Source organism: Mustela nigripes, chromosome 11, assembly GCF_022355385.1.
Source record: "Mustela nigripes isolate SB6536 chromosome 11, MUSNIG.SB6536, whole genome shotgun sequence".
Lineage (NCBI taxonomy): Eukaryota > Metazoa > Chordata > Mammalia > Carnivora > Mustelidae > Mustela > Mustela nigripes.
Window position 1 is genome coordinate 22,560,384 of NC_081567.1, and position 71,380 is coordinate 22,631,763.

General features: G+C 47.7%; 1 protein-coding gene and 1 long non-coding RNA gene across 9 annotated transcripts in view; one reads left to right on the plus strand and one right to left on the minus strand.

Moving 5' to 3' along the window:
• SLC5A11 (solute carrier family 5 member 11) overlaps nt 1–8,041 on the minus strand; it is a 42,278-nt gene extending 34,237 nt beyond the window's left edge. For 2 of the 4 annotated variants that reach the window (XM_059415161.1, XM_059415166.1), the window contains exon 1: nt 7,607–8,041. The gene's annotated coding sequence lies outside the window, so the exon portion shown is untranslated. The remainder of the gene's footprint in view (nt 1–7,606) is intronic. The other 2 variants (XM_059415162.1, XM_059415163.1) reach the window with 2 other exon arrangements.
• Nucleotides 8,042–29,716: 21,675 nt separating this feature from the next.
• Nucleotides 29,717–59,666, plus strand: LOC132026843 (uncharacterized). 5 transcript variants are annotated; one of them, XR_009407017.1, is made up of 9 exons: nt 29,717–29,969; nt 47,338–47,406; nt 48,083–48,204; nt 50,333–50,553; nt 52,537–52,613; nt 54,590–54,664; nt 57,005–57,110; nt 57,959–58,035; nt 58,160–59,666. It is a non-coding gene; the product is annotated as an uncharacterized LOC132026843 (long non-coding RNA). The 5 variants fall into 5 exon arrangements; XR_009407016.1 differs by lacking the exon at nt 54,590–54,664; XR_009407019.1 differs by lacking the exons at nt 54,590–54,664; nt 57,005–57,110.
• Nucleotides 59,667–71,380: the final 11,714 nt, after the last annotated feature.

Below are 71,380 nucleotides of genomic sequence, written 5' to 3' on the forward strand. Positions count from 1 at the left end.
GTTCTCTAAATGGGCAGTGAGAGTGTGTACTGAGGGACTGTGGTGAGCTCATGCCTACGAAGGGCTAGGTGCACCGCTTACACACTCGTGCCCCATAAATTCTGGCCATTATTATTATGACGATTAATAGGATTTTCTACAAGATGCAGTGGGTGACAATAAGGACCACCTCATTGTCAATGGAGAGATCCAAACAGGAGCATATAAGTTGGGTTTTGAAGAATGAGTCAGTGGTTCTGGATGTGTAAGCAGGGCCTGGGGACATTCCAGGCAAAGACAACAGCATCTACACACTGAGGTGTGAACGAGCATGCCACAGTTAAGAAACTACCAGATTCTGGGGTGCCTTGTGGCTCCGTCGGTTAGGCGTCCGACCCCTGATTTTCCCTCAGGTCATGGGCTGGGTTTGAGCCCTGCATTGGGCTCCCTGCTCAGCAGAGGTTCTGCTTCTCCCTCTGCCCCTCCTCCCACTCATTCTCTCAATCTCTCTCTCTCAAATAAATAAATAAAATCTTCCCCCAAAATTAAATAAATAAGTAGGGACCCCTGGGTGGCTCAGTCATTAAGCCTCTGCCTTCAGCTCAGGTTGAGATCCCAGGGTCCTGGGTTGCGGGGCTTCAGCCCAGGCTTGTTCGTCCCACACTCCCTCTACCTGTGTTCCCTCTCTCTCTCTCTGCCAATTAAATAAATAAATAAAATCTTTTAAAAATTTAAGTAAGTAAGTAAGTAAATAAATAAAATTTAAAAAGTCAATGCTCTAACTCCAAGAGAAATAAAAGGAAAGCAATTAATGATAAAATGATGAATGCGTCAACACGCAACATCCGTGGGCAGACCCTAAGAGGCCGTCAGACATTTGCACCTGAATAAGTTTTGATTTTAAGAGAAATAAGAAAGTCAGAAGCCACTTTACTCCCCAAGCTCAGAATAAAAAGTAAATCTGCGAAGGAACAGCAGCACAGAAACTCAGTTGAACAACATGGGGGGGAGGGGCGCTGACCCCCAGTGCAACCAAAAATCCACAGGTAGCTTTTGAGCCCCCCAAATTTCAGTACAAACAGCCTACTGCTGACCAGGAGCCTTACCAATAATGGTTGATCAATGCATATTTTGTATATGTACTACATACTGTACTCTTACAATAAAGATAGAGAAAAAATAAAATATGAAAAAAATAAGAGAAAATAGATTTCTAATACTGCACTGTATTTATCAAGAAAAAAAAATCCAAGTGTTAAGTGAACCCATGCAGTTCAAACCCGTATCGTTCAAGTGTGTTGTTCGAATGTATATACACCAAAATGCTTAAATTTGTAAGCATACTTTGTGATTCCATTATTTTTTAAGGAGGCTCCAGGTCCAATGGGGGGCTTGAACTCACGACCCTGAGATCAAGAGCCAGATGCTCTACTGACTGAGCCAGCCAGGTGCCCCTACAATTTTAAATGTTTAAAAAAGTCCTGGGTGCCTGGGTGGCTCAGTGGGTTAAACACCTGCCTTCGGCTCAGGTCATGATCCCAGGGGGCTGGGATCGAGCTCCGCATTAGGCTCCCTGGTCAGCAGGGAGTCTGCTTTTCCCTCTGTCCCTCCCCCCATAGTGCGCTCTCAAATAAATAAATCTAAAAAAAAAAAAAGTTCAAGAAATTACCACGATATGCCATCTTTTAAAGACCAAGCACTCTAAAAAATATTTGAGACAATGTTGTGAAAATAAAAGCAGGCACATTCTTTGCTTTAAAAATTTTGTTTAAAAAAGCCAACATATTGTTTTTCATGTATACTGGAGGTAGGTTCTAGTCTCAGTTATAAGCATGCTGTTCACCCACACGAAGGTCTGGTAGACTATTCTGAAAGTTCATGTTGCATGGGGCAGCTCCATATATTTCAGGGAGTCTAGCATCTCTGGCCTCCGTGGTACCCCCAAATCATGGTCACAACCCAAAGTGCTCCCATACGTGTTCACTGCATCTCCCGACAGGCAGCAATGTGTCTGCTGTACGCCTACGCTCTAGGATAAGGGACCAGGGAGTCATGTGCTCAGATAGGGGTAGGGGAGGCTTGTGCAGAAGCAAGAGGCGAGGGAGGAAGGTCACTGTGTAATGACTCAGACTTGAGATGAAGTAGAGAGAGGGGCGAGAGAGGGTCCGAGAAGTAATTTGAGGTTAAAATCAAGAGGGTCTGGTGATTAGTCGACAGGGTAATAAGGACAGGGGAGTGCTTTCACGCTTCTGATCAGAGCTGCCCACAGACAGAACAGCCTGATTACCTGTGCAGGATGGTCCTTGTTTCTAGAGTAAATTCCCTCAGCTTCAAAACTATTGACGCGTTGGGCCAGATAAGCTATCCGGATCAGCCGGGGCGGAAGGCTATTCTGCGCATTGCCGGCAGTTTGAACCACCTCGCTGCTATGCCATAATGAGGCAGCTGGAAGTTCACTTAGAGATGCCTCAGGGGGAGGGGGGCAGGATCCTACGTTCCCTTCTGATGCCAAGGCTTGCTCTAGACTTCTCCCAGGGGCTGCCCCTTGCTTTGTTGTGTTGGAAGCCTTCTCAGGGCTGCTCAGACCTTGGAAGCGGTGGCCCTCTCCCGGGAAGGAAGGACCCAAGCAACCAGGGATCCACTGCACCGATAGAGAGGAAGAGGGTGGGAGAGAGGTAAGACAGCCCCAACTGGGCTCACCCAGCTCAGACACCTCCTGTGCCCTAATGTGGGAGGAAGGAAGCAGCAGAAGCCAGGATCCCCCTCACCCCTCAGTCTAGATTTCATGACCATTGTCATTTGTGAAATGCGATAATAACATGCTCTGGACAAACCCAACTAAACTGGACCCCTGCAAAGCCTTTGTGCAAGGAAGTGGGAAGGAGGCTGCGATGTCTAGGGTGGGAACAGAAGCCCATAAAGGAAAGGGGAGCCTGGGTGGCTCAGTCGGTTGAGTGTCTGACTCTTGGTTTTGGCTCAGGTCATGATTCTGGGGTCAAGAGATCAAGCCCTGCGAAAGGCTCAGTACTCCATGCACAGTCTGCTTGAAATTCTCTCTCTCTCTCTCTCTCGCCTTCAGCCTCTTTCCCACTCACACTCTCTGAAATAAAATCTTTAAAAATAGTAATAATTAAGGAGGGAGAGGCACATTCTGGAGGCTTGGGGAGAAGGGGGCTAGATGGTCTGTTAGGTTATCTCAGGGGTAAAATCCCTCTCAGGTAGTGTGACTGTACATCACAGGTGAGGCGAGGAGCTTGTGGCTCTGGGAGGTTTAGCATCATGTCCAAAGTCAGGACTTGAACCCACAACTGTATAGTTTCACAGCCTGTGTTTTTAAACACTTCAACCTCCAGCTTCCAAATCTAGGGGCTTTGGGGAAGGTGACGGGTAGGAGCTTGGCAAGCAGTTCAAGGTAGAGACTGATTGCTGAACTGGGTGGTGGAGTAGATTGTTCTAGAACCACCAGGTTTGAAAGGGAGGCAGGAGGGGCGGGCACTGGGATGATCGTGGGACCAGGCCCTCCCCCAGCTGCCCCTTGCAGGCCTCTGCCCGCCAGGCACCGAGGGCGGTGGGAGCGGATAAACAACTTATTCATCTCAGCCCTGGGCAGGCTGGCACTGACTCCAGGCTCTTCCTGAGTCCCAGGGAGGTGGGGGCCTTGCCAGGGGCCGGGAGGGCCTGGCCCTTCTGCACGGCAGGAACAGGAGCAGGGACCAGAGAAGCTGGGAACCCCAGTGCTGCCGCCTCGGCCACAGGCTCACAGGCTAATTAATGCACCTTCTTGGCAAACCCGTAAGCACTGTGCAAGTGTGGGGCATGGGACCCGCTTCACAGCTGCTCTCTTACTGCATCTGGTCAGCCCCGCCAGGCAGACACGGTACAGGTGCGAAAGGGAAGCATGAAGACGTGGAAGTTTGGGTCCTACCCCTTGCGTCTAGGGCACAGGAAATGGCAGAGGTGGGATTTGAACCCAGGCCCTCAAATGCAGGAGCTAGCATTACCCAATACTGGCTGCTCTATCTTTATCCCCTTCCTTCCTTTCATCTGTTCTCCTCTTTCCCTTCTTCCTTTCATCCTTCTGTTTTTTTCCACGCATTTATGAGGCACCAGTCGGGTGCCAGGCTCTGTGCTAGACAGAGAGGACGGAGCTGTGAGCCAGGCAGCCACGGTGCCCATCCTGGTGGGTTCCTCTGCCAGCCCCTTGCAGCGCTGTGCACCAGAGACCTTCGCACTGCTCCAGGATGGCCAGGATGGCCAAGCTGGGTGGGCTCCAGCTTCACCTCCTGTGAGGGACCCTCTGGGGGGGGGGGCTGGGTTAAGGGGAGTGCGGCTTTGGACAAAGCCGGCGTTGTAACATTGGCTTTGTTCGCGAGAACACCCTGGCCTCACAGTCACCGATAGGCCAGAGAACAAAGGAAGCCCAGCACCCAGGGACGGCTGCTCACCCTTTGCGTTGTAGCCCTTACATAATTTGCCATAGCAGATGTGGAAATTTTCCACACCCCAGTGGGAGGACAAGACTGCGAGAGGTGGTCGCAGGTAGGGTTGCGGGCCATTTGGTTCTGTAGGTTGTGCGTGCGTCCACAGACAGGGGGTGGGTTCCAACATGATTCTTTAACTTTTGTGGGTCTTGAAACATTTCATCACAAAAGAAAAGAAACAACACATTTTACAGCACAAAAAAAATCTACATATATTAAATACATTCCAAGACACTAGATAATCTGGGAAGTATTTTGTCAGGACGTAGGCATTATTTGCCCAAGAATGTCAAACACATCAGTGGGGACAGAGAATGAGCAAGAGACAGTAGGGGAGAGGCACTGCAGGGACCAGAGATGACAGCTCACTATAAGATTTTTTTTTTTAAAGATCTTATTTATTTATTTACTTACTTACTTGTCACAGAGAGCAAGAGCGAGCGCACAAGCAGGCAGAGTGGCAGGCAGAGGCAGAGAGAGAAGGAGGCTCCCTGCCAAGCAAGGAGCCCGATGCGGGGCTTGATCCCAGGACCCTGGGATCATGACCTGAGCCGAAGGCAGCGGCTTAACTGACTGAGCTACCCAGGTGTCCCCCTACAAGTTTTAATCATAGACAAAAACTCCCTGGAAAAGAGATGTGCTCTGAGAAAATGTAAAGATGTAAGAATTGCATTGCCCGGTTCAAATCCGAGCTCTACCTCTTACTAGCTCCGTGATACTGGGCCAAGAAGCTCTCCAAGGCTCAGTTTCCCCATCTATAAAATGCGGACAGAGTAGCACCTGGGTGGCTCGGTCAGTTAAGCGTCTGACTCTTGGCCTCAGCTCAGGTCTTCATCTCAGAGGGGTGAGTTCAAGCCCCAAGTTAAAGAAAGCCCCTACTTGGGGCGTAGGTGCCTCGTTTGGTTAAGTATCTGCCTTCAGCTCAGGTCATGATCTCAGGGTCCCGAGATCGAGTCCCCTTTGGGCTCCTTGCTCGGTGGGAGACTGCTTCTCCCTCTGCCTCTGCCCTTCCCCTGCTTGTGTCCTCTCTCTCCCTCTCTCTCTGACAAATTAACAAAACTCTTAAAAAAAATTAAAAAGCCCCTACTTAAAAAAAAAATGGAGACAGTAATCAGACCTGTCACAGGTTTGATAAGAGCATTAGGCAAGTTCATTATATAACATGATTAGGCCTAGAATACTTGGGTCTGTCTCTGTCCCTGTTACACACACACACAAACACACACACACACACAGGCCTGGACTTTGTGGTCCAGCAGATCCTGACCACCTATGTGTGTGTGTGAATCTCATTTTAAATGCACAGCACCCCAAGAGGTCAGCTCTTGGATTAACCCCATTGAACAGGTGAGGAAAACCAAGCCGAGGCCCCGGGGCCCAAGGTCACAGTGCTGGTAAATGACTGAACCCAGGTCCAGCCCAGGCTTAACCCCTGAGCTCAAAACCACCGCTTGGCACGTGGACCTTTGGCAGGGAAAATTCCAGGGGTGACACCCTTCAGTGATGATCTTGTCTCGTGATTTCCTAGAGAACAGAGCATCCAAATGACAACACGGCCTTTCCAATGAAACGCGTCCGACTCAGAGACCATGCTCACACAGGGCCACATCGCCTACCCTGACGCTCACATGGGTCACTTGAGAGCCTAAAGTCATGCATTCACTCATTGACTCATCCGTCAGTGGCCCGTGAGCACCTGTCATGTGCCTGAGGACAGCAGCGGCCACAGCACGCCAACACAGCATGAAAGCACTTACAGTGTCTCTTTCTCAACTCCCAGAATCTAATAGTCCCTAATTCATTCCTTCTACTCACCCCGCATGGCTGAACCCATGCATTTTCCCTCACCTTTCCTTCCAGAGCTTTCATCTAGTGCAAGCAAGGACTTTCCACCTCCCCTCCTTCCAATCTGCCCCTCACAGCGCGGCCAGAGGGATCTCGGACCATAAACCAGACACAGTCATCAACAGATGGGCGCAGCCACTGACCAGCTCTTCTGTGGCCCCCCCTCCCTGCACACTGGCCCTCTTCCTTAGCTGTGACTTCGGGCCTCAGGGTCTTTGCTATTCTGTTCCCCCTGCCAGGAACGCTCTTCCTTGTGGCCTCGGCTTGACCGGCTCCTCCACGTCCCTCAGATTTCATCCTGCTGTCCCATTCCCAGAAGAGCTTTCCCTAGCCTCAGTCTAAATTGGGTGCTTAAGCGATCTGCTGTCACAGCAAACAGGACATTTCCTCACTGTCAATCAAACGCCATATCTCATTTGTACAGGTCATTGCTGCCCCTGCCTGCGACACCAGAGGCTCTCTGAAGGCAGGGACTGTGTAAGTCTTACTCACTTGGTGTCCCCGAAGCTGGCTTTCAGAGCTTTTACTATATACCCCCGCATGTTGTGGCCCCTATTCGTCAAAGTGCTATCCCCAGGACCTGGGGAGGGCACCTCGCTCCTGTGTGTCCCCAGAATCGTCCAGCCAAACACTGTCAGAAAAACCAGACCTTGTGCATCAGCTCGTGGCTGGGAGGGTTGGGTCTCAGCTTTGCCACTCATGATTTGTGCAAACTCAGGTATGGTTCTTAATGGCTCTCCATTGGTCTGTGAGTTCAGGTGGCTGTGTCCTCAGCGAAGGACAGCGAACTGTCCGGCGAAGCCAGGCCCAGGAAGAGAAGCCCTCTGCAAATGCCCAGCACATTTCAGTGAAACTCAAATTTGCACCGTATTGCTCCAGCCTCCTGTTGTTTAAAGAGATATTTCCACCTGCACTTCTCTTTGGGGCCTTGGGAGACACCATGCCTGTAGGCTGGGCTGGGCTGGGCTGGGCTGGGATATGCTGGGCTAGGCTGGGCTGGGCTGGGCTGCAGTTTATAATCTCCTTTAACAGATAAGAATCTGAGACTCCCTGAGCTGAGTGTCTAAACTTGGGATGCGGAATAACAGGGACCTGTGCCTGGTGCCACCGGTCGTCCCCACCCCACTCACCCGCAAAAGCACCCCACTCGCCTGGTATGGGATGAGCCTTCTCCAAGGAGAGGAGCTGTGCCTCTCCCAGCGAGAGTCCTCTAGGCCACGGCAGGCTCCTGTTCCCACACCAACCTTCCCAGTTTGGGGAATGCCTGTCAGGTTGGGCCTGGTGCAGGCAGGGAATCTTACCTTCCTCCAGAGGCCAGGCTTACCTGCCTGGGGGCCCGTCCGTGGCTCCTGAGGCAAGGGTGGCTGCAAGAATGGGGGACACCTGGGCTCCTCTCCCCTCGCAGCCAGAGCTTGAGAGGACAGTGGCCACCCTCTCCTGCACCGCCTACAGCTGAGAGCCTCCTTGTGGGTCAAACTCCAAATTCCAGCCTCACTGCAGTGGGGAATCAGAGGAAGAGAATGATCTTCCCAAGCAAAGGAGAGGCTGGGCCCAGCCCTGAACCCTTGAACTTGAACTCGGAGCAGGCCTGTGTGGGGAGGATGGCATGCTGGGAGCTCCGCCCCTGCAGTCTTCATCCGGGCCCTCACCTGGAGGGGGGTCCATTGCAGGGAGGGGTAGGGGAGCCACAGGAGCCCTGCACTGTCCCGCTTCACTCCCCCACTGGCCCGCCTCCATGCTGGGGACAGGCGGGCTTGGGACGGGCAGGGGAAAGGGGGAGGAGAGAGGCTGGCCGGGGAGGCAGGGGACAGTGGAAAAATCCCAGGAGGGCCCTTGCAGCCACAGCCCCACCACCGCAGCCACAGGGACAGTGCCCACACTTTGTTCAGCCCCTTTTCGCGGGTGCACTCCAGACGAAGGCAGGGAAAAGAAAAGACAGGCATCTGGAGCCCTGGAGAGCTGTCAGGAGTGATCAAGCCACGGCCAGGGCCCCAAGACACCAGGAGAGGCAATGTAAGACAGCAGAAGGCTTTCACAGGGGCATTCAAAAAATAAAAAAATTAAAAATGGGTACTAACATTTACAAACCAGGAGATTTGCAACAAGGCTCTGATTTCCCACATTCATAAGACATTCTTAAGATCTGGCCACACCAGGTCCACATAGTCACAAGACAGCCACTGGCTAGAGCAGAGTCGTGGCCCCCCTCTGTTGCCACAGACCCCACCTCCAGCCGACCTGTCTCTGTCAGGAGCCCCAGCCGGGCCCTGGGAGCGCCCCCCCCACCCCCACACCGTGCTCAGTGTGATTCAGAAAGACGAGTGAGGCTGACTGCGCACCAGGCTTCCTCCCTCCAAGGGCTTGCTTTCCGATCTTTGCTCACTTGATCTTTGCAATGAACCTTTGACGGGTGTCTATCTCCCTTTGACTGATGAGGAAAGAGAGGTCAAGGCAGTAACGGGGGCGAGTTGGAAGATAGGTAGGAAGGAGATAGGGTCCCCATCCTAGGAGGAAACCACCCTTAAATGGAAAAAGGCCCCCATCCTCTTCTAGGCTTTCTAGAAAGGGAATGGCCTGGGGCATCCTAACCCAAGACCTAGGGGTATTACCTCGACAGACAGCCGGTGGGATATTTAAACAAAGAGCTTGATCTGAGGACAGGAGGCTGTCATGCCTTAGGGCAGGTCTGGCCAGGGTGGTGGCTGCCCTCTTAGTCCTGAGGCTAGGAAACACCGCCCCAGAGGGAGCCCTCCACCCTTTCCTGGGGGAACTACCAGATAAGTAGATAAGCACATGGACATAAATTGGTGATTGGGTGACAGGTGCGTGGCAGGTGAATCACATTAAACAGCCCGCCCACAACCTCCTAAAAACCCCTAGACTGAGGAGCTCCAATGGCAACCCTCTGGGGCCTGCTCCCACTTCAGGAGCTTCGTGCTATGGCCCAATAACCTTTGCTTTATTGCCCACCACTCTTTGGTCTACCGCTTCACTCTTCAAAGAGGGGTGACCAAGAATCCCAGGCACCGAAGGAAAAGAAATCCTGAAACAGCGGGCCAGTAATGGGGCACCTGGGTGGCTTCGTCAGTTAAGCGTCTGACTCTTAATTTCAGCTCAGGTCATGAGCTCAGGGTCGTGAGATCGATCCCTGCCTGGGTCAGGCTCTGTGCTCAGTGTGGAATCGGCTTGAGATTCTTTCTCTCTGCCTTTGCCCCTTTCCACCCCGTTCACAAGCAAAGGCACCCTTGTCTCTCTCAAATAAAACATTTTTTTTTAAAAAAGAGGCCAGTAACTCGCCCGGGGTCACCCAGCCAACAGCAGCATTTGCACCTGAACCCAGAGTCTTACAGGAGTAGGGGAGAAGAGGTATGTCTTGGAGGAACAGGCTTACAGAGGGGACAGCTAGGATTGGAAGAGGGGGACAGACAGAAGACCAGGGAACAGATGGCCTGTACCTGTGATCTGGGCTCACAGGCCACAATACCAGGAAGGCGGTGGGTACTGCGGAAGGCGCATTCCTCCCCTAGCCTGGGGCCCAGCCCTGACCACTTGGGCATGCGTTGGGGGCCACAGGCATGTTTCAGGTTTCCAGTTCTTATGGAGGAGGCATGTGAGTGAGCTGGGCTGTGACCCACTGGAGAGCTTGTGTCCCAGCCAACATGGAGAGTCATGACCCAGCTCTAATGTGGAGAACTCAGGCCCGATGGGCCGAGGCCATCTGGTTGTTCTAAAACAGTAAGTCCATAATTTTGTATAGTGACATGCTGTTCATCTGTGTGGGCCACACTGGCTCATCCTCTCTGACCGTTTCGCGGGTTTTCTACCCTCTCTCGGAGCTGTGAAGACCAGGAAAGGACAATGGTACGACCAGTTGGGAGGACTTTTTGAAAGTGTCTTACCTCCCAGGTGAACACACGTTACTCTATGGCTCAGCAATTCCCCTCTCAGGTGTTTATCTGGAGAAATGAAAAGAGATGTTCCCACTTGTCCACAAATCTACACAGTGATCTTGCTCATGAGAGGCCCAGGGTTCATCCATGGGTAAAGGAATGAGGGAGACTGGGCTGGGGTTCCGGAGGGACAAGCTACTGACAGGCACTGCCCTGGACGGACCTCAGAAGCTGAGACAGACCTGAAGAATACACATACCTTATGATTCTGGAGTGGGGCGCAGGGGTGTGGCTCCCCCACCTACATTGAACACATCGGGTTCGGCCGCTAGCCACTGACAGAATCCAAAGGCAGAGGAGCTTCCTCCAAAGTGCTGACAATACTTCCAGGTTTATAGAAGGAAATGTGAGACAAAGGTGGGCAGTGAAGGTCAGGTCATCAGGGTCTTAGGGTCAAACACCTGCGGGGTCTTGCTGACTCAGGGAAGTCCTTACTGCTGGAGGGGGTTTTTTCAGGTTGGACCCAAGATGGGTTTGCCTGAGTTAAGAGATAAGCTGGAAGATTTTATTCTTTTGACAGAGAGAGCAGAAGCAGGGGGAGGGGCAGGCAGGGGGAAAAGCAGACTTCCTACGGAGCAGAGAACCCAATGTGGGGCTTGATTCCAGGACCCTGAGATCATGACCCAAGCCAAAGGCAGCTGCTTAAAATGACTGAGCCACCCAGGCGCCCAAGAACTTAATGAATTAGAAAGTCTGAGGTCAGAATGGAGGTTGTTGAAGTCCTCTTTTGATTCCATTTCTATGAGGTTCAAGAACTGGAAAAATGGGGTGCGTGGGCGGGTGGCTCAGTGGGTTAAGCATCTGCCTTCAGCTCAGGTCATGATCCTGGGGTCCTGAGACTGAGTCCCACATTGCGGGGTGGGGGAGCCCTGCTCTGCAGGGAGCCTGCTTCTCCCTTTGCCTCTGCTTCTCCCCCTGCTTATACATGCTCTCTGACAAATATATAAAATCTTAAAAAAAAAGAAAAAAAAAGTACAGAAAGGATGAATAAATGCTGATAGAAGCTGGAGGGTGGGAGTGAGTCAGGAAATGACTGGGAAGGGGGCACCTCCTGGAACAATGGCAATTTCTGTATTTTTGCTTAGGTGGGAATTTTATGGGCATCTACTACAACTGTTCAGACACACAAAGATAAGAAACAAATTAAAACAGTAGCACAGTTTCATACAGTTAAATGACAAAGGGTTATAGAAATACCATAATAAATATGACAGTTTAACTTGGGGAGAGGATCTGTACATTTGACTGCATGTGAATTATACCTAAAAAAAAAAAAAAAAAAAAAAAAAAAGGGGGGTCGGGGGGGCTCAGTGGGTTAAAGCCTCTGCCTTCGGCTCAGGTCATGATCCCAGGGTCCTGGGATTGAGTCCCACATCAGGCTCTCTGCTCAGCAGGGAGCCTGCTTCTTCCTCTCTCTCTGCCTGCCTCTCTGCCTACTTGTGATCTGTCTGTCAAATAAATAAATAAAATCTATAAAAAATAAAAAATAAACTTAAAAAATTAAAAAAAAAAAAAAGAGAGAGGGGCACCTGGGTGGCTCAGTCAGTTAAATGTCTGCCCTCAGCTCAGATCACGATCTCAGGGTCCTGGAATTGAGTCTGCCATCGGGCTCCTGCTCAGTGGAGAGTCTGCTTCTCCCTCTGTTCCCCATCCCCCCAGATCCTGCTTGCACATGTGCTCTCTCCCTCTCAAATGAATAAAATCTTAAAAAAAAAAAAAAGCATAAAAACAGGAGAGAATGTACCAACAAGGAGTTGTGCAAAGGCAGTCCATGCTTCCCCGGTGGTAGACGCTGTGGTCCTCGCCCAAGTATTACCTCCCAGGAGCTAGTCCCAGCCTACTGTCTCCACTGGAGAATGCAGTCCCAATATCGCCAAAGTGCCCCATTTTTTCAGAGAAATCCCAAAGTAAATCTGGGTTTTATGCGAAGCCTCCTGATGTATAAACTTCGGCAAGTAATTTGATATTAAACAAAAAAAGTTAAAAGATTGTCCTTTGTAACCCTGTGTGATACTGATGTTGTGATTTATAATAAATGTGATCTCCATCAAAGATATGTATGTGGTCTTCATCTTCATTTGTCTTCATTTCTGCCACGGAACTTCCAAAAGCCCTCAGAATTTTGGGGGCAGATAAGAGAAAGTAAGGTGACTTTTGTTATGTTAATGAGGTGACTTTTGGACTCACTCAGAAGGGTTGGGGCTGCTTTCCCTCCCCACCTCACCCTGGAGTTAAACCCTGAGGGTTAGCAGCCTGCTTCGCATTTAGTTGTCACTGAGAATCTCAAACCTTTTTCTTTATGAGGATCCAACAAGGAAAAATTGTACATTTTTTCCTCCTCTCTCTATCTCTTTCTTTTTTTTGTTTTGTTTTGTTGTTCTCCAGGTCATAGTTCTCAAACACCTGGGTGGCCTTCCATCTGCCAGTGGTTTCACGACAGTGGGGGGAGAGGGGGGGACTCTCCGAGTTGGGGGGACTCTTGGTCTGTGTTCTGGTATAAAGAAGGTGCCCACATTCTCTACTTGGAAAGAGGAGGGCCTCTTCATATTACTGAGATATTTTATCGGGAAGGCTGAATGAGATAATACCTATAATGTTCTTAAAGATTTATTTATGTATCTGAGGGAGAGAGTGCATGAGCAGTGGGGGGTTGGGGGGAGCAGAGGGAGAGAGGAAGCCGACTTCCCTGAGTATAGAGCCGATTCCAGGACCCTGAGATCACAACCTGAGCTGAAACCAAGAGTCCGACCCTTAACCAACTGAACCACCCAGGTACTCCTATAATGTTCTTTACACTACTAAGATGTCACCTTTCTTTTTTTTCTCATTATTTCCTGAACTCTGGTGGAGTTTTCCAGAAGATGTCACCATGGACTGAATGCTGGAGCGGATGTGAGAATCCAGCTGTCTCCTATTAAGCCAGACATTCCAGAGCTTTGCAAATTTGTGGAACAATGTCACCCTTCTCACTAAATCTTTCAGGAAGAGGGTGGCTTTTCATTACCAAAACAAAACAAAACAAAACAAAACAAAACAAACCCATTATTTATTTAACATGCAATGGATTTGCTATTGTTACTTTTAAATAATTAATGCATGTTTTAAGTTGCTTCCTCATTTAAATGTCTAATTCTGTAAGTTGCTCTAGCTAGAACCCACATAAAGGGGAGCTCTTCGGGGTTCTTGTAAATGAGTCCAAAGATCAGAAAGTCTGAGATTTGTGGGACGAGTCTATGCATGGAGGAAACTCTTGTGAACTCTCTGTTTAAGCCCAAACCCATGCAAGGTGTGAAAAGGTGTGTCCTGTTGCAAGAAGTCCTCCTTGGAAAGCCCATTGGTATGATGTGAGGGTCCCTGTGGAGAGTGTTTGTAACTGCACAGACCTAGCTGCTCTGCATGGAGTGGACTGTTAATGAATGAACAAGCCTCTAGTTAACTTAATTGTTAAACGCTTTAACAACAGGTCATTCACAGCAGAGAGGTTGACGTTTGGAGTGTCACTCTGACACATCTGGAGATTATCAGAGTGGAACAGCACCCCGTGAAAGCCGGCTTGATCAGAACTGCCAGAAGCCCAAGCCCGGGTTCTAAGAGACAGTTGTGTGGTCAGCCCATTGTTCCCGGTGCTGTGGGAGTTTTGGTGCAGGGCCAGCTGTATGTCCCTGGGGGCATGGGCTCTCCCTTGCATATCTGGACACATTCTTTTCAACTAAACTTTTTTTCATATTCATAAAATTCAGAGTTAACTTTCAGGAGATCACTGTCAGAATTAATTATAGTCACTATTTATTGCTAAACTGCCAGACAGACCTCTATTTCTTCATAGGGCTGGACTGTATTTTTAGTTCATTTCTATCCAGGAATGTAAAACAATACCCAAATAGGGGAAGTCATATGGATGATAAGGATCTTCACCACCTACATCATTCTCCTCCTGCCAAAGAACTGCTCTAGCTGGAAGGAACTGCTCATCTCCCTCATTCAGCTTGTACTGAATGCTAGCCACAATACCACACACAGGGCTAGGGCCAGGAGATAGCAGAGCCCCAACTCTCGCTCCAGCCTGGAAACTTGTTAACTGTTTATCATTTAATATCATCTAATTCAGTGGTTCCCAACCAGGGTGATTTTATGTCCAAGGCATATCTGGCAATGTCTAGGGATACCTTTGGTCACAGTGAGGGAAATACTATTGGCGTCTACTGAGTCGAGGCCAGGGATGCTTCTAGGCATTCTGCGATGCACAGAAAAGCTTCCACAACAAGAGTTATCCAGCCCAGAATGCCAAGACCATACCTACTGGGACACTTGATCTAACTTCATCTCCCCATTTTTCAGAAGAAGAAACTGGGGCCAATGTTAGTGATATACCCAAGATCATCAGTTCCTCGTCAGGGTCTAGATGTGCTGTTCCATTCTATGTGCAAGAGATCTTCAGTTTCCCTTTTTTGAACTGAAATTGAGGACTAATTTTTTCATGTTTATCTCTTCCTCAAAACAATGAGTTCTGCAGTGGCATCCTGGTGGAAAGCAGCTTTAGACAGCAATGGAAAAGCATTCACCTTTGATCTACATGTTTCACTGCAAGAGATGGACTCTAGACTGAGTGACACAGGTGCCTTGGCATGGTTGCATATGGCTTCTGATTTTTTTTTTAAAGATTTTATTTCTTTATTTGACAGAGAGAGATCACAAGCAGGCAGAGAGACAGGCAGAGAGAGAGGAAGGGAAGCAGGCCCCCTGCCTAGCAGAGAGCCCGATGCGGGACTCGATCCCAGGACCCTGAGATCATGACCTGAGCTGAAGGTAGTGGCTTAACCCACTGAGCCACCCAGGTGCCCCTGGCTTCTGATTTTATTTGAAAGGAAGGATGCTGTGAAGAAAAGCATGGACTCAAGAAGTTCCATTTATTCTTTCTTTTTCTTATTCATTCACAGAATCAACAATAGCATATTGACCTCCTACCGTGTGTCAACCACCAGGCTAGACACCAGATGCATAAGGATGAATTAAAAGTATGTGTTCTCTCCTCTCAACAGCCTGCGGTAAACAGGAGACACACACATAAACAAGGCATTACAGCGTGTTGAGAGAAGCACTAGAGGTGGCAAGTGCAGGATGGAATAGGGATGTGCCAGTCAGAGCTACTGGCTGCAAGTAACAGAAACCAATTTTGGCTTATTTAAGCAGGAAAGAAATTTGCTGGACATATCCCCGGGAGCTCACAGAAGCACCAGAGAGCCCAAAGAACAAGGCTCAGAAAACAGGCAGAAAGAGGCTCAGTGCAGCTAGTACCCCAGTCTCAAAACGACCATGGTGAACACTCTGCAGCCCTGCTCAGGGACCACTGGCCATCTCAGTTAAACAGCACTACCCCAGCACTGACACTGTAAGCTGCAATGGACTCCTCTTCTCCCATGGCCCTAGAGCCAGCAGCTATGACAGGATAGCTTCTCTCACTCTTTACCTTGCCAGATCCCAAAGAAAAGTCTTTGGATTCACTTATTCTATTTTTTTTTCAGCTTTTTGTTTTTTTTTAATTAAGTTCTGTTAGCCATATAGTACATCATTATCTTTTCATGTAGTGTTCAATGATTCATTAGTTGAGTAAAACACCCACTGCTCATCACAACACATGCCCCCCTTAGTACCCATCACCCCATGACCCCATCTCCCTACCCAACTCCGATTCCAAACCCTCAGTTTGTTTCCTGGGGTCCAAAGATTCAGTTATTCTAGATCCCTCACCCTCAGTCTAGCTGTAAGGCATGCTGGGAAACTGAGCATCTCACCTGGTGAGTTTCTACAGTTGGAGACCCACTTTGTCTCCCACCACCAAAACTCTTACAGTAAGGGGAAGCCCTCTTTCCTGGTTTTGCTCAAAAGTCACCTTCTCAGTGAGACCACTCTATTTAAAACTCTAATGCTTCCTTCCCCTAGCATTTGTCCTCACCCTCCCATGCTATATTTTCCCCCCAATGGCTCTTACAACCATTTCATACACTATATGTGTACTTATTTATATGCTTGTTTATCTCTCCCTACAAAATGTGAGCTCCAGAAGGAAGGACGTGCATCTGCTTTATTCACTGCTGTGTCCCCAGTGCCAAGAACGGTGCGTGGAACACAGCAGGCTCTCAGTAAACACTGTCAAACAAACGAATGAATGAACGAATTCTCCAAACACAGGGAGATCAAAGATCCTGAGAATCCAAACTTTCAACAAATTCTCACTATAAAAAGCCTCTGGAAGACACAGAACATAACGTAGCCTGGAAATAAATCAGACAGAGCTCCCTAAGGGAAAGAATACTTGAGCCGAGTCTTCAGAAAAGGCAATGCAGACAAATCAAAATTAGGAAAGACCGAAGCAGTTAGGTGGGATTCTGAGAATGTGGTGTTCTATGTTTTACACAATTATGGATGCTCCCTAGCAAAGCTCCCTGCATCTTTTCTGTATGGAAGAGGCCCTCGTTTGGACCAGAGCAGCATCAGGATATCCATCAAAGGAGAAATGGACAAATAAATGGGGCACATCCATACAATGGAACCCCACTCGAGGAATGAAGTACTGACAGGTGTCAACACGATGAATTGGGAAAACACTACACTAGGTGAAAGAAACCAGTCACAAAAGGTCACATACCAAATGATTTCAGTTATTTGAAATATCCCAAATAGGCAATCCACAGAAACAGAAAGTAGATGATGGGTTGCTAGCAACTGGAGAGAAGGGCCATGGGGAGAAAACTGCTTAATGAGCACAGGGTTTCTTGTCAAAATGTTCTGGAGCCAGTTAGAGGTGATGGTCACACAACCCTGTGAATGTACTAAATACCACTGAATCAGTCACTTTATTTTTTCATTAACTACCTTTCATTCCAGTGTAGTGAACATGCAGCCCTCTATTAGTTCCAGGTGTACAGCACAGTGATTCAACAGTTCTGTACATCACTCGCTGCTGCCCACGGTAAGTGTCCTCTTAATCCCCTTCAGCTGTTTCTCCCATCCTCCCAGCCACATTTTGCTGCTGCTGTATTGTACTAAGATCGCACGGTCCAGTGTGGCAGCCACTAGCACATGGGGCTGCCGAGCGCTCCACATGTGCTTCGTCCAAGCCACAGATATGGCGTCAGTGTCAAATACACACTGGAGTTCAATGGCATAGTATGACCAACCGATGCAAAATATCTCATTAATACATTCATACTGATTACGTGTTCAAATGCCAATATTGTGAATAAACTCAGTTAAGGAAAACAATAATAAATAAATAAATACTTCAAAAAGTAAATTTCATCCATTTTATTACACTGTGTTTGGGCGGTACAGGGAAATTTTAAATTACATATGAGGCTCAAATCATATTTCTCCAGGGCAGGGTCAGTTGAAGGTCTAAGCAGGTCATTGGATGGAGGCAGGGGAATGGTCAGAGCTTCTCTGAATTCCAGGAGTCCTTCTTGTCCATAGGGGGCAGGTCAGACTGAGCACAGAATTAAGTGGGGGTCACTGCAGAGGAACAAGGAGAGAAGAGCAGGTGGGTGAATGGGGGACAGGAGAGCATCACGCTTGCTGAGAACTGGAGTTCCCAGGACCAAGAGGATGCAGTAAGCCAGACCTGAAGTGCTGGAGACCTGTGCTCTTCTCCCTTGCAGTGTCCCAAAGGAGGCACCCCTTGCGTGGGGTGAAACTTGAATCCCAGGTGTGATGACCAAGAATGAGACTTTCAAGGCCACAAGGAGGTCCTTATCTGATCCACAGCTCCACTGAGCCACTGCACACAGCACTTCCCACAAGGACAGCTGAGAACCACACCCCTGCTGGCACCCACAGGAGCTCGAAGATTTGATACCGTCTCATTGTGGGGCAGGCAGCCCAATGATGCCAGACAGTGCCCATCCCACCAGTCATGGGAGCGGGGCTCAGAGCCAGATTTCATTTCACTTAGGAAAATGAAGAAATTTGAAGTTTTCTGGACCCTAACATTGTGAAGCAAATTCATGCCTGTGTCACACATAATCTGTGACTAAGTTCGCAAGTCTTCAAACATTCAGAGTATCGGAAGCAGAAGGTCCATGTGCTTTTATGCATCTGGCTGCCTCCAGGTCTTCACTCCCATAGCCTCCACCTCAAAGCACCAGGACTCAGAGGCTTCCCAGATGCATACATCTTCTTGAAAACATACTAAGAATTTCCAGGGGCCAGAAGCGAAGAGAACTAATAATGTGAAAGCCACCAACTCCAAACCTCTGAAGTCAAAAGGATCTATAGGGATAATAGTCCAACTATTTCGTTCTAGTGGGAAGAAAGTACAGCCTCGGTGGGAAGTGGGCAGGGAGGACTTGGTCAAGGTCATACACTGGAGGTCAGGTCTCTAACTAGAAGGCACCCCTTTTTTCTCTCCTGGACATGTCACATGGCCCGACAGCTAGCTCCTCAACACTGTCAATCTCACATCTTTCCCTTTCCAAACAAACCAGACACTCTGCAACATGCCAGGCAGAGTCTTTTGAGCTGGAAAACATGTAGATATTGAACTGGAGACATTCCATCTCTACAGGGAAGAAATTGCCTGTATCGGAATTACACGTGGTTATACATGCATTGTATGGAGCGAAGACAGAACTGCATACGGCTTCTGTTACTGAGACTCAGGACAGCGGCTTAAATAAGAACCTCCTTGATGTCTCATGAAACAATCTGGAACAAGCAGGTAAGGGCCAGTAAAGAGGCTCCAGAGTGTGTGTGGTCCGGGATCATCCCGCCATGTTGCTGTTCGTCCACACACGGGGTTTGCCCTTGATGGTGTGGTGCAAGATGGCTCACCCCCCTGCTTGCATTCTAGCCCATGCCAGTGAGGACCCAGGGGGCATGGGGAGAGCACATCCTGCCCTTCAGAGGCATGCCCTAGAGGTTCTTCACAGCATTTCTGCTCACATCCTATTGATCAGAAGTTACTCACTTGGCCAAACCAAGCTGCAAGGGAGACTACAAAGCAAATCTTGATTCTGAGAAGCTACATAACTAGCAAAAAGTCTATACCATACAAGAGTAGAATAATGGATATGGGGGACAACTAGCAGTATGGTTTTCATATTCACGGACACAGCTGCTCGTGTGTCCACAGTCACCTATAAACCTGCAAGCTCACTGTGGTCTCTGATGCTCCGTCCCTGCAGACTTGCCTCTTGCTTCTAGCATCCCTCCACGTTCCTGCACAATGACATGCGCTTCCCCCACATGTCCCCACTCTCTCCTCCCTTCCTCACAACTGCTGGCACTTAGAAATTCCTGCTCACCTTTTCCAGAATCCCCTCCAAGCCTCTCTGGCAGGCAGGAAGACTGGATTAGGGGCTACAAGAAGAATCTTCATGCAGGCATGAGGCTTGGCCCTTTTGGGCAATGACGGTCCTGGAAAACTGCCCTTTGGTTCACGTCACCCCTCTGTCAACATAGAAGAATGTGCTAGGTGTCACCAGGGAGCCATTCTGGGTGGGCAGGCAGCCAAAGGGTCAGCTTCTCCCAAAATATGAAGAGGGAACAGGATGTCCATGATGAGGACCTAAGGAAGTTTCCTTGAGGACCTGAGGGGATCCAATCTCCACTCAAGCATTATCACTGGTAGCTGGGTGCCTTCGTGAGAACCTGGGAGCTACATATCCTGTTTGGGACTTTTCTCATTCTGTAAGATACTGTATCCTTTACTCACGACATTTGGCTTCCTCTTCTCCAAACACAGCAACATCACCTCCATTACAACACAAAGTGCCTCTCTTCCAGGAGCCCCTGGCACCCTTGCAATTCCTCTCTTACACTCCTTCTCATGCTGTATATGCCATGTGTTGAAGAATGTGGATTCAAGGGGCACCTGGGTGGCTCAGTTTCTGAGTCTGGGATCCAGCTGCTCCTTCCAAGAGCTTCACCATGGGGACATCTCAGTCCCACCAGCCCCCTCTAGAGGCCCGCCATAAGCCAGGGGTCACCTCAACACTGACCCTGCAGTCCCCAGATCAACCTCAGCTTTGCCGATGGAATCCCAGATTTTACTAACAAGGGATCTGTCTTCAGTTGCACATTCACGACTCAAGTTCTCAAGATTAATGTTTACAGCCGAAAAGTTCATTAAATAGGGTTTCAGAGCAAAATTCTCATCATATGGGTTTGGTCCCTCTAACTCCACACAAGCAGCACTTTCTCTCCCTGTCAACAGCCAAGTAATATTGAAAGGACACGTGACGATCAGCCACTTGGAGTGGCAGGACTTGGGTGAATCGAATCTCAGCAGCATCAAGAGAAGATGGACTGATGCATCCATCTTAGAGGAACAGATGGCCTGGCCTCATCCTGCTTCAGCCTCACTCAGGGACACTTCTGTGACTTTGTGCTACACCCATTGGTACTATTCCTGACTAGCTCCATACAGGGGTCCTGGATAGTCCCTTTGGGGGTGGGGCTAGGAGCCTCCACACTAATACTTCTTTCTATCAAGAGGTTTTTTTGGGGACGCCTGGGTGGCTCAGTTGGTTGGGCAGCTGCCTTCGGCTCAGGTCATGATCCCAGCGTCCTGGGATTGAGTCCCACATCGGGCTCCTTGCTCGGCAGGGAGCCTGCTTCTCCCTCTGCCTCTGCCTGCCATTCTGTCTGCCTGTGCTTGCTTTCTCCCTCTCTCTCTCTCTGATAAATAAATAAAATCTTTAAAAAAAAAAAAAAAGAGGTTTTTTTTCACTTGTCACCAGATAGTTCGTAACATGACTGAAGCTTAAAGGTCTTCCTTAAATATAAAACTGGCTTTGCAAGTTATTTGGGGAGACACCAGTGGTATGTTGGAATGTAAGAGGGTGCTTGCCTCTCAGAATTATGTAATGTTCAGGATTGCTCTTTTTTAAAAAGATTTTTACTTTTATTATTTATTTGAGAGAGAGAGGGGAAGATAGACAGATTGAGAAAGCATGAGAATGGGGAGAGTCAGAGGGAGAAGCAGACTTCCTGCTAAGCAGGGAGCCTGATGAGGGACTGTAGTCATAGACTCCAGGATCCTGACCTGAGCTGAAAGCAGTCTCTTAACCAACTGAGCCACCCAGGCGCCGCAAGGATTGCTCTTAGTTACTAAGCCCAGCTAGGCCCACCCTAGGAACCGTAGCCTCCATTAATTAAAGTTAGGTACACTCTGATGGCCAGTACTCCAGGGCATCCAGAAACAATGGGATGCCCACTCAGTTCTTTCCGCTACTACACAGTGTTCTCTCACACTGAGGCCCACTGATAGAAAGTCTGATCTTCACTGACTGGACACAGATAAGTCACAAGCTTCACTGGGGACTGGGTGTGTTAGAATGGTCAGTCTGAAGAAAAAAAATTATAGCTCTTTACTGCCCCCTTTTGACGAGGGATCTTCTTCCCCAGTGGGTTTAGGGAAGCTGGAGATCATTATAGTTCATGTATATTTAATCCACACCTTACAGATCTGCAGTCCCTATGCAAAGCCCATTTGCTTGGTAAGAAGAGAACCTGCTTCCAGCTCCTCTGTGGGTACCAGAAAGGTAGTCCTTAATCAAACTGATGCATTAGACATGACCTTTTAAGGGTCAACTCTTGGGTATTACGTGAATACGTTTATTTTTAAATTAAAACCTTATCCCTCTAATCTGTAATTATTTCACAGCTCTAAATAATTGGAAATCTATACCACTTATCAGAAAAAGAAGGCAAAAAAATACAAATAACATAACATCGTTAAACTCTTAATAGATACTGTCATTTGCTAAAGGCATTGAAACTGAAATTTGCTTGCTCATCATAAAAAAATTTGAAAATCACTTAGTATTAGATAACCGTTAAAAATGCAGTAGCCACCGAATGAGACACCCTTGATGCTATCTTCACAGGAACTGGAAAAGGATTTTGTGTGAGAAATAAAATCCTACCCATGGAAGAGTGGGACTTGGTGTTCTTTAAATGCTCTTAGAATGTACCTTCTAAAATCATCTCACAGAGGAATAATGGACATGTCCCACCTTCTAGGAATATTTTTATGCCAATAAAAACAAAATCTTTAAACAGCAATGGCTCTAAGTCTCTATATCCAACCTCATCTTAGAGATGGTCATAGCAATACAAAATCCACTGGTCACCTCAACACTATATAGGTCATCTCTGAAAAAGGATTGATTAACATGATACTGAATGATGAAAGACAAAATGCTTTTCCCCTAAGATCGAAACAAGACAAAGATGCCCAGTTTTACCACTTCTACTCAACACAGGATTGGAAATTCTAGCCAGAGCAATTAGGCAGAAAAAAGAATTCAAATTGGAAAGGAAGAAGAAAAATCATTCCTGCTTGTATGTGACATAATCTTTTATGTAGAATGCCCTAAAGATTCCAACACACACACACACAAAACTAACATATTAGACTTAATAAATTTGGCCAAGTTGCAGGATATAAAATCAACACACAGAAATCCCTTTCATTTCCTTGCACGAGCAATGAACAATCTGAAGAGGAAATACAGAAACAATTCCACTTACAATAACATCAAGAAGAATAAAATGTTTAGGAATAAACTTAACCAAGAAGGTGAAAGACTTGTACACTGTGTTTAAAAAGAGACAGCATGCCCCAGAGGGGGTCACTTGTACTAAACCCCAGCATCAGCAAACCAAGATTGAACACCTAACCTAACCACCATTTCAGCCCCCCAGGAATGCAAACTTGAACCAGTCACCATGGAATTAGAAGGTCAGCACGAATGAGATGATTCACCCATTTGACTCCTTCCATTCTGCTTAAGAAGGTGACCTCCTCGGAGACAAGTCATTCTTTGGTAATCATTTCCTTTTTCCACTCCCTTTCCACCTTTAAAAACCTCCCCTTCCCCACAGCTCAGCCGAGCTCCTTTCTACTTGCTAGAGGGGATGCTGCCTGACTCCTGAATTGCTGAGTAAAGCCTCTTTGATGTTTAAATGGACTCCGGTGAATTTTTGTCTCAAGGATTTGATGGCATCTCTGGGACCACAGGAGACTTCCAAGAGCTTCAGGGACAAGAAACACAGGTGAGGTACCCCACAGACCCTTTGAGCTCATGGACTTCATCACTTCCAAAGGCTGTGGGTAGGCTCATGCTTGATTCTGAGCTCCACTCTCATTGGGTCAAGCTCGGAACATTCGTCCAGCTTTGGGGATTCATTGTTTGGCAGAGGAAAGCTCTCCTGTTGACTCCTTGATGGTACTGAAAGAGCAATTTAGTGGCACTTAATTGTTACCTTAAATTAACGGCTGCCTGAGCCTAGAGAGCTTACCATCAGGGCGAGTGGAGGAAGAGGTGACAGTGGGCTTCCAGTGGGACTGTGGTCTCAAACGTGACCAGCTTAGGGAAAAGCACCCATCCCCCAGAATTCGCAGGTGGAAAGCAAAACTCCCAAAACCCATGATCTCAGTGGCTTGTCTGCACGGCTTTCCACAATCGGTCCTTCTCTGAGGGAGGTTGTTTGAATTCCTTCCCAACTCTTCCCAGAGGGTTTTGGAAATCAAGAGGTTTTGAAATAACTGAGCCTCGCCTTCAACATCCACTCACTACGTATTTATTCAATATCTACTCTCTGGCAGGCACTGGGCATGAGAGAGAGAGAGATGGCAGTGCGTCACCCAGAGAAGGCTGCTGTGCTTAGGAGGGCTATGGTCTAGCTGGGATGTCAGACATCCCCAATAACTACGTGTACACTAAGTAGGCACTACCAGGGCACCTGTGTGACTCAGTTGGTTAAGTGTCTGCCTTCGGCTCAGGTCATGATCCCAGGGTCCTGGGATTAAGCCCTGCAGGCGCTCCCTGCTGAGGTGGAGGTGGGGGAACCTCTGACCCTCCCCGCTGCTTGTGTTCTCTCACTCTCTCTCTCAAACAAATAAAATCTTTAAAAATAACAATAATAATAATTAGTTGTTACCTCAGTACTATAAATAAGATGTACAAACTGCTTAGGAGGGTGTCTTAGTCCATTTGAGTTCTTATAACAAAATACCACAGACTTGGTGACTTAGAAACAGAAATCTACTTCTCACAGTTCTGGAGACTGGATGTCCAACATCAGGGCGCTGGTATGGTTGAGTGAGGGCCATCTTCGGAGGCACAGACTTCTCCTTGTATTGCCACAGGGTTGAAGGGGCTAGGTAGTTCTCTGGGTTCTCTTTTCTAAGAGCACTACTCCCATTCATAAGGGCTCCACCCTCATGACCTTTCTCTTTTTTAAAATTTTATTTACTTATTTTACAGACAGAGATCACAGGTAGGCAGAGAGGCAGGCAGAGAGAGAGGGGAAAGCAGGCTCCCTGATGAGCAGAGAGCCCAGTGTGGGGGCCGATCCCAGGACCCTGAGAGCATGACCTGAGCCGAAGGCAGAGGCTTAACCCACTGAGCCATCCAGGCGCCCTCCAGCCTCATGACCTTTTGCTGGAGTTTTCCAGGAAGACACATGAAGTCTAATGGAGACAAACCAATTGTCCGGCAGAGACCACAAGCCCTGCCTTCATGGCTCGGCTGTCTGGCTGGAACCATCCTGGGTGGAGAATAAGGAAGTGGAATCTGGGGAGATGCGATTCGGTCTAGTGACGTCTCAAGATCTTGCTTAGACTTGGTGATTCTGAGAAAAGGATTTAGACAGTTCCCCTTCACTGTGGCTCCTCACACTCCTCACCACTCAGCCTGGCCACCCAAACTGCCACCCCAGCCTAGACCACAGGCTCTGGAGGAGCTGGGAAGGGGCAGGACAGAGCAGTGCTCAGGAGACTGGCTCTGGACTTGGACCACTGGTTTTGCAAAGCTGCTCTCCTGCTCACTAGCTGTGTGACTGTGTGCACTACTGCGCTGCTCTTGGCCTCATGCTCTGGGGGGATGATCATAGTGGCTCCTGCTGTCATGCTTGGGAAATCGAGTGACTTAATCCAAGTACAGTGTGTAAAACTGTCCTTGTGGTACTAAGTACTCAGTGAAAGACCAGACAGACACGTATTCCCATGATTGTGGCAGTATTGTTCACAAGAGCCAAGGTATGGAAACCAGCTAAGTGTCCATCAATGGGTGCGTGAATAAAGATGTAGTAGATAGCTACAATGGACTAGGATTCAGCCAGGGAAATTCTGCCACTTACAACAACAAATACAGATCTTGAAGACATCATGCTAAGATAAGCCAGAGAAAGACAAATAACGTACCTTTTTTCTTTAAAAAAAAAAAAAAAAAGATTTTATTTATTTACTTAGAGACAGAAAGAGAAAGAGCACATGTGCAAGTCAGGGAAGGGGAGAGAGAGAGAAAGAATGAGGGGGAGAGAGAGAGAGAGAATCTCCAGCGGATTCCAGCTTGAGCTTGGAGGCGAATACAGGGCTTGATCTCATGACCCTGAGATCATGACCTGAGCTGAAATCAAAAGGTAGAAGCTTAATTGACTGAGCCACCTGGGTGCTTCTAAACCATATCCTTCTATGTGGCATCTAAAAGAACCCCAAATTTGTAAAAACAGAATGAAGTGGTGGTTACCAAGGGCTGGGGGCAGGGAAATGGGAGAGGTATTGTCGAAGGCACATAGTGTAACTGAAGGTTCAGTAAGTCCTGGAGATCTAATACACAGTATGGTGATTATAGACAACAATGATATCAGAAACATTAAACTTCCTGAGAAACTAGATTTTTTAAAAAAAGATTTTATTTATTTATTTGACAGACAGAGATTACAAGTAGGCAGAGAGGCAGGCAGAGAGAGAGAGAGGGAAGCAGGCTCCGTGCTGAGCAGAGAGCCTGATGCGGGACTTGATCCCAGGACCCTGAGATCATGACCTGAGTCAAAGGCAGAGGCTTTAACCCACTGAGCCACCCAGGCACCCCAAGAAACTAGATCTTAATTGCTCCCAACACTAGAAGAAATAAGAATTATGTTACATGATAGAGGTGTTAGCTAACAGTACAATAACAACTGTATTGCAACACAAAAGTATCAAGTCACCTTAAACTGACACAATGTTCTATGTCAAATATACCTCAGTAAAAATAAATAAACTGTATTTTTATTACACAATTCTGGACCCAGAGGGCTGAGCATACAGACTGGTTCATAACTGGAGATCTATAAAGAGTTGTTTAGGGGCTGCTGGGTGTTTCAGTGGGTTAAAACCTCTGCCTTCAGCTGAGGTCATGATCTCAGGGTCCAGGGAAGAGCCCCGCAATGGGCTATCTGCTTGGTGGGGAGCCTGCTTCCCCCTCTCTCTGCCTGCTTCTATGCCTACTTGTGATCTTTCTGCCAAATAAATAGAAAATCTTAAAAAGAGGTTGTTTAATATAATATGATATCAAGACTACCACCACCACCATCATCGTCATCATCACTGAGTCCTTCCCATTCCAATTCTTTGTGAAGTCTTTTGCAGATGCTTGAGTTTCTTGGCTTGTGGTGAAGGAGAAACTCTAAGAACATACGTCCACCACCAGTTTTTCTCAGAGACTCAGCACTTTCAAAGCACATTTTGGTCTGGCAGTTGGATATGGACAGTGGCAAAGGAGAAAGGAAGAATGAACTGGGAGAAATTGTTCTCCTGAGCAAAAGAGCCGAGATTTTTGATGTGTCAGGAATGGTCTACGTCCGTATGATGCCTTTTTACGTTGGAGTTCAGCTAGGTTAGTTAATTAGTTTTACCTCAGGGATGATGGTCCTTCCTTTCTCCCTACTTCTTTTCTTCCTTTTTTCCTTCTTTTCTTTTTGTTCTTTTTCCTTTCTTTTCTTCTCTCCTTCCTTCCAAAGGACAAAGACCAAGAGTTGATGAGCTAAGACATACACAATCAGGCCAATACCCAGACAAGCCAGTGCACCAAACACCAACTGAACAACAAGCAACTCCCTGAAAGCCAGTTGACTGAATTTCCTATCCAGCAATCATTGTTCCCTGAATTCACCTAAACCCGAGATATAGCTGAATATGGAAAAACAGAAAAGGCAACAGGGCACTTGGGAGTATGGAAGACATGAAGCCTTGTCTAAAGAGTTGTTCAAAGATGGTACCTATGGCTGAGGGAGAAGTGGGGGAAAGGGGGTTAGGTTTCTTCAACAGACCCAAAGGGAAATGGGCACTGTGGGCTTAAAATAGGAGGGATTATAGGGACTCCTTGGTGGCTCAGTTAGTTAAGTGTCTGCCTTCAGCTCAGGTCATGACCCCAGTGGTGACAATCATGATATGGGAAGGAACTGGCAATCGCCGGCCAGCTTATGGGTTGGCTCGCGTTCTGTTATGTCACATGGAGGTTGCCATCCATTTCCAAACTAATGTCCCATCCTGAGAAAAAAGTGAATTGACTGTATCTAGGAGGGAGGTGTCACCTATGTAACCTGCATGTGGCCTGTATTGGTCTCCAAGGCTCCCCCCTGAGGTCGGCAACCACAGGACATGCTGACTGGTGTGCTTGAGTTCCAGGGACTGGGTGTTGGGCCAGTGCTGGATGCTGACCAACAGATCCTATGGGGGAAAGCACACCCCAAGCACAGCCCTGGGGGCGGCCCTCTGTGTTGTGGGTGGAAAGGAGGGGGGCTGCGACCCCAGGGAAATGTAAGAATGGCTCCCTGGCTGCCCCCTCAGTCACTGTGGTTCAGGCAATGGGAGTGGCCTTGCAGGGCTCCTGAGCTGCCGCTCCTCTCCCTGTTAACCCTGAGTCGTCCTGAGCCCTCAGGGCTCTGTGGTACACATCCATGGCGGCGCAGGGACCATGAGCTGATGCAAAACCGAAAAGTGGAGGGAGGGGGCGTTTGGTGTCCTACTTCTCTCCCCGTGGGAAACCCTCAACAGCACACTTGCTTTTCTCTTAGTGATGCTGCTCCCCATCTCGTCAGAAAGACTCATGCGGCCATCCAGGGGCTTGAGGCTCCCAATCCAGCCATGAACAAAATGACCGTCCCAGCTGAAAAAAAAAAAAAAAAAACAAAAAAAAACGGAGAAAGACGAGCACGGTGAAAAGACACATCTCCCCCCGACAAGTATATCCAGGAACAAACAAATCGGAAAAAAAAGGAAGCCCCCCCCCCCCTTACTTCTGAGCATAGAAGCATCTTCACAAGGGCTGCGCACATCCTCGTGGTCTGTGTCTGTCAGGGAGGAAGAAAAGGAGGTGAAAGAGGGCGACCTCAGGCTAGTGGCCATGCGCGTGGAGGTTCTGGGATGCTGTGCCCACCGGGGACACGGAAGGCGTCCAAGACACGGAGGGAACCAGGCAAACGCCGAAAAGACAGGAGAGATGGACCGGCTTCCACCGCTCTCCGCTGGCGCAGCTCGATGACGCCTCTGACGTCCAATCCCCCAGACACCTTCCTGCTCACGGTAATCTAGACGCTTATTGGCCCGGGTTTATTGGCCTCCTTGGCCCTGCTCTGGGGTCATTGGATAATTCTTTCGTTGCCACCCACACAACCCGGAAGCTTGCCGAGGGGGCGGGGAATGGAAATAGACGCCTAAAGGGCACCGAAATGCTTTCTGGGAATGGTAGTCATCGGTGCGCCAGGGGAAAGCCGGCTTTCTTCTGGCGGCTTAGAGCATTTTAGACTCATTCACAGAGGCGAAGAGGTGCCAGGATCCCCAGCGTCGGCGCGAAGCGCAGAAAATCCAGCGGGAAGAAACAAGTGTTAGTGTGACGGGTAGTCCGGGCTCAGTTTTAACCACTGAACGAATGTTAATGGAGCGCAGACTGTGCGCCAGGAGTCGTCCTTAAGGAAGGACTTTGCGCCCAGAATCCCTTTCAGAGGTGGAGGAAGGAATGTGTGGAAAACCGGTACAATGCCGAACTGTAGGAACGTGAAAGCGAACTAGGGCTGCCAGTTACAAGCCCCAGTGGCTGAGTTTCAGAACCATACTATGGAGTGAAAGAAGGGAACAGAACATTTTTATGACTTTCAAACCAAGCAGCACGCATGTTTAGAGAAACGCACATATATAATCAAATACTGCAGAGAAAAAGAACGGAATGGTGGGAGGAGAAACAAGAATCACCATATTCGTGACCTTTAGGGAGGGGGAGGGTAGAACCCTGGAGGAGAAGGGTTCCCGGGGCACCTCAATTATTTCTGAAGTTGGTGCGTTCACGGGTTTCATGATTATGCACAGTTAAGATGTTCTGTACATGTATTTTGTCCTGCATTTATTAAAAAAAAATTCTAGACAAATAAAGAAGTGGGCTTGTAGGTTCCATTTCTCTGCCCCAATGCTTCAGATCTGCCCGTTGAATGACAGTTATAATAGGTTCTGAACAAGGAAAGGACACCCGGGTGCTCCCCGCGCCCCCAGGACTACAATTCCCAAAAAGGATTGCTTACTCCCGGGCCGGTGTCTGCATTTGGTGGATGTACGAGCTATCCAATGAGCCCCTCTGCAGCCCGAGGGGGGCGCGGAAGTTGTCCAATCAGCGACTGGGCAGACGCGCCAATGGGCGGGAAGGTTGTTCGCGGCCCTGACAGGAGCGGCATCCCTGAGTGGGTGGAACCAGCCCCTCTCACCGGCCTCTCAGAGGCTGGCGGTTCCCCTCGGCACCCTGCTTCCCTCTCTCCGTGAGGCACTTCATCCGGGAACACCCGCGCCCAAGGCCAGTGACCTGAGGACGCCGTCATTCAACTCCTGTTCTTCGTCCTGGACAGACACAGAGGAGGAGGGAGTGCGCGGGCGCTCGTGAAAATGCTTCTATGCTCAGAGGTACCTGCGGGCCGGGGCTCAGGGCTCAGCGACCCTGGGGGTGGGGTGGGGTGGGGTGGGGGCTGGGGCCTTGGTGGGAGGCGGGGATGTGTCTCAGGAATAGGGTCTTTCGCGGTCACCTCGTGCGTCCTTCCTTTCACAGCTGTGAAGAGCCCGGAGCGGGGCTTCGTTTATGGAGCGGCTAATTATCTCACCTGTGCGGTGCGCCGGGTCTGGGGAGAGCGGGGCTGGGGATGCTCCTGTAGCAGGCAGACGGGGTGTCGGCCTTGTTGGGACTAAAGTCTTGCCGGAAGACCGGTGGCGTGAAGGGAGTAAGTGTGGAGTTGTTGGGGGAGAAGTTCGGGTTCTCCCTCCCTTTTTTTTTTTTTTATAAGATTTTATTTATTTATCTGACAGAGAGAAATCACAAGTAGATGGAGAGGCAGGCAGAGAGAGAGAGAGGGAAGCAGGCTCCCCGCCGAGCAGAGAGCCCGATGCGGGACTCGATCCCAGGACCCTGAGATCATGACCCGAGCCGAAGGCAGAGGCTTAACCCACTGAGCCACCCAGGCGCCCCCTTTTTTTTTTTTTAAAGATTTTATTTATTTATTTGACAGAGAGATCACAAGCAGGCAGAGAGGCAGGCAGAGAGAGAGAGGAGGAAGCAGGCTCCCTGCTGAGCAGAGAGCCCGATGCGGGGCTCGATCCCAGGACCCTGAGATCATGACCTGAGCCGAAGGCAGCGTCCTAACTCACTGAGCCACCCAGGCGCCCCCGGGTTCTCCCTCTTAAATAGGTTACATTCCACTGGGGGTTGTCAGGATCCCCACTGTGCACCTGAGATCCGGCCAATCAAGGCGGCGGGGTGGGGGGGGGGAGTGTGGTTTGGAGGGAGTGCGGGCCCAGGACCGCATAATATTGGTGGGCAGAGCCAGTCCTTTCCAGAGCTTTTGCGTGGAGGCCACCGGAGTCTACATTCTCAGGGGTGTAGTGGGGGCAGCGTGGTGCGCACAGATGTTTGTGACATATTGGCAAGCACGAGGCTGGAGTGTAGTTCGTTCAGCAGAAATTGTTGAGACTGTACTTTGTGGTGGGCCCTTCCTTTTGGGTGGGTGGTTGATGGAGATTGGGAGCACATGTTAAATAGTCTGACCGGTATCTGAGGTGCTCACCACCTGTTTGGGCGAGACAGGAAGCAAATAATTAGCCGTGAAATACGTAATTAGAGTTTTCCCTTGAGTGCTGAGAAATACAGGGTGTGTTTGAGTTTGTAATTTAGGCAATAATGTCTCAGCGGAGATCGGAAGGCTAAGACAAATGGTAGACGTGGGAGGGCGTTCCATTAGAACAGGACGGGAGTGTTAAAGGAATTGAATGTCCTTGAGGCTGGGGCCACGTGGGGACTGTAGGGTGGGGAAAACCAAGGTTTGGGGTTAAGACTTGCTCTTTCTGTAGGTTCTTGGAGACTAAGCATAATGACTGAAACCATGGAGTCCAGAGCCAAGCTGCTCCTAGCTCTGCCACTTAAGAGCTGTGTTACTAAAGCACTCTTTATCTCAGTTTCCTGATGTGAGAAATGGGGATGATAATAATCCTACTTCATAGATGATTGTAAAGATGAAATGGTATTTAATGTTAAAAGAGCCATGTATGACATGTAATAGGTGTTAGTGGTGGTTGATGCAATAAATAGATAAATACATAAGTTTTGAAGACTTGGAGACAGTCTGCAGTGACATTTGTGAACGTAAATGGCTTCGACCCAACTTCATTTCTTCTCCATTTTGTAGGGGCTGTTGACCCCATGTGTAGCACTGTTGAATCAGAAATAATTTTTCTCGTATCAACTGCTGTTGGCTAAGAGAATCTGATGTACCATTGAAATGATCAGAGAGAAAGAAATACTTTTTTTTAAAAATTTTTTTTTAAAGATTTTATTTATTTATTTGACAGACAGAGATCACAGGCAGGCAGAGAGAGAGGAGGAAGCAGGCTCCCCGCCGAGCAGAGAGCCCAATGCGGGGCTCGATCCCAGGACGCTGAGATCATGACCTGAGCCGAAGGCAGAGGCTTTAACCCACTCAGCCACCTAGGCGCCCCAAGAAAATACTTTTCAATAGCATATTATGATTGTGTTTATTGAAAAGTTAATATGGATTTATTTAATATTTGTTGGTAACAGTTTGTGTAAACTTGCTTACTTAAAAAAAAGTAAACTGTAGAGTAACTCAGATACAACAAAAGGAGAGAGAAGTAGCATAACTACAGCTTACCTTTTCTTGTCTCTCTATGGGAAAGCTATTATAATTTCTCTGTTCCTCTCTGCCTCAGTTTCCAATGCCCCCCCGTGTCTGCCAACCACTACACATTGTAGGGGAAGTTTGGGTTTGGAATTGCAGAGACTCTAAGGTAGTCGTACCCAGGCCAAAGGGCACATCAGCAGAGCCTCTGGGGCTTTTTAAAGAAAAACGAGGAGGATTCTTAGATCCTCCTCTAGACTCACTGAGTCAGATCTTCTGGGATAGGTCCCGGGCTGTAGAGACCAGGTATGTTTGCCATGTGGATCTGTTTCATGACAGCTTTTTTTTGCGCTGGCCTTTCCTTCATTGGAACAACATGCAAGAAGATTGGGAAAATCCACAAGTTAATGTTTGAAGCCATTTTGCAGGCCTCTGTCCTTCAAGTTCCATGATTTCGTGATCTGCATCTTCACTGTGGTGTGTTAAATCCTTAAAACTTGTCAGAGAGTCATGTTATTAATAACACAGGGATTCCTTGCAAGAATCATGGACAGATCCCTTTCTGCCCCAGTCCTCTCTTTGGAGTGGGGCTAAGAATGGTAACCCGCCTGTGGGATGTAAGGACTAAATGAGAAATAGATTCAAGGCAGTCAGCACAGGATCTGGCCCAGAGTGATGCCTTTCACAAGTTATTATTACTACTTTTTGATTTCTCTCCATTCTTTTTTTCTTTGTACATATGATTTATTCATTTATTTTAGAGAAGGAGTGCACGCCCCTGTGGCAGGGGTGCGCACGGTGGGTGGGGAGAGGAGTAGGGAAAGGGAGGGAGAAAATCTCAAGCAGGAATGCACAGTGAGCGTAGAGCCTGATGTGGCGATAGATGTCATGATCCTCACGTCATGACCTGAGCCTAAATGAAGAGTCAGGCACTCAACGCAACCCATGATTTCCCTCCTTCTGAATATTATTTGGATGTAGTTACTGACTATGTCCTCACTGTGGATCAGGCTGGTTCCTGCCTCCCCAGGTTACAGCCATGTTAAGAAAGCCAGTTAGCCTCCCAAGAGTCCTAGGATGCCACTGCTTTGATGTATGCCTGCCTTCAATACAGAGCCCTCCTGGGGCTAGCCATGCAAGGAATTTCCAGAGAAGACTGTTGGGAGGACTAGATACGGAGTGTTCCCCTCAGTGCCGGGCGCACAGCTGGTGTTCAAGACTGGTAGTGAGTGTCAGCACCATGTCACCATCATCAGTGTCCTGACCTTCATCATGGACTGGTGCTCTCACTCCTACCATCCTACAGTTAGAACTCTTCTATTGGACACATCGGGCTTATATGTTATTATATTCTAATAATTCCATTTGGTTCAATAGGACTCTTTCAAGCACTTACCGTGATCACCAACTCTCGTGACTCCCAGTTCCTCTCTCCCTTATCTTTCCATTCTGCTGTTCCCTTAAGGCAGTTCCCTCTTTTATTTCCTGTGACCCCCACCCCCAACCCTTCCCTGTATCCTGGGAAATTAGGAGTCCATTAGCCATTTCCTCCCTGTCTTTGCTTGGACCCTGGGGGGACATCTGTTCCTGAAACTTCCTAAGGTGCTGCCTGTGTTCTCATACCCCACATTATTCAGGATTGGGGGGTTCAAGATGGTATCTTCTCGCTTCTTTGCCCCCATGCCATTTCTTGGAGATCTGTGGTCCCCAGGGAGAGCATCCTGACCTCCTCATCATTACTGTTTTCTCCCTTCCTCGTAGTTATTCACCTAATTCATTGAAGACTTGGGTTCCAGGCCCACAGCCTCCTCTGTCTTGATTCTTGCCATTAGCTGGGGTGGCCTCAGTGTGTGCATGGAGGGCCCAGCCTCCAACAGGCATTCATTTTCTCAAATGCCTACTTTGCCATGATCATCTCTGCCACCACTATCACCGTGGTGCCTTGGATTTCCACCCTGGTGCTGCACCACCTTGCACGTGAGCAGTGCAGCACCTTTCAACCCCAATCTCTTTCCAGTATGTTCCTTCTGTCATTTCTGCTCTGCCATCTGCGTGCTCTTCCCGAGGACCTCCTTGGATTTCTCTGTCTTTTAGATGCTCCCTCGAGGCTCTCATCTCTCACCTGAGCTTGGATTTCCCAGCCCATGATTCAGCAGTTGTCCTGGCAATGCTTCTACCACCCTTGCCTTTCATCTGAGTAAACCCTAAGCCATGGGTGAAGCAAAGCATCCATGTTCGCCTTGAATCCTCGTGGTGGGAATCACACAGCAGGGCAGCTTGGAACAACTGCGAGTTCTTGTGAACCAGCCTCCCCTGTGCCCTCATGGAGCTCCCCCATTCTGTGGTTCCCTGGGCAGCTCCCTTTCCCACTCTCCAGAATCCTTCCAGCAGACTTTTCCCACTCTCCTCAACCCTGTGATTGACGCTACCCTCCTTCATTCTCTGCATAACATGGGCCATGGGATGCATACTGCTTCACAGAGAAGATGGGAACCTTCAGATTGGAACTCCATGGACATCCCTCCAAGAAAGGGAACCGTCCTTTCCTCTTGTGACAGTGGTCAGCATCCTCCCCAGAGGCCACTGGGAGCACACCTTTCCTTAAACACAGTGGGTTCTGTTACTCATCGTGGGGGAGAACCCACATCATGGGAATTGTGGGGCTGATCAGTAAGAAAGAGGGTGTTAGAACATACAGGATTTGAGCTTTGGGTGGATGTTTTGGGTAGCAATCAAGGAAGAAGGAGTGTGCTCTGGGCTGGGTGCTTTGGGACAGTTCTGGGACTGGGTAGGTCCATCGGTCTTCTCTAGAAGGAGGTGTGAGTAGTGAGATGAACAGTGTCAATTCAGAAGGAAGGCACTCACTCCTATGAGCTGGGAGAGAGGATGATTGGTATTTTGTGATGGGCATGACAACCTGGTTTTGTCTGTTTGGACAAGAGAGGAAGTGCTGCAATTCTTTGAGGTCGCATATGTCCAACAGGGGAAACACATGGCCTCTCTGTGTCTGCTGTGCAGCCTTGCTCATGGTGCCAGGCCGCCTTCTTGATGTCAGCACTGCTCTTCCTTCTTTCCCAGTGGAGGAGGGAAGTCTTCACAAGACAAATAGGTGTGTGCCAGACAGGAGAAACTAGCCTGAACACTGAAGCCCAGAGCTGTGTCAGCGGCACCTGACGTGTCGGGGGGCGGGTAGCAAGAGGGCATCCTGGAGAGGCTTTCAGAGAGTGAAATGCAGGGGAGGACCCAGGGGTTTCAAGTCAGGGAGGTGATGTACTCTGGGTTTTTGACCATCTCCAGGAGCTACGTGAGAGCTGCTTTGGTGAAAAAGGGCAAGTCTCTTCCCTTTTCTTTCCCTGGCTCAGGCCCCTTCTCCTATCTGGTCTGTTGCAACACTTCCTCCTTGTTCTGCCTGCTTCTCATGCAGCTCCTTCTCCCACCCAAGTTCCCCTGATCTGGCCAAGGTGATCTTTTTGGAATCCCACATCTTCTCCTGTTACTATGTTACTGGAAACCTTTTGATACCCGACCAGCCACAAGGTAGAATCTGCACTGTGTGGTGGGACTCCCTTTGCTTTTCATGATCCTCCCATGGTGCCCTTGGTCTCCTGCTGCCAACTGGAAACCTGCATTTGGATTATCTCAAATCCAGTCCTTCCAAAAGTGCTTTGAGATCCCCTGCCTGTTTTTTCCTCCTTGTCACCCCCACCCTCTGAACTCCATGACTGGGACCAGTGTGCCCTTCAGCTCCCACGTGCAAAAGGGAAGAGTCATTTTTGAACTCTGCTTTGACTTCCTTTCCCCCTTCTGCGATCATTCACCCAGACGTGTGATTTTGTCGGCTGATTTTTTCTGGAATCTACCTCCTTTTCTCCACCACTGCTTCTGCCCTCTCATTCCGAGCTATGGTCATTTGTGGTGTGATCCACAGTGCTAGTGTGATTGGTGAGCTTCCAGGTGCATCAACCTCCCCCAAGAACTGTCTCCCCTGGAATCCAGAGATTTGTGGAAGCCCCACGCATTCATATCGCTGCCTAGTTTCTTGTTTCCTGGCTGCTGCTGCTTCTTTTTTTTCTTAAGATTTTATTTATTTATTTGACAGAGAGAGACACAGCGAGAGAGGGAACACAACCTGGGAAAGTGGGAGAGGAAGAAGCAGGCTTCTTGCTGAGTGGGGAGCCCAATTGGGGGCTCGATCCCAGGACCCTGGGCTGAAGGCAGAGCTTAACGACTGAGCCACCCAGGTGCCCCAGTTTCCTGGCTTCCTGTAGCTGTTGGAGATGGACCCAAATGTTCCTTCAGTGTCTGCACACCTGGTCCATCTTCCTTCTCCAGTCCTGCTTCCCAATCACCTTTGCTGCACTACGGGATCTGGTCAGTCCTTCCAATGTGCTCTGTGCCCACTGGTCTTAGGGCAGCTCGGCCGCTCCCTCTGCCCCAGACACTTTCTCCTCAATCCCCCCTCACTCAAGAGCTCTCATCTCCCCTCAGGTGAATGCCGTGACTCCACAATCTCTATTGAATGGTTACTCAATTGCCAGAGGCACAGTTCTCACATGGTTCCAGACGTGACCCAAACAGATCGGGGTGGAACAGTTAGTGAGCCTTTCTTCCAGTGAGAAGCAGCCAGAAAACAGAGTCAAGAAATCTGGCATGTCAGGGGGTGCTGGATGCTGTAGGAAGGTTGGAAGCGGCTGTCATCTAAGCTGGGATGGCCAGGTAAGGCCCCCTGAGGACAAAGGTGGGAAAGCCTTGTAGGAGGTGAGGGAGTGAGCCCTGTGCATGTCTGTGGGCACAGTGTCCCTGGCAGAGTGAAGGGGGAGTAGGAAGGTCTCTGTGGAGAGAGTTGGGCTGACTTGTTCCAGGAATAACAAGGCCAGAGTCGGGGAGAGGGGGGATAATAGCAGATGGGGTCTTAGGGACCTAGGGTAGGAGCCACTGGAGGCCAGGCAGGGGTGGGTGGGGGCGGATTTTGAAGTGAAGAATGAAGTGACCTGAGTTGGATTTTAATGGGATCACTTCAGTTTTCTGTTGAGAACAGCGAAGGTGAAATCAGTCAGATCAGTTTGGAGGCTCCTAGAATATTCCAAGACAAGAGATACTGTCAGCTTGGATCAGGGTGGTAGGAGGGGAAGTGCTGTTAATCGCCCAGAGTCTGGGTACATGTTGAAGGAAGAGCTGTTGGGATATGCTGACAGATTGGATGTGGGTGAGGCCATGAGTCAAGAAGATGCCCAGCCTCTGACTCTGCCAGCTCATGTCAGATGCGGCTCCCTCTGGAGGCCCCTGACGCTTACAGACAAGGTCCAGCCCACTATCTGTTCTCTGTGCATGTCCTTCGGGGCAGTCAGTCCTGTCTCAATGCAGAGTCTCGTTTAATGTTTGTCCTCCCCCCTCCACTGTGAGAATAATGGTGCTGAGAGGGACCACATATGTCTCAGTGTCCCATGCCATGTAGACTCCTAGCAAGTATTTCTCAGCCAGCAGAGTGACAAGGAACTGAATGTAGACGCTCAAGGTTCTATTTCCTGACAAGGTCTCAAGACTACCATGTCCATTTCATTGGTTTTGAGTAGTCTGTGTGTTTTAGAAACCAGGCCAAAGGCTGTTAAGACTGAAATTCCGTTGTGAAAAAATTAATTTGCTGTCACCTGCATTGAAAAATGTCACTGTTGTGCAAGTGGGTCACAGGATCACGTCTTGGCAGAGGCAGCATTTTCCGGAGACCTACGCCTTCCTTCCCAGCACAGTGTTGACATCTACACAGCTCAGCCCAGAGAGCAGGGTTGAAATTTTGACCTGAGATATTCTGAAGGTGAGGGGATGCTGTTTTCCCTCCCCAGAGAAGACGTGTCACTTTAGAATGAGAATATTCTGGTGAGGATAAATTAGCTGCCAAACTTGCCCATCAAGAAAGTCGAATAAATCATGGCTTTTCTGGATTTTTGCCACCCCCCCATTTTTTCCAAAAGGTAAGAAATTAAATTTGGAAAATATATATGGAAAGCACTGGCCTCAGATCTAGAATACTAATTACTTTTCTTTTAAAGTTTTTTTTTTTTTTTTTTTTTTTAAGATTTTGTTATTAGGGAATCTCTACCTAACATGGGGCTGAATTCATAGCTCCCAGATCAGAATCACCAGCTCTTCCAGCTAGCCAGCAAGGTGCCCCTTGAGGATTAACATTTTCAATGACAAAAGTGAATACATTTTCTCCACTCGGTAATCTAATTTGAATAAATTGGGCATATAATTTATTGCCTCTTTTTTTTTTTTTTTTAAAATTGGCCGGATGGTATTCCACAGTGTGGTTTTACTTCATGTGACAACACTTTTGTTTGTCATTTGGGTGGCTGTTTAGGGCTGTGTTAAACGTTTTTGCATGTGTGTTTGAATTTTTCAAAGAGATGGGTTTCAGGGGAGAAGTGTCTGCAAAATGGTCCTCAGAAGAGGTTACGTCAATTTCTGTTCTCACCCATGGTAAATGAGATGCTATCACAGAATAATCTTAGTCTCTTAAATTGTGAGCTGGGAAGTAGAAAAAGATTTCTTTGTATTTTGAGAGAGAGAAAGAGGGAGAGAGAGAATGGGAAAGGGGCAAAAGGAGAGGGAGAGAGAGAATCTGAAGCACGTTTCCCGCTGAGCACAAAGCTTGAATGGGGCCAGATCCCACAACCCTGAGACTATTACCTGAGCCAAAATCAAGAGTCAGATGCTCAACCTATTGAGCCACCCAGTTGCCCCTTAAGTTTATATTTTTATAATCAGTAGGAAGACTGAGAATTTTCAGTTGGTCACTGTCACTGTCAGTTTTTTATATGAACCTTTTCTCCTTAGCATTTTCCCGGTGGGTTGTCTCTTTGATTTTTTATGTTTTTGTTATTAACTTTTTTATTTTTGGATTTTTTTCTTGAGTTTTTGTTTATTTATTTGACAGAGAGTGTGTGTGAACGTAAGCAAGGGGAGCAGCAGAGAGAGAGAGCGAGAGCGAGTGCACAAGTAGGCAGAGTGACAGGCAGAGGGAGAGGGAGAAGGAAGCCCCCCTCCAGAGCAGGGAGCCTGAAACAAGGCTGGATCCCAGGACCCTGGGATCATGACCTGAGCCAAAGGCAGAGCTACGCAGGTGCCCCTTTATATTGATTTGTAAGAATTTTTATATGTAGAGTGGTAGTCTTTGGCTTCTGTACTTGTTGTAGTTTTTTGTCCCAAACTCTTGCTTGTCTTTGAGTTTAGCTTGTACCATACATTTCATGATACATTTCATTCTGAATCTTTATGGTACCAGATTTGGCAGTCTGACTTCATCGCTTTGAGATAATGCTTTAAAGGACCTTTTTCAGCCAGTACTACATTTTACTTTAGCACTTTTATGGTTTTGGCTTCTATTGTTTAGACCATTTATCTAACCTTATTATTTTGTATAATATAAAGTAGCCCTTTTTGTCCCTACACCATCTAGCAATAGTCTATATCCCTCATGGATTTGAAACATAACTTAGATACCAAATTCTTACATATGCTTTAACATAGCCATGCATATATCCTTCCTCACTTCCAGTTGGACTTGCTGTTTTCATTTTGATGCCTACACGTTTTGACTTGCAATGTAGCTTAATTGTGAATTGATTGAGAGGTCCCATAGCTTGCTTCTCAGAGTAAAAATAGGTTTGTGCCAGGGAATAGCACCATTTTCTTAGTTCATTTGAGCAGCTGGACTCCAGGGAGGAAGAGAAGAAAGAGACACTGACAAAAGGCACATGTCTAAGTCTGTGAGAGCAATAACGTTTCAGGAAGCCATACTGTGTAGACTTCAACATACATGTCATTGGCCAAAACTAGGCATGTGGCCCTACTCCTAGCTGCAGGAATGTGTGGGAGGGGAGAATTTCTCACAGGGAAGATTGGTACCTTGAACAAAATTGGGGTCCTCTTACTAAGGAACAGGGATAGGTGTATGTTGAAAGGGGAACTTGGAGGGTCAGCTGCATCTCTCATTGGTTTTTGTTTTTGTTTTTCTTTAGAATTTCCCTAGGTAGGGGTGCCTGGGTAACTTAGTCGGGTTGAGCATGTGAGTCTTGATCTCAGCTTAGGTCTCCATCTCAGGGTTGTGAGTTCAAGCCCCATGTTGCATTCCATGCTGGGCATGGAGCCTTCTTAAAAGAAAAAAAAAAAAAGAAAGAAAATAAGGATTTCCCCAGGTATTCCAAAGAGACAGAAGGGTGGGGAAGAAAGATACTGGAGATAGGTGAGCAGGGGAGAAGACATAATGTATAAAAGAAAATGCTCAGTCTTCATTGTTCAGTTTGATGAGCATTAAGAAATGTACACAGTTGGCTCTTGAACAACATGGGTTTGAATTGCATGAGTCCACTTATATGTGGATTTTTTTTTATAAATATAGCACAGTAATGCAAATGTATTTTTCTTCATGATTTTCTGTAGCATACTTTAGTGAAAGAATAAAATGTATAATACATATAGCATACAAAATACCTTTAATCAACTGTTTCTATTACCAGTAGTGCTTCTGGTCAACAGTAGGCAAGTAGTAGTAAAATTTGGGGGGAGATGAAATTTACATACAGATTTTTTACTACACGGGAATGGGTACCCCAACCACTGTGTTGTTGAAGGATCAATTGTGTATCTGTGTCCCAGCCCCAAACACAAGACATAAAATATATCTGAAGCTCCAGAAGTTACCCTCGTATCTCTTTGTACTTAGTCTCCTTACCCCCGCTGGTCATTTTCTGATTTCAGGATCTACGGAAGATTATATTTGCCCGGGCTTGAACAACGTGTGAATGGAATTTTGTCATATGCAATTCCTTTGTCTTCTTTCACTCAGTGTGTTCTTTGAGATTCATCCATGTTGTGTGCACTTCCAAAGGTAAACAAACCCTGATGGTTCAAGTGGAGAGGACAGATTTTAATCAGTAATAACTGTTGGAATCAGGAAAAGAGTCCTGCATGAATGAAACTCTGCCTTGATTTGTACAGAGGGCATTTTAAAGAGAATGAAGAAGTAAGGCCAGGGATGAGTAAAGTCAGGGGAGGAACAGATGACAAAAAGTAGAATACGTATTGGTCCATATGAAACTGCCCGTATTTGCTAACTGGGAGACAAGGGCCTGACTTTTCAGTAGATGCCTTGAGTTTCCTCAGGCAGGCACTAAGGGGGACCTGTGTTGCAGGGTTGGGACCTGGAGCTGTTAGAAACTATGTTAATGTTTATTGGAGTTGGTATATGATAAGCCAGGTTTGAGAAGAGGGCTCAGAGCAGTCTGGCTAGAGTTTGGTCAAGGAAAGAATCTTCATCAGTGTAAAGTAGTTTCCTCCTTTCTATGTAGTGTGTTTAAACCACGATTTATTCATCTGTTCATCTGATGGTTAGACATTTTGTTGTATCCAAGTTTTTGGTCATTGTGAATAGGCTACAATAAACTTTCTTACAGAAGTCTTAAATTTCTCCTGAACTTGCTTAGTGGGATTGCTTAGTCACAGGGTGGGGACATATTGAAGTACTAGCCTAGTTTCCAAAGTGGTTGATCAGTTTACACTTCCCACCAGCAATATACTGACACTCAGTTGCTCAGCATCCTCGTTAACATTCTGTGTTGTCAGTGAGGGTGAAATAGCATCTCATTATGCTTTCACATTGCATTTCCCTGGTGACAAATGATCTGAGTTAGGCACCTTTTCATGTGTTTAGTGGGCATTCCTACATCTTTGGGCTCTGTCTGTTCATCTTTTGCCCATTGTTGTTGTCAATGTTGTTTTTGGTTTTGACTTTTTGGAGTTATTATGTATTCTGGATAGGAATTCTTTGTCAGACAGATGCATGATAAATGTACATGGATAGGAGAATAAAAATTTAAAATATTTTACAGTAGCATCTAAGACATAAACTGGTTAGGTGGCTGGGTGGCTCGGTTGATGACTCATCTGACTTTTGATCTCAGCTCAGGTCTTGAACTCAGGGTTGTGAGTTCAGACCCTGCTTTGGACTCTATATTGGGCTCCATGGTAGGTGTGGAGCCTGTTTAAAAAACAACAACAGCAACAAAAAGGCAAACTGGCTGGAAGTAAGTCTCATGATAGACATGAAACGCCTACAGAAAGCAAAACATTGTTGAGAGGAATTCAAGAAGAGTGAAATCAGTGGGAGATAGGCTTTGTTTATGCATTGGAAGATATGACATCATTGAGATTTCTGTTTTCCATGATTTGATTCATGCAAACAATGCAATCCCAATCAAACTCCTAGCCATCTTTTTCCTCTTTTGTAGAAAAAATGAACAAATTGATGCCACATGTATATGGCAATGCCAAGGGTCTAGAATAGCCAAACAAGTTTTCAAAAGAATGCAGTTGAAGAACCCACACTACTTATTCCTGCTCAATTTCAAGACTTAACAGTGAAACGACAGTAATCAAACCCTTTGGTGTGAAGATAGATCAATGAAACAGAATAGAGTCTAAAAATAGACCAATCACAACAGGTACTGTTGATTGATTTTTGCCCAGAGTGTCAGTTCAGTGGGGAAAAGGAAGTCATTCAATTTTATTTTTTTAAAGATTGATTAAGTTATTTATTAATTAATTTATTTATTAGAAAAGAGAGAGAGAGAGAGAGATCATGAGCAGGGAGGAAGGGGAAAGGGAGAAGCAGACTCCCTGCTGAGCAGGATGCCCAATGTGGGGCTCTATTTCAGCACCCAGGGATCATGACCTAAGCTGAGGACCAGGCCCAACAGGTGAACAAGCCAGGTGACCCAGGGGAGTCTTTGTAGTGAATAATACTGGATGAATTGGATACTGAAGTGGAAACAAAACAGACTTTGACCCCTACCTCATTCTTTACATACACACATAAATTTGGGAAGGATCATGACCCTAAATATAAAAGACTTAACCAATTTCTGTCACTCACCCTTTCCCTTTCATTCTGTTCAAATACATCTGAAGGGCGTTTTCATCAGCACAAACTCAAAATCAAAATAAAATTCTAAGCAATAGGAAGAACACTGACTAACTGACAGTGTTTCTTCTTTCTTTTTTCAGTCTTATATTTGATGGTGTCTTAGAGTGAAATATGGCATATGGGTAGTGTAGAAAAATTTTAAAACAGAAAAATTAACACACACACACACACACTTACAGAGACCCCAGAAGTCTGAAGTTTCTCCTGTTTCTCTGCTGTTCTTCAGCCTCCCTGCCTACCTGCAGCTACTGGAACATTCCAAGGCACTTCCTGCCCAGAGCATTTCTATCAGCTGCTCATTCCATCCTTAGTTCCTTCTGCACAGCTTTCTCCAATTCTGTGGGAGTCCACGCAGCCCTCCCCTTTTCAGAGAGGCCTTCCCTTTGACCTTGTCTGATGCAGGTCCTTCATCCCCTGCTATTGTCCTTCATCTGGCATAAGCTCTTACTTTGTCTCTGTCTCTGTCTACCAATGCCTGGACTTTGCAGACACTCAAGAAGTATTATTTGTCTGGATCAATAGTGTCAAGCTGAGGGCGAATACAGAAGCTGCTCCGTGTCATCCAGGAGAGGGCAGTAGGAAGTCCAGGGAAGAGCTCCTAGAGGAAGGCAGCTTGGTCAGCTTTTTAGTAGGTAGAGCTGCTCAGCGGTGGAGCGAGTGCTTTCTTTGTAGGGCGTGCTCAGGCGGTGGCTTGGTGTTGTTGAAGGGTTCTTGCCCTGGATGTCAGGGTTGACCAGGTCATTTGGAAGGCCCCTTCCAACCAGACAGCCAGCCATGCTTGAGGACTAGTCTCCTCTCTGGTCTGTGGTTCTTTCTCAACTGCAGATGTGGCTCTAACCACTAGACGGCACTAGATGATGCCTTTGAGGACAGTGCCCATCAAATCACCAACAGTGAGAACACAATTTTCTCTCTTTTAATTATTGAAATACAGTTTGATCTATACAATGTTATATCAATCTGAGGTGTGCAGCATTGCTTATTTGACAAGTCTGTACTTTATTCAGCACTCACCACGATTATGTGTATTCACTGTCTGTCACAGTACATTATTATGATATTATTGATGATATTCCTGAGGTACTTTTCATTTTTGTGAGTTATTTATATAAGTGGAAGTGTGTGCCTCTTAATCCCCATCACCAGTTTTGCTACCCCCCCTCCCCCACTACCCTCTGGCAGTCACCATTCTGTGTTGAAGAGTCTGTTTGGTTTTGTTGGTTTGGAGAACAAACTTCTCAGGGCATTTACACCCCAAACACAGACTTCAACAACAGCTTCACAAAACAGTCTTTAACTCTTATAGTATGTAATGGATGCTGATATTTTCTGTTTAACTCTTACCATCTGCATTTTCTGAGCCAGGGATTTGCAGACTATTACATTGGTTTTGTGAACGTGTATGGGTCACAATTCATTGTTTGAAAAGCACTGTTTTAGACAATGGAGTGTGTTCACCCTTGTAAAAGTCTGTGGGTCAGTTTTCCTTGACAGTCTGGGCTTGTGGGTAATTGTGTCCCTTAGTGCGTACTTAGTGTGTTTCTGTGCTGAGTTGCTGCCTTGAGTAGCCAAAGGTATTTGCTTCCTTACGGGTGTCTGCTGAGGTGGGCACATGGCCATCTGTGGGAGACTGGTGGGGACAGGTACAGGATTAGCACAGACCATAGTCAGGACAGCAGTAAGCCTTGTCGGTGGATATGAAGAGAACATATGTTATCTGTCTGAGATGGATATCTGAGAACTTAGAACCTAGCTGGGTGAAAACACACACACACACACACACACACAGACACACACACAGTCGCGTGTGCCCTACCCTTTTCAATTTACTGATCAGGCAAATGGGAATGAGGTAACGTACTCAGGTTAGCACTTAGGATGTTTCATGGTAAAATAACAGAAGACCAATTCCATTTGATTGATTTATTACTTTTTTTTTAAAGATTTATTTGAGCGAGAGAGAATGAGGGGGGGAGGGCAGAGGGAGAGAGAATCCTGAAGCAGACTCCCCATTGAAGATGAAGTCTGATGCCTGACTGAATGCCAGAACCCAGAGATCGTGACCTGAGTTGAAACCAAGAGCTGGCTGCGCTACCCCGTTTGGTTTAAATGGTAAAGATGTTTATTAATTCCCAAGATAGCCATTGAAGGGCAAGGGCCAAAATGGCTTCACATGGCCTTAGGGATCCAGGCTTTTTCTGTTACTTCTTGTTTCCTTAAGGCTGGTTCCTTATGGTTGGCAGAAGACCTTCACTGGTAATCTGGGCTTCAGCTCCTGGTTTAGAAAACTAAAACTTTGGTTCCTTGTAATATAGACCGGGGAGAGCTCAGGCTACCATAGCATTTTCTAGGTTGTGAAGACCAGAGTTCAGGCTACTGCACTATTGTTGTAGCTGTTGTGTTTATCGGTTCTTAGTTTTCCCATTATGACCTGCCTGAGGGATGTGGAAGGACTGGTACCTAATACAGAGCTGGGGGAAAGGCTTAGGTAGTCTTTTGTGAGTTTTAGGAAACAATCTCGGATCTCCCTTCCTACGGACACAGAACTTGTGGTCAAGCAGAGTTGTCTGACTGGCTCTTGCCAGTGAGTTTGCTGAGGGAATAAATGGTGGGAGGTCTTCTAGGTGAGGTATGAGGTGAGGTGCTGTGCTCTGTAGGGCCCTGGGAAGGGAGTTAGGCACTTGAGCAAAGAGAGAGAAGAAATGGTCGCCGGGGAAGGGAGGCTGGTGACGAGGGGCCGTGTATGTGAGCACCAAGACGGATGGCTGAGTCTGCTGAGATTTGTAATGGAGCATGAATCTGCCTCTGTTGGCTGTTGGAGGTAGCTGATGGTCCTCTTTGACCTGGTTCCTGAGAACTGGGTCAGAACCTACTGACCTCGCCTTGCCTGCCTCCTTTCTTCCCTTTTAGGTCTGCAGTAAGCCTTGGCTACTGGCTTGACCCTTCCATTCAGCATTTTGTAAGACCGTCTAAGGAGAGGAAGGCCCCCAGAATTAATAGAGGCAAGTGACTCCCTCCCTCCCAACGTCCCCTCATCAGACCAGAGGCCCGAGGTTTTAGGGATTCCTTCTTCAAAAGAGAGTGTTCACTCTCTCCAGTGGCGTATGAAAGTGCTCATTTCCCAACATCCTCACCAGCACAGGAACCTTTTCATTGTGGTTAATCTGGAAAATGGTATCTTACAGTAAATTTGTTTTATTTTATTCCTCTTATTTTGGGGCTGAAGTTAAGGATCATTTTATATGTTTAAGAGCCATTTGTGCTATCTTTTACTGTGAACTGTCTAAGTAAGGAATCACCTTTTTGGCCTTATTAAAGTGATAGTAGCACTATTAGTCTCTGCAAGTCCTTTCTATCAAGGCAGTGAAAAGATTTGAGACAGGATTTGAGATTGCAATTGATTCATCTCAATCTCAATCAGATTGAGAAATTAGCCAAATGATCCCAGTCCTTGAGCATGCAGGGAATCCTGGCCCTAAAGATGGAGCTTGTGGGTAGATTCTGTAAGAAATGCAAAGAACGTTTAAAGTGGTGGTCCCTGACTATAAGGACATGGATCTTACCTTGAGCTGAGGGTGAACCCAGGCTTTAGGAAGATGGGGCCAGGCCTACCTAAGAGGACTGAAGCCTCCCTCCTGGGCGCCTGAGGCAGCTTTCCTAACCAGAGGCAGGGACCCACCTTGGAGCCCTGGGGAGCTGGGTGCCCCAGGCAGCATGTCAGCGGCCTGCCTGCCTTCTTCCTCTGCCTGGGCTGGCATGTCCAGGCTGCAGCACACAAAGAAAGGGCTTCCCAAATAGGGTGTGGTGAGCATCTTTAAAGTTTTTGTTTCAATATCCAGTCTGTTGTGGACGATATTCTATAACATAAAATAAAAATGATTTCCTAGAAACATAAAATGCAAGATAAACTGTAAAGTACAATCTCAAATTATGTATTAGGAGAATCAATAGACCTAGAACTCTTATATCACATTGCAGTAAGTGTCTAAATGCTACTCAAATTTCATTCTTAAGATAGTTATGCTTTAAGCAACAGGACTTTAGAACATGGATTTTATCTTCCTTTTCCACTCTTTTATTTCCCATCTTCTTTACACAAGCTCCCCACCCTGGAGCTGAATAAGTCAATTTTGGGGGCAATGTTTGCTCATGCCTTTCTCTCCCACAGACGGTCTGTGAGGTCATTTTATAAGCATAGAGGCTTTTACCTACGCAGGATGAAGATGAAGGGACTATGGTAAGAAATACGGCTTTATTTTTTTTTATTTCATTTTGCTTGGCCATTTATCTACAAACGGTCTACAAATAGTCTGACTGCAAAATATTATTTTGTCATGATCTCGCATTTTGAGGTTTAGCTGAGTCCTGTGTAGTTTGTACCTGGCCTCGAAAAAGCATATTTCAAAGAGGAACATTAGATCTGATGTTTTGATGTAAAACACTTGTCTTTCCTATGTACAATCATGGGATATTTTATTTTAATTTTTAAAGATTTTATTTATTTATTGAGAGGGAGAGCATGACTGGAAGGCCCAGAGGCCCACATTGGAGCAGGGAGCCCAATGTGGGCCTTGATCCCAGGACCTGAGATCCTGACCTGAGCCAAAGGCAGACTCTTAACTGACTGAGCCATCCAGGTGCTGCAAGGGACATTTTATTTCTATGATCTTTAATTCCACTATTAAATCATTAAATAGATTGTACTTACTGTGGTTTTAGCAGCTTTAAATTTAAGAATACAAAAAATAAAGGTAGGGAATATGAAAGTTGATTTCTCCCATGAGTCCACAGATAAATCACTGACCCGAAGGAAGAGCAGCAGAATCTTCATTTGCTCTTCTGCTGGGGCGGACTCTGCAGGGATGCTTTCCGACCTCACTGAGGGATAGCTTGTCTCTGTGTCTCTTTCTCAGGATATTTTAGTCAAGTCCATGTCATCAGTCAGCTGATAAAGGCATTTCTACAGGAAACAGAATGTCATTGTCAAATTCTAAATCTTGGGACTACGATGGAGACCACCTTCTGGAGATTAAAGGTAAATGAACATTTGCCCTCTTCTTTCCCGAATTGTTTCATTTGTGAAGGTGCCTGTCTAGTTCAACATGTTAAAAATATATTCAGAAGGAATACAGTGACTGCCTTCTCATGCCCCTGTCCCCAGCTGCTTGCATCTGCTGCCACCGTCAGCCACGTACTTGATGTCACCGGTGCCCTGGTGAAGGATGGGTGCTTGGCTTCTCCTCCTTTGCTGTTACAAACAGGGCTTTTGACAAAAACCCTTGTAGACGTGTCCTCTGCATGTGTGAAAGACCCTGCCAGTGGGATTGTGAGCCCCAGAGCCCCTGTGCCTGTTGTATTGACAATCGCAAAGATTTTATTGTCATCATGACATTGTCTTCAGTATAGTTTAGAGATGTGCAAGTCTGGGTGATAATGATATGACACAGAGGCCTTTCATAGCTATTCCCTGATTTGATCCCTCACCTGCTCTGTTAACGAGCAAGCACAGGTATAACTACGCTCACTCACAGGAAACGAGATGGGTCCGGTTAGTGGCAGAACCAGGAGTGAATAGACTGTAGGTCCCGCAAGTCCAGGTTGCTTCCCTGTTCTCTGTCCAGAGCCTTGTGCTTGCTCAGGGGGGTCTTTGTTGTCCGTCAGTCGGTGGTGCATCTCAACCTCAGTGACCATGGTGTGGTGGAAGGAGCTGGAGCAGAATGCAGGTGCAGAACGTGTGCATGTGAGCAGAAGCCACTGGAGGAATGCCTCCTCTCAGCCCCACACCCTTTCAACTTGGTCCCGAGGTTTGGTTTCTCCTTCATGTCATATAGTTGAGTCGACAAGGAATAAATCTGACATTTTAACTTCTTTTTTAAAAAGTTTTATTTATTTATTTGACAGAGATCAGAAGTAGGCAGAGAGGCAGGCAGGGAGAGGAGGAAGCAGGCTCCCCGCTGAGCAGAGAGCCTGACTCGGGGCTCGATCCCAGAACCCTGGGATCATGACCTGAGACAAGGCAGAGGCTTTAACCCACCGTGCCACCCAGGTGCCCCCTGACATTTTAATTTCTGGTCCAGGTACACTGAGACTTAGGTACCCCTTCCAAGAAAAAAGGTAATCTGCCAGTAGTAAGGAAGGCAAATACCAAAGGGTTTTTTAAAAACTCTAGTAGCCTTGAAAAAAAAAAAGAATGCCTGTTTGGACTTTGGAGCCCAGGCTGAAAGGGCCAAATTTCACCTACCCACCGGTCTTTGTAAATAAAGTTTTATTGCAACACAGCCACTCCCATTTATGTAAGTCTTCTCTATGGCTGCTTTACCAGCATGACAGCAGAGTTGAATAGTTTGAGGAGTTGCTGTCTGGCCTGCAAAGGCTAAAATACTTTCTGGTCATTTGCAGCAAGTTTGCTAATCCCCGAATTGAGAGATCTGTGCTTCTAGACAGTGTGGAGAAAATTTTGTCTGCCAGTCTCATGGTCTCATGCACCTTCCACCCTGTATGGTCCCTGGGCTGTACCAGCAGAGGCTTAGCAGCGGGTCACAGGCTTTCTACTTCCACCACGGTGGGAGCTCATTCTGTATGATCTCGGGCCCAAGACTGTGGGAACAGTTGAAGGCTCCTGCCTCTGGCAGTGGGCAAAAGTAGGGCCCAGGAGAGCCAGTACCATCACAGATAAAGAGTCATGGGGTAGTGAACCCATTTAAGGGACTTTGGCTTCTCTGTATCTCCTAAATTCTATTTCCACACAACCCTAGGATCAAGGATGCAGGGGAAGGGTGTCACCTTGGGCAGCCTGTGCTGCGGTCAGCCCTGCGGGATCCTCTTTGAATCCGAGGGCTGTCCTTCCTCACAGCTGTCCCTGGCTGCTGTCCTGGAGCAAGGCCCCGTCCTGGGTGTCCTCCACACCTCCTGTGACATGCCAGCTCCTGATGAATGGTATCAGACAGGCTTAGGAATCCCAGAATCAAAAGTGGAAGGGTCACATGCTGCAGCTGCTTTGCTCCTTTGCCAAAGCCCAGAAAGAAGATGTCTGTTCCTTAGAGGCTCCAGGTGTGCCTCTGGATAGCTTTCCCTCCACAGTGACCCCTTATTCAGAATTCTTCTGAGGGTCAGGTATCTGATGCCTGGGAAACTCTTTTTTTTTTTTTTTTTTTTTTTTTAAGATGTATTCATTTATTTGAGAGAGAGGGAGGCGGAATGAGCGAGGAGGGGCAGAAGCAAAAGGATTCAGAGAATCCGGAAGCAGACTCCCCACTGAGCACTGAACCCAACTCATGACTGGATCCCACAACCCTGAGATCATGACCTGAACCGAAATCAAGAGTTTGCCACTCACTTGACTGAGCCCACCCAGACATCCCAAGGGAAAGCTCCTTATAATAAGGTAAGAAGTCCAACACAAGGTATAGTAGTGTATGCTGTCTTTAATTTGCTTGCAATCGTTCTCATTGTCTTGGAATTTTAGACTCTCCTTAACCTTTCCTATCGTGGGAGTAACATTCTGGAAGGGTGTTGTGGGGTATCCTAGCAGAAGTTACGTCCTCATCTGCTCCAAACATTTCCTCCCAGTTGCCTCAGGTGGCTCAACCATCACTGCATTCTGCACCAAACCAGGCATGCGTGGCAGCTGTGAGTGTGAACGGTGGGGATGGCCCGGCCTGTGTCTTCTGATACGCCAGGAAGTGGTCTTGTTCTCTGCCCTCCTGTCTCCCTGTCTCCCTGCCTCTCCCGCAAACCAGACCCCCTGAGATTTTCCACATGGGTGGGCAGTAGCTGGACTTACAGTTCTTACACTCGCCCTTCGGGATCCCCTCCTATTAGGAAACGTTTCCTCGTGATTTCTGTCCCCATCATGCTGATCCCGGGGTGGGCGACCTCCCAGTCTCTGCTTCCCGTCGCGGGTAACTGTCTGCATTTACGGTGCTCTTGCTGTGCAGCGGCTCACGTCAGAAACGGGGGTGTCCTCCCAGGCTGCAGTAGCGACACCGTGACCAGACTCTGGACGCCAGCACCTGGCTTTGCTTTCGTCTTTTCCCCTTGAGCAAACTGGCTCTGTATTTCTGGAATAGAAGTACGGGTGGACACGGGTGTTCAGAGAATACATGGGGGGGGGCTGCCGAACAAGTCAGCAGGTGCGGAGCACCTTGTTTCTTGCTGGCCATAGGGTCGTGAGGAGCTGCTGCAGGTGATACACAGGGTGTGGTTGGAAGAGGCCAGAAAGGGGTGTCTCTGCAGCTGGGGATTGAGGAGAGGATGCGTTCAAGAATAGTCATCAGTGCTGAGTGGACATGACAGACATGGAGAGAACGTGCTAGGATGGCCAGGGGGTGACCAGACTGCAACACAGATGGAGCTGGGCTGTGAGTGTGTGTGTCTGTGTCTCTGTGTGGGTGTGTGTACCTCCGTGTGTGTGTCTGTGTATCTTTGCATATGTATCTCTGTGTCTTTGTGTCTGTGGGTCTCCATATGTTTGTGCGTGGGGCTCTGTGTCTCTGTGTAGATGCGTTTCTTTGACTCAGTGTTAGTGTTTGTGTGTTTCTATTTGTGTGTGTGGCTTTCACACTTTCCTTACTGCGACCCACAGTAGAAATAAATATATGGCCCAGGCCAACCCCACATCTGTGTGCACGTATCAATATATCATAAAGGCCCACCCTTACTCTGGCAGGTCCTGCTGTGAGTGCTGCTGGAGTATTTATTTCTACAGGACTCCTCACAGCCCTGTGAGGTGCTGTCCCTTTCTCTACTGTGTGGATGGGGAAAGCTTGGCCCAGGGAGTTGAGTGACTTCCCAGCACCTCTAGCAGACAAGTGGCTGACCTGGGATCTGAACCCCATTCCCCGGCTCCAGAGTGCCTGCCCTTTCCCCCACCACACTCTCCTCTCACAGGAAAAAGTAAATGTAGCACAAACAGTGCTTGCCCTCACCGTGGCGGGTGCTTTGTGATATTTGCTGTTGTGTCCTGTTTGATCCCCCACTTGCTGGCCTCACCCCCACATCGGTTTCCTGACCCTCCCTGATCTGTCTCCATCTGCTTTTTGGCAAAGTCCGTTAGGTCCTACTTCCCCAGGGCCTCTCAGTGCCTCCCTGTCTCCATCCCAGTGGCGGCTCCCCCAGTTCCGGCTCCCCATGACTTCCTCCCTGGACCTTCTTCCTGGACGGCTGTGAGCACCTCCTAACTTTCATCCTCCGTCCGTTCTCCACACGGAGACTGAAGTCACCTGAAACATGCATTTTTCACCATATCGTTCCTGATTTGGGCCCTGAAATACTCTGTTGCTGTTTGAGGCTTAGTACTCGGTGCATGAAGAGGGTCAGTGTATGAGGGGATATAGAATTAGGAAACTTACTGCGTATTTTTCCTCAGGATGAAGATCTTCTCCCAAGAAAATATTTTGAGGTTGACTTTCCAGTCATAGTCACGAGAAAGCTACACAGCATCAAGTAAGTGTGGCTTGGACCAGACAACAGAGCTGGGTAGATTCAGAGGCAGCGGTTAGTAGGTGGCCGGTCTGCATGCTGGGGACCTCATTTTAGGGGGCTCTTCTCTTGGACCCCCTCCCCACTTTCTTGCTGGCCCTGGCATCCTCATTCCAACCTGTGGAGCAGTCTTCCAAATGCAGTACACCCTCCGTCGTGACAGTTCTGTCCGTGAGCATCATTTGTCTGAACCTTGAAAAGAAATAACCTACAGTACTTTGATCATCTGAATTGTTCTGTGTGTTTTGTCTCCTTCATTATCTCCAGGGGATAGAGAGGTGCCCGGCCCAGAAGGGACGCATAGTAAATATTGTTCGAGTGAATGACAAGGAGGCTAAACTTGGGCATTTACTATATGTGAGATATTCCGGGTGCCACCTTGAGGTCAGGTTTTAAGAAATTTGCAGAGTTGTCGAGGACGAGTTTGTGAATCTCTGCTGGGAGCTGTTGTAGCACCATGTGAAATGCTTCACTTGGATCATCTCATTCAGTGCTCAGAGTAGACTCATGAATTCCAGTGGGGAAACCCAGGCTCAAAGCAGTGAAGGGGATTTCCATCAGGGCACCTGTGGGAGAAGGGGTGGAGCTGAGATTTAAACCATGGCCTCGGGACGCCTGGGTGGCTCAGTTGGTTAAGCAGCTGCCTTTGGCTCAGGTCATGATCCCAGTATCCTGGGATCGAGTCCCACATCGGGCTCCTAGCTCAGCGGGGAGCCTGCTTCTCCCTCTGCCTCTGCCTGCCATTCTGTCTTCCTGTGCTCGCTATCTCCCCCCCTCTCTCTCTGATAAATAAAAAAAAAAAAAAAAAAAAAAAAAAAAAAAAAAATTTAAACCATGGCCTCAAGCTAAGGTCAGTGTTTCCTAGTGGTTCTAACCTGTGCTCTCTTCTCTCTTTATAAATGAGTCATTTAAATAAAATGTCAAGTCTTATATTTTTAAAAAAAGATTTTATTTATTTATTTGACAGGAGAGAGATCACAAGTAGGCAGAGAGGCAGGCGGGGTAGGGGGGCGGGAAGCAGGCTTCCCGCTGAGCAGAGAGCCAGATGTGGAGCCCAATCCCAGGACCCCGAGATCAGGACCCGAGTTGAAGGCAGAAGCCTAACCCAATGAGCCACCCAGGCGCCACACTGAATTTTAAAAAATTCTTAGTTAACATAAAACTTTCCAGCGTTTCCTTCAAAGATGTCTAATTCTCAACATCTGTAAAGAATTTTCTAGTATGAGGCTATTCTACTATATCCTATAAAAACCGGTTTTCACCATTTCCAAATAGAAGATTCTGTTACAGTAAATACGCCTTTTAGTTGCCGCCTGGCATCTGAGACTGTATTGGCAGAGGAGGATCTAGCTTGGTAGAACCCCGAGTGAAATAAGAGTAAGTGGGCTCTCGCTTAAGCCCAGAGGTGGCTTCTAGGCTGGAAAAGGCATTGGCCTTTGTGTGTGGTTGTTGTGATAGAGGATTCGGGTGTCTCAGGTCTGATTTTTTGCATATCCTGGAGGAGAGGACTCCTCACATAAATGTTAGTGACTTCAGGTCTGTGGAGGAGTCGGTTTTCCAGATAACTGTGAGCAGTAAGCACTGGGTTATACATTTTGTTGGAGAAGAGGCAGGAAACTAGAGACGACTTGGAAAACACTGGAACATCAGGCAAATTCTTGCTGACCCTTCTTGAGCAATTTCTGAGTCTTCAGTATTTCATGATGAAATTGAGAGTGGACATCCGATTTTGAGTGTCCTGCTTAGTGACCTCCCCCTGAGCCCTGATCCGTCAAAGTGTGACTGCGTATGCCGAGGGCCGGATGTCACGGAGCCTTGTTCAGTGAGCGGCCCTTGCTTTGACAGGAGCAGGATGTGTTTGCTGTTTCTGGGGAGGGTATTTACAGTTTTGCTGAAACTGAGCTCCTTGCCTCATTTCTGTCTTTCCTATCTTCCCACAGAGTCAAGCCTTTTTATCACAACCCATCATAGAATTACATTCAGAGGACCCACTTACCCTGCACCTACGTGTTACAGTATGGGCTATGGAACTCTCTTTGCTTTCTTTCCCTTTCTCCTTTGAAAAGGGTGTGTGTGTGTGTGTGTGTGTGTGAGAGTCTGAGCCTGCATATGTGCGCCCATGATGTCACATGGCATATACTTCTGTGATATGTTTACACTGCATCGCATTTACTGTGAAGGAATTTAAAACACCTGTGCATAGGTCCTCATTCTTAAATCTTTACAAAATGCGTTTCATTGATTTCCAAAAGATGCAAAAGTAGATTTTCCTGAAAATCTCTGTTCCCAGCTTTCCTTGGGAACATCCATTCCGGCAGCATCAGACCCTCAGTCCCATCCCCACTGCTCCCCACTGCCTGTACCTGACCTGTGCTGCTGATTATGTCACCTCCTCGGCCCATCTGCTTGGGTTTTCACCCTCACGTTTTAATTATGAGTGTTGTCAGCAACACTCTGCTCACCTCTAAGCTTTCTGAACCCAGGGGAACCTCTTGCAGAATGTTCCATCGTTTTCGGTCTGTGTCTGATGGAGTAGTTCAAGGGACTTCTTAATAATTGCTGCCAGGAGACATGCCCAGAGAGGATGGCCTTTGTGGTTGGTGGACACAGATGACACAGGAAACATCAGACAACCAGACAGGCCTCTATGCAACCACAGTGCCATACTCGTGCTCCTAGTGAAGAAACTCCCCCAGAAAAGAACATCTCCCCCATCCTTTGTTTCCCTCCTATGAACTGTAAGTAGATCCTCTGCAGGCTTTGCCATTTCCTGGCCTAGCTGTTTTCTCCACACTGTGGCTGTCACAGTTCTTTGCATATTGGGTGAATACTTGGATCAGGATGGTTACTGATTATAAAAGAGCTACCACTTTGCATTAACTTTGATCCATCAGTGCAGGAATGTATGAAGTAGAAAGTAAACACGCTCCATAATCTGCCCCCCCATGAAGAAAAGCAGCATTCAGTGTTTTCTCCTGTGGATGAACAGCACACCTAGAGACGGATAAATATCACACATTAGAAAACACACACAGAAGGATAATCCAGTACCTGGCATGTACAGGTTTCCATAAATTTTTGATGAGAGACTATATATACACAATGAATGAATACATAGGTTGTAGTTCAGTATATATCTATTGAATGAGTGAATCTATATTTCTCAAAATCAGTAAATTCAGGTGTCCTTTTAATAAAGTGAATCATTTATACGTCCTGCTCTGTAGCTAGCTTGCTCTTTCTGCAACCTAGCGACCCGTGATTATCTTTGTGTCATCATATCTAGGTCTGCCTCCTCATTTCTGATGGCTTTCTAGTTCTCCTTGGCATGGAAATTCCATTTTACTTAATGTATTCAGTACCCATGGTCCTTTAGATAGCTGCGTGTTTTATGGTGTTCTCTTAAGCAGTGTTGTAGAAAGCAGAGGTACACGTTCGTATGTGCAGGAACTGCTGGCTCAAGGAATTGTCCCTTGTGAATTCTAATAGGTACTGCCAAACCTGAGACCCTCTTTACCGATTTGTATTTTCACGAGAGGAGATGAGGGTTCCCTTTCTGTACACCCTAACACTGGCTGTTTTCATTTAAAAAATTCTGCCAAACTGCCAAACCTTCTAATTTAACATGTTTTAAAGAACTTTGTGCTAATGAGATGGAGTATCCTTCCTTCCTTTTACTGGCCTGCTGGATTTCTTTGTAAAGGTCCATTGGAAATGTTGCAGTTTCATTTTCTTTTCAATTGCTGGGAATCCTTTAGAACATAAAGATAAATATATATATATACACACACACACACACATATATATATATATATATATGTAAATTTTTTTTTTTCGGCATAACAGTATTCATTATTTTTTCACCACACCCAGTGCTCCATGCAATCCGTGCCCTCTATAATACCCACCACCTGGTACCCCAACCTCCCACCCACCCGCCAATTCAAATCCCTCAGATTGTTTTTTAGAGTCCATAGTCTCTCATGGTTCACCGCCCCTTCCAATTTCCCCCAACTCCCTTCTCCTCTCTAACTCCCCATGTCCTCCATGCTTTTTGTTATGCTCCACAAATAAGTGAAACCATATGATAATTGACTCTGCTTGACTGATTTCAGTCAGCATAATCTCTTCCAGTCCCGTCCATGTTGCTACAAAAGTTGGGTATTCATCCTTTCTGATGGAGGCATAATACTCCCTAGTGTATATGGACCACATCTTCCTTATCCATTTGTCCGTTGAAGGGCATCTTGGTTCTTTATTTTTTGATCAAAGTCCCTCATGAGACTTTTTGGGCAGATTTTTTTTCTTTGTGTTTGTTTGCTTGCTTTTGAACTGTGGGTTTGTATCTTCTTTAGGCACATTTTCTGGTCCTGCACCTTAGAGTTTCTGATTTTGCCATCATAGTGTCCAGAGCTCACAACCAAGGAAGAATTCTTGAGCTGTCTCTGGTGCCGCAAAAAGGTGATTTTATTAAAAATCGCAGACAAGTCCTGTAGGCAAAAATGCTGCCATGGAGTCATGAGGAGTGACCTATTCTATACTTTTAAGTTTGAGGGGTTTGAGGATAGTGTATGTCTCCAAGGAATTCTGGTAGGAAGGTTTCCAGAACCATGAGGGGCTAGCTGTTGTTGACAAAAAGTCATTTATTACGGTCTAGTAAAGTCTTAGTCATGAGACCCTTCAGGCCTAGGTCAGTGGGCCTTATGCTTGAAAGATGATTGCCAACATGTATCTTGGGGGCTAGAGAAAAAGGAAATTTCCAAAGTAAGTTTTATATGTTAAAGTAGGCTTCCAGGATCCTGGGAGGGGGATTTGGGCTAGGATTGCCTTTTGCCCTTCACAGGCTGTCAACACAGGCAGTTGAGTCCCTAGAGGAATGCCCCTTGCCTGTTTCAAGGAGTTGTCAGTGGGCTGCAGGTAGTAAGGACGTTTCATAATTGCTCTTCAGCCTTTGTTTCCACATCACATTTCACTCAGTGAGGAAAAGTACTGTTGTGTGGAAAGCACAGGCAGTGGTGTAGTGTGATACCACTTCGGGGGACATTGAGGGCCACATGTGTTTTCTGTGGGCAGGCCCATGGGAGCACGCACTCAGGGCCCATCTGGGATAGCCACCAAGGCAGGGGGAGAAGGGGAAGAGCCCCAGCTGGGGTGTGGGAAGTCGTGGGGATGAGCTGCTGGGACCAGGACCAGTGGCCAGAGCCGGTCTGCTGAAGGGCCCCAGTCTCAGCCTTTCCTAGCCACCTGGCCTGCAGCAGCTGGGCCCCAGGTGAGCGTTGCCTACAACTGCCTATTACTTTTGATTCTAGACCTCCCTTGGTCAGGAGTCCTGGGATACTTGGCGGGGTATTCCGACCGTGCAGAATGCTTTTCCATAGCAGACCAGGTCAGTTTTATGACCCACAGTGTTCTCCTGCGTTGGTGGCCAGGGATCTGGCCTAGGCCATTCCCTGGGGGCGGCGGTGGGGGGTGGATGGCAGTGGGACTTCCTTCACGGGCCACACCTTCAGTTTCTCCAGAGATGTGCTGGACTTTGCTGATGATGTCATCTGGGTACAGCAAAAATCAACAGACCCTCCAAACACGATCCTAACACTGAAGGCGGAAGTGACACAGTGGAAGAACTTGTCCCAGTCTTCATCGCAGGGACTGAAGAGCTCAGACTCAGCTGAAGTCTGGAAACTGAAGAACACCGTCAGGGACAGAACAGCATCGGGTGAGGGAGATGGACGACCACATCAGCTTGGAGTGGCGGGATTACAGAATATCCCTCAGGAGCTTCCCCAGGAAAAGAGTTTGGATGTTGGGAGCATAATCGCCACACCCTCCATTGCTCGGTAGTCGCCTCAGCCTCTGCTGGCATCGAGCAATAAAGAAACACAGACAAAGGTCAGTGCAGAGTCCCCCTTGACTCTATCCAGTTTTCATTTTCTCATACTTGGGCTCACCTCGTCAGGGCGGTATGGTAAGAACTAGATTTACCCTTGATTTGACAATCTTTATGGAGTTTCTACCCAAGGCTCCACAGCAGGCACTGGAGAAAGATGACAAGAGCTCTCTCGAGGCCTTCCATTTACTGGAGAACAAGAGCAAGTAAATAGGCCACTAGAAAACCGGGTGCTGTGTGGAGTTATGAAATTTCCCAGGATGGGTCCTCTAGTCTTTGTTGGAGCATCAGTAGCATCAGTGAAGGGCTTTTAGAAGAAGAGACCTTTGCCTGGAGAGCAGAAAAATGAGTAGGCGGCAGCTACAGGACTGGTGTGGTGAAAGGAGCTCCGGAATATTCCAGGGAGGAGTGAACAGGTAGGAATCCTTGGCCTGCTCTGGAATCTAAAAGCAGGGCATCTATGGCTGAAATGGAAGTGTGAAGAGAGAAGCTGTTGCAGAGGAGGTTGGGCCAAGGAGAGCCTGACCATCTTGGGAGCTTGAAAGGGCTCAGAACGGGTGTGCCTGAGAGGCTCAGTTGGTTCAGCGTCTGCCTCCAGCTCAGATCATGATCCCAGGGTCCTGGGAGAGGGGCCCGAGGTCAAGCTGCCTGCTCGGTGGGAAGCCTGCATCCTCCTCTCCCAGAGCTTGTGTTCTCGCTCTGTCAAATAAAGAAAATGAATAAAAGCCTCAGAATTTTGTGCCAAAAGAGCAAACACCCATTTCCTGATATGGTGTATAAACAGGCCAGAACGACAATGTGACAAATCTGTCTTGACCCTCACCGAATATTGATTTCACAAGACATGTTACTAAGACTCCCAAGGAATTATCTTAGAATTCATTTACATATTCTTCATTGAAACATTAGCCCCCACACCTGATGAGGGAGCAGAAGGCTAGTTGAGGTCAAGGCAGAAGCTGACACCCTGCACTCACCCGTCCCCACGCCTCAGTGGGACCTGTGTGACCTTCGTCCAGGAAACTTCCAACCATCTTCATGTTCATTCCTTGCTGGAAGGTAAAACCACCTCACTTGGCCATGGCAAGGTCTCCAGTATCATGTAGGTCCTCTTTAGCATAGGAAAGTGCTTTTGAAACCCTTCCCTTCCCTTTCCTCACCTCCCCCAACTTCCAAGTGTGTATCAGTTGCCCCCACAACCCTGATGCAGCTATTTCTGCCCACGGATCCTGTCCCTGTGCTTTAATAAAACCACTATTTTGCACCAAAGAGGTCTCAAGAATTCTTTCTCGTCATCGGCTCTGGACATCACCCTGCCAAATGTTACTTACATTCCAAAACTCTATCACTGCTCCCCTGTCTACCTGCCACTTGGCATTACTTCTATCATTTCCCACAAATGATGGAAAAGTAGGCACCGGTAGGCTTTAGGGGACAGGCTTCAACTCTGGAAACAGAATCAGTGCACACTAAGATCATAGTGTGGGGTAGCAACCAAATTAAAAAACAAAACAAAGCCACTAAGCAAAAAGTTCTGGGGGAGGAACCCCCCCCCCAACCCTCAAAAGCAAAAAAGTTAGAAAACGGGAGGGGAAGAAAAAGCATTTTGGTACACACACACCAAAAGAACTGTCACACATGCTTTGGCCAAACCACACTCCCCCTTTGACCCAGGTGTTGGGGCAGGGGGAGCAAAAGCTGCGGAAAACTCACACTTTGCTATCTCATTCAGAATAAACAGTCAGTAGGCCCAGTACAGCCAACAGCCCTAAAAGACCTTGAAAGCTGTGCCCCAGATAACTGGGCACATGACCATCACCTCCAGGAGCTCTCAAAACCATCAGTTGTTTTCTTTCCAACAGCCGGTCTACAAACCCCAGTCTCTGCTGTCATTTCATAATGGATAATGTTTCTTGTCAGACATTAAAGCAGAACAAAAGAAACCTGGAGAAGGATCTGCTTCCAACCCAAAGGGAGAAAGGCTTTTTTAAAAAGCTCTTTAAAAAGTCAGCTAAGGTGTCTCCATCATTCTTTCCTCCCAGTTGCCAGTTTCTCCATGTCAAGAACTTGGGCCCTTCAGTCCACAGGGGCCCCGGTTTGGAGGCAGCAGCACCTCTACAGTCCCTCCATGGATGCCAGAAATTCCAGAGGCAGTTTCGATGGGCTCTGATCACCCCTTAATTATTTCCTGCCCTCAGGCACATGGAGGCAGAGGGTCTGCAGAGGCGGGCCGCTCCCTGAAAGGCAGAGAACACCGCCCCCAGAGCCCAGCGACCACCAGGCCTCCAGCACATCCGTGACTGGAGTTTTTGCCCAGGGCAAACCCTGGGGGAAGGGCAGGGGAAGGCTCAGGTGCAGTACCCCCAAGGCTATGCTGGGCAGGGCCAGGACATAGGGCAGCGGGGACCTGCCCAGAGGGCATCTCAGGAGGCTGACCCACTAAGTGGCTCCTCTGGGACTCTGGTGGTGGCCCCGAGCTGGGCTCCAATCTGTGGAGAGGTGCAGTCCCGGACCGGGACCCCCTGTGCCTCATGCCTGTTGGTGGCAGGGGCTGGGAGAATGCCACCAGGAGAGCAGCCAGCCCTCCTGTTCCCACCCCAGCTGCGCAATCGCAGTGGGCTCGAACGGACACATTCACCTGTCCAGGCTCTGGTTGGCCGCATGCTTCATGGGGTAGAATTGCTGGTGGAGGCGGCTGGCAGGGCTCCCGCAGGGCAGCTGGGGGGACAGTTCCTAATAATAACTGGTGGACTAGCGCCAGGGCGGGACTGCAGGGTGGACTTGGGCCTCTGCCAACCCACACCTGGGCACCTCTGCAGAGCGGAGGACCTGAGGACCAGGCACCGCCACCATCCTGCACAACCGCCAGCCTGGTCTAGGCGCACAGCCATGGGAGGCCAGGCAGTGGCCAGTGAAATGCCAAACCAAGGTGTGGGCCCAGGTGTCTTCACAGGACTGATGGGGCAAGGAGGGATAGGGCACGCTGGAGCCTCTGGAGGCTGGAAATACCCAAAGTCTTGGTGAGGGCCATTCTCTGTGCGGGTATAGACATCTGTGAATGCACCTAGGAGCCTCTCTCCTAGCTGGATGAATGCGTGTGACTGCTTATATTTCACCTCAATGAAAAAGATACTAGAGCGTGGAAAGCGCATGCCACAGGATTTTGTGTACTGTGATCCCACTTAGAGGGAAGTTGAGGGCCAGGTACATTTTCTGGGGGCAGGCACCTGGGGGCAGTCAGGCTGGAGCATGCATGAGGGGCCCTCCCAGGACAGCCACAAAGTGTGTGAAGGAGGGCAATGGGTCCAGCCTGACGTAGAAGTCCTGGGGATGAGCAGCGGGGACCTGGATCAGTGGCCAGAGGGCCTTGGCTGTTTGGAGCTACCTGACCAGCATTGGCACTCTGGAGAACAGGGGCGTGAGCCATGGAGGTGTGGGGGGAGGGGCATGCAAGTGTTGCCTGGAAATGCCTGTTGGCTTTTGATTCTTAGCCTCTGGCAGGCAGGGGTTCTGGGACACTTGGCGGGGTAGTCGGACTGGGCTGGACGCTTTCGCACCATGGACCAGAGCAGTTGTATGACCGTCAGATGTTTTCCTGGGCTGTGGGCCTGGGCTCTGGCCTAGGCCATTCCCTAGGGGCCATGGACAGCAATGAGACCTCTTTGACCAGAGACATCTCCCATATTAACAGACACGTGCTGGGGAAAGGGACTTTCCCTGGGGACACCATGGATTTGGCTGATGTCATCTCAGCCCAGACACAGATCAATAGACTCCTCTGTGAGATCAAAACACTGGAGGCTGAAGTGACTCATTGGAAGAAGATGTGCCAGTGTTCCACCCAGGGACCAAATACCATCGACTCAGAAGCAGTGTGGAACTGAAGAGCCACATCAGGGACCTAGAGCAGTGGCAGATGCAGGAGATGGACGAACATGAGCTGGAAGGGGCGGTGTTGCAAAACGTCCAGCAGCAGAAGCTAGCAGACCTCACTGACCAGCACCGCAAACAACTAATAGACTATCAATGATGGACGGAAGACCTGCAAAACCAAGACTGCCGGGAATGTGAAAGATGACTTACTTCAGGAAAGGGAAACTGAGCTGAGAAGGTTGAAGCAACAACTTAGACAAATGCAGCGGCTGAATGACAGTTTGAACAACATTGCTTCTGATCTCTGAACAGAAAAGCAAAAGTTGGTCTGGGAGCTCCAAGATCTAAGACATCAGCTGGAGAAATCTATTCTGCGCAACAACGATTCTCTGGAAAACAACATTGCTGTGAGGGCTTTAAAAATAGAGAAAGGGCAGTTAGTGGCGAAATTGTGTCTAGCTGAAAAGAAGCTGTTGGAAGAGACAAACTAGTCTGAGCGCAGTTTCAAAGAGTGGTCACTGTTAGAGCATGTGCATTTCATTCAACTCGGTCAAGAGAAAGACCTGGAAATACGTCCCATCGAGCAGATGGACGCCGACCATCAAGAAATGAAGGAACTGCTGTCTTTTGCTTTGGAGGAGCAGAAGCAATTGACATAATGCGCCAGAGAGCAAGATGTGTACATTAAAGAGCTTAGAGAAAGGCCAGAGCTTCAGGAGGAGTTTGTTTAAGTCGCCTGGAACCTTAGAAGCAATGACATTTTACAGCCATCTTTGGAGGACAAAGACATGCATCTCCCATCCGTGACAGACGAACATTCTCATATGGATGAAGACCTGGAGCGCCTAACACAACAGAGTCCTGCTGTCCCTGTGGTTGACCCTAAAATCCTAGACGAGAGTGTAGAACTAGACTGTGAGGTCTTTCAGCTCAATGAGTTAGAAGATGATCTGGAGGAGGAAATAAAAGAACAACAGAAGATCATTCACAACCAGCAGCAGGGGAAGAGAGCACTGCTTCAGTCCTTACAGGAGCAGAAGAAGATAGTGGACCGTCTTCAACACTGGCAGGAGGAGAGGAACACTGAACACGCTCAGCTCCTTGCAGCGAAGACAAGGCGATTTGGAATTTGCAAGTCACGCTACAAGAGATGAAAGCCCAGTTGCCCTACAAAAGTATGCAAATTCCAAGAGAACCCTGTAAGGATGAGGAGGTGCGAGCAAGCCAGCCTCTCCCCAGAGAGAACGGAAGTGAAGATCGTGATCCATTTAAAGCTGAAATTCAAAGATTAGTCCAAGGAATCGAAGAACAGGAACTGGAGATGAAGCTTCTCACTGAACAGAACATCCGACTGACCCAGCAGATGGATCGGCTCTCCAAAGAGGAGATCGGGAAACTCACTCGGATTATCCAGCAAAAGGATGTGGAGATTGAGGGTCTTTCCAGCAGAATCTCTGTGGCTTCTCACAGCCAGAAAGGGCACGTGGAACAACTTCAGCAGCAATTTCAAGAGTGTGCTTTGAAAAGTGAACAGGTGTTGGTCATCCTAAATGAGAAGACGAAGAATAGCTATCTGAATCTAAATGACTGATCGACTTGCTGCCAAAGAAGCAGACTCCAGAGGATGCAAGTGGAAAATCAAAAACTGTCCACTAGTATTGAAAGCAGCAGCCAGGAGGTGTTTAGAGAAATGATTCAGAATTTGTGTCACATTATTCGAGAAAAAGAACTAGAAATGGTTGTGTTAAGCCAGAAATGTCAGACTTTATTGACAATCCTGCAAACACCCAGCACTTGTCATGAGATTCAAGGAGTTCGTATCCATCAGTTCCAACAGCTTCTACAGGAACAGGACACATTAACACAGGGAATGAAGATCATGGAAGAGTGGAAAGAGCAGGTGCTGACCATGGTCCAAAATATGAAGTGTGAGTCACCCCAGCTTCAGAGAGATCTGCGACAACTCCAGGCATGGGCTTTCACCAACAGCGAGAGGTTTTGAAACTCCAGACGACCTCTCTTGACCAGGTCCAAACTTACCAAGGACATGAAATAAACTTACAACAGCTAGAGAAGGAACTGGCACAACTTCAGCTCTGCATCAGGGAGCTTTGCAATGCCAAGGACCTCCTTTTAGGGAACCTTGATGTGATTTTCCTCCAGCCCTCCAGCGACTCTCTGAAGGCCGTGAAATCTGACCTAGTGAGTGAGTCTTCTGAAGTGCTCCAAGAGGAGGTAGAAAGGCTAAGAAAACAGGGCAAGGAAAAGATCCAATGATTTTAACCCTCCAGGAAAATCAGCAGAGATGCATTGCTTCAGGGGCTGCCCCAGGGGAAGGAGAACCACAGGAACACAGCGAATCCGATTCCCACATGAAGCATCTGATGGAGAAAGCCTGTTCTACAAAACTTCCTTCAGGCTCAGGGGCTCTGAACCCAAGCGAAAAGTGAGGAGCTGTTTTCTTCAGTGGCCAACTGTGTGAGAATGAGCTGCTGACGCAGGCAGTCACCAATCTGAAGGAGAGGATAGCAGATTTCGAAATGGGTGTGTGTCAGCTGAAAAGAGGAAAATGCAAAGATCGTGGAAACATCTAGAGAAAAGTAAATGGAAAATCAGGAATCGCAAGAGACAAATCGGCTGCTTTCAATAATGCAGAGAGAGGAGAAATCCCAGCATGCTGGGATGAAAGAGACAGCACTCCTGTTGGAGTAACTGTTGGAAGAGAAAGAACAGGGCTAGACCAGGGAATTGAACCCACTTTTCGATGACGTTAGGTCAATACAGGAAAAGACAGTTGTGTGTCAACAGGAGAGAGATGACGTCATGTTGGCACTGAAACAGAAAGAAATAGAAATGTGCGCCCTCCAGAAGGAGGTTCACCAGTTATGTGAGAGAGAATTGCGCCTCACCCAGGAGCTGGAGAGAGGGCAGCACCTCGCTGCAGAAGCCCAAGATTCTCGTCGCTGGGAAGCTTTGGCCTCAGAAGACCAAGTGGCTCAGCCAAGGGAGGAAGTGATGGTCTTGAAGGGAAAACTCGTTTTGTCTTCCCCTGCCATGGAAAAGGCCAGCCACAGAGCCAGTCTGCACGTAGAGTCACTGGGGGAGCAATTGCACATGGTCACCCAGCAGAAGGAGGAAACTGCGCTCTGGCTTGCCGCCTCCCAGGAAGATGGAAGGCACTGTGATCAGACCCTAGCGAGCCTGAAGCTGGAACTGGCCGAATGGATGGAAAAGGCAGACGCCCTAGAAGGAAACCTGAAGTCCTTACAGGGACGTTTGCATCAAACCAATGCCGACTTGGAGGTGAAGGAGGACCAACTCCAAGAGTTCAAGAAACAGAATGAGGTCCAGCAGGAAATCCTGGAGGACACACAGAAGAAACTGATGACCTTAGTCAGTCAATCCGAAGGAATGGTGGACAAAACCCTCCTAAGGACCTCCCCCTTCGTGGGATCTTTCCAGGCAGCTGATGCGGGACGGCAGGAAGCGTTGAGCTTGATGGCAAGCATGCTGGGGATCTAAGAAGACCAGCTGCGGCAGCTGCGCAGCCGAGAGCCCATGGGTGTTCCCAGCGGGGTGACTGGGGGACCTGGATCCTAAAGCGCCCCCAACAAACCTGCGAAGCTAAATGACCACGCTGCGGCCAATCATTCTTTTTCAGGACTTTTCATCCAGTTTCTAGAAGATGAATCTCATTCAGCTTTTCCACCACCCAAACCCTCTGCTCATGACATGATGCCCCCAGATAGAGGAGGAAGGGGAAAACTGCCTAAGAAGCAAGGCCCACCATGACTGAAAGCTACCCTGGGATCCACACACAAAAAAAGATGTCAAGCCCCGCACCACAGCTGTGTCTCTTATTAACCCACCTGGGCTGGAAATGGATGTTTCAGAGCACCTTCTTCTAATTACTGTCACTGACGCTTTACCCGGGTACACACCCTATATACTGTCACCTGCCAAGAAGGTTTGAATGGTGGCCAAAGACCTCTCAAAGAAATAGACGATTGTCAAGCCAGAGACGAGGCCACGCTTTGAAGATCCCAAGTCATTCTGTGTGTCTACCTTATCACCTAATGTCTTTTTTTTCTTTTTTTTTTTTTTAAAGATTTTATTTATTTATTTCACAGACAGATCACAAGCAGGCAGAGAGAGGGGGGGGGAAGCAGGCTCCTGTTGAGCAGAGAGCCTGATAAGGGATTCGATCCCAGGATCCTGGGATCATGACCTGAGGCAACAGCAGAGGCTTTAACCACTGAGCCACCCAGGTTCCCCTCCTTTTTCAAAACATATAATACTTGCAGTTTTGCTTTCAGCTTAATAAACATATTCTTTTGGGGCACCTGGCTGGCTCAGTGGATTAAGCCTCTGCCTTCAGCTCAGGTCATGATCTCAGGGTCCTGGGATTGAGCCCTGCTTTGGATTCTCTGCTCAGCGGGGAGCCTGCTTCCTCCCTCTCTCTCTGCCAGCCTCTCTGCCTACTTGTGATCTCTCTGTCAAATAAACGAATGAAATCTTAAAAAAATATGTTATTTTATGACTCACCAAAAATGGGTCTTTTAATGACTGCAGAATTATTCGCCAAAATGAAAACAATGGTGACTTCTTTTTTTTTTTTTTTTTAAATTAAGATTTTATTTATTTATTTCACAGAAATTGAGGGCACACGAGCCAGGGGAGCAACAGAGAGAGAGAGAGAGAAGCAGGCTTCCCACTGAGCAGGGATCCTGACCTGTGGCCTGATTCCAGAACCCTGGATCGTGACCTGATCCAAAGCCAGACACTTAGCTGACTGAGCCACCCAGATGCCACAATATCGTGAATTTTTTGTGAGAGTAGACATTGGTGGGGTTGAAGGCTGTGATCAAAGGATTCTTCCAGTAATGTTTGTAACGCTTTAAGGTTTTTTTGTTTTTTGTTTTTTTTTTACAAGGGTCAGGTGTCTATGTATACCTTAGGTAGGGAACACATCAACTTGCTTTAGTGTTCCAAATTTATCAGATATACGAGCACACACTCTTTATATTGGAAAAAGGTGAATAGCATGAAAGTACAAGATGAATATGTTAAAAAAAATGCAAGTTTGCTTTTCTCAGGTAAGTCTCATTTCTCTTAGTTTATTTTTTATTTCCTATTTTTAAAAAACTCATTTCTTATTCTGTTGTCTAGAAAAGCAGTCCATGGGTACATGACTTCTCTCGGGCCTTATGTATGTATATTTGCCTACTGAGGAGTATAGTATACTCTGACTTGCCTTTTTTTTTTTTTTTTTCCCCCAAATCACTCTGCCTTAGAGACCATTTGAAATGGGAATGAATTCCATCTTATTCTTTAAATGAAAACCCAGCAGCTTATGGTCTACTCTAAATTATATAAATAGCTCCTCTTGGTTAGCCTTTAAGTGGTTTCTACCTGGAATGTCCACGGTCAACTCCCTTGTTCATTTCTTCAAAAGCCCCTTCAAATCTTCATTTGCCCTTTGAGGCAAATTGTTCCATTGTATCTCTGAAAGGATCCACTTAGATTTACTTGAGGACCTTATTCCATTAGTTTTCCATTCTGCTGTCTCTTCTGCCTGCCAAATACAGTAATTCCTTCCCTGCCTTCCTATTGTCAGTGCTCTGATTCACCCACTCCTGTCTCAGACTTGTGAGTAGACTTGTGCAGTAGACTTGTGCAGTAGACTCCCTACCAATCTTGCCAAGAGAGGTTCCTCTCTTGGCCTCCCTTGAATCCATTCTGCACACAGCTGTCAGGGTAAACCGAGATGAAAATGTGATGTTCCTTCCCTGCTGCAATTATTGGAGGGTTCCCCCACTGCCTGGAGTTTGACCTTTAAGAGACCATCCAAGCCCTTGCCTTCGCGGCCTTTCTTCCTCTTCATCGCTCACATAAAGGCCGCCCTTTAGCTCCAGGTGAATTCTTGCAAGCCCCAAATAAATTATTATCCAAATAACTTCAAGCCCATGAGCCTCATCATTGTGCCTTGACAAAGGTACAAGTGAGAAAGATTTCATTCTTCTCTTCTTCACCAATTGGTGAAGGGAGTGATTCCCACCCTAAAGTTATGGGATGTCCAGATGCTGCACAGCTGAGCTCCACAGTAATGGACAAAGGCTGTGGGTACAGACTATGTAGTAACAGGAGAGTGAATGTGAGCCCTACTTCCTGCAGGAGGGAATGATTGGCTTGCTGGGAACTGGAGCTTACTTGGGGAGAAACTGTGCCTGGTCCCTGTTCTAAGGAGGGCTTGTTGGCCAGGGGATCTGAGCTGTGGGAGAAGAGTGGGAAGGGAACATGGGAGTGAGGCCATTTGAGGCCCTCCAAAGTTACCGGATGCCAAGACAACACTTCCTATTGAATCTTAATCTCAGGTTTTCCATCACAGTGGACTCTGATATTTGGACATCAATTTCAACCTGAGAGTCTTTTTTTTTTTTAATATTTTATTTATTTGACAGACAAAGATCACAAGTAGGCCAAGAGGCAGGCAGAGAGGGAGGGGGGAAGCAGGCTCCCTGCTGAGCAGAGAGCCTGATGCGGGGCTCGATCCCAGAACCCTGGGATCATGACATGAGCTGAAGGCAGAGGCTTTAACCCACTGAGCCACCAAGGCGCCCTAACCTGAGACTCTTAAGGCGTAGGACAGGTGCTTCTCAAGGACGTGAAGTTGTTCTCTGACCAGGAGGGAGACGTGGTCATCAAAAGCAAAATGTAATAACTTCCACTGATGTTCACGCAGTTGATCCCAAGAGAATCCCTGGGTGGCCAAGGGGTAGGAGGAAGAGCGGACGTCCTCCAACTAGCACCATGGAATCTGGCAATGCACTGTGGACAGAAGCCGCCACCTCCACCTGCAGGTAGGATATGCAGACTTGGGCTTCAGCCTGTAGCAAGAAGGCCTTGGGAACTATATTAAGCTTGTGGGGGACCTATGATGCAGAGAATAATAGACAGCTGGATATGAAGGCTCAGAGTCTGTGAGAGACTCTATTTCCAGGAGAGCCCAGTGCATGGCCTGCAATTGCTGCTTTCATGGTCTATAATCCAGGGCCGAGGGGGGCCGTTTCTTGCATTGGGAGCCCATGGACGACTGACAGACAGCATGGGTGGTCCAGGGACTCCAGGAAGAGGGAGAGGAGGCTGCTAAAGCCTTTTCACCTGGGCACTTAACAGGTGATTTTTTTGAAAAAAGATTTTGTTTATGTAGTTAAGGGAGAGCTCTGGCTGGAAGAGGGGGTGAAAGGGAGAGGGAGAAGCAGGCTCCCCACTGAACAGGGATCCTCTTGCCAGGCTCGATCTCAGGATCCCGAGATCAGGACCTGAGACAAAGGCAGACACTTCAGCAACCAAGCCACCCAGTCAGCCCCAACAGGTAATTTTTACTTGCACAGATCCTAGAGCCTTTTGTTGAGGGGAGACCCTCCCCCCCTCAGCGTGGGCTGATTGACAAGTAACAGCTGAAATAGGCTTCTGTAAAATTTATAAACAAGGAATATGTTGCCTCCAGAACCCAAAAAGTACTGAAAGATGTTGGACTTCTATGTCCTGTTTTCTTTTTAAGGATTTTATTTAGGACTTGATAGAACATGAGAGAGAGAGAGAATACAAGGGGCTGGTAGGGGCAGAGGGAGAGGGAGAAGCAGGCTTCCCACTTTTCAGGGAGCCTGATGCGAGGTTTGTTGGCAGCACCCTGAGATCGGGACCTGAGCCCAAGGCAGACCCTTGACTGACAGAGCCATCCAGGAACCCCCGCATTTGTAGATTCTTAACAAGTTTGTCAAACAAATAGCCTCACAGTAGGATGTCCTAAATGTGATGTCCCACCTATGTTCCTGGAGAAAGCCTGTGATAGCAGAGCGGTTTGGGTGCCCTGTGCATAACTAGGTAAATCGTGTCTCCTTCAAGGTCGAGGCACGTGTGACTGAGAGGATTTGAAATAGGCACTTAATAGAACATATTGTCCAAATCTGCAAATCTATAATAGCAAAATATTCACCATCTTTAAATTTGTTGGGCTCCCTCATGTTTTTTTTTTTTTAAGATTTTATTTATTTATTTGAGAGAGAGACAGTGAGAGAGAACATGAGCGAGGAGGTCAGAGGGAGAAGCGGACTCCCCATGGAGCTGGGAGCCCGATGTGGGACTCGATCCCGGGACTCCAGGATCATGACCTGAGCTGAAGGCAGTCGTCCAACCAACTGAGCCACCCAGGCGCCCCTCCCTCATGGTTTTTTTTTTTTTTTTTTTAAATATTTTATTTATTTATCAGAGAGAGAGAGGGAGAGAGCAAGCACAGGCAGACAGAACGGCAGGCAGAGGCAGAGGGAGAAGCAGGCTCCCTGCTGAGCAAGGAGCCCGATGTGGGACTCGATCCCAGGACGCTGGGATCATGACCTGAGCCGAAGGCAGCTGCTTAACCAACTGAGCCACCCAGGCGTCCCCCTCATGGTTTTTTAAATGACTTTATTTCTTTATTTTAAAGAGAGAGCAAGAGAGAGAGCAAGCAAAGGAGCAGGGGCAGGGGTTGGTGGTGGGGGGTGGAGGGAAAAGCAGAGGGAAAGAGAATCCCAAGCGGACTCCACCCTGAGCACATAGCCCGATATGGGACCCGATCCTATGACCCTAAGATCATGACTTGAGCCAAAAGTTTAACCCATTGAGTCCTCCAGGTGTCTCAGATGTTTTAAGGGGACTGGGGTTTATTTTAATCAAATATGGTAAGACAGGCAGATAAACAAGTAACTCTCATAACGGAAGAAGCATTTTTAGACTAACAGATCCCAAGAAAGGAGGTCCTGAGAGCCATGGAGGGCCACCCAGGGAAGCACCAGGGTCAGTCAGGGGAAAGAGAGAGTAAAGGGACAGACAATGTGGGCAAGACCCTTTATTGTGGTTTCTATGGGAAGGGACAGGTGAGTCTGGGTAAGCAGCTTTAAGACTGCCTACTTTGTGTCATTTCAGTGGGTTC